The following is a 72,089-nucleotide window of genomic DNA, read 5'->3' as shown; positions in this document are numbered from 1 at the left end:
GATAAAGTACCAAGAATTGAAAATAATTCTTTTTAAGAAATCCTGAGAGAAGTCTAAAATAGAATGTAGAATTATGTACACAGAGGAGAATTGCATTTCTCATCAAGGAACAAATAGAATTTGTAGTGCACCAATTCTACCTTTAATGGAATTATTTCAAAATAGTGAAGAGAAATCAGAATTTTAAAATTATCCAAGTTAAGCTGGAAACAATGGTGCATGTGATGTTTTAGAGATTTAGGAAAGAGAAAATGCACATAGTCTTTCAGTGTTTTTCTCTTCTCTTTTGACTTCAACAGTTATTAGCCTTCACTGTTTAAAAAATTATACTTTTCAGAAGTGATAAAGATAATATTCTTGATATTGTAATAAATATAAATACATTCATAAATTCTAAGTTTATTTTTGCATAACTGATTTTCATTATGTAAAAGTGATTTTTTCTATATAATTTACTACCTACTTAAAAAGTATAAAATAATTTAAAACCTGCATCGTATTTTACATTCTTTGAACATAAGTGTTGTGAATAACCATATGTGTAATAATGTAGCTTGATTTTATATCTCTGAAGACTAATTTCAATGAAAATATTAAATTAGAGTAGATTTAAGGATATCCATATAAAATTATTCTCACTCATTTTCTGGAATGTTCTTTTGAATAGCAGAGAAAGAAGTGGAGTTACAGATGAAATGTGCATACCATGAACATACTTATAGCAGTATATTCTTTTAGTCAGTGTCTTATAAAAAAAAAAAAAGAAAAGGAAAGAACAACCTGCGGAAGATCTCTATTATAAGGACTCTGACAATTGGTTGCAAAACTCCAGGGCCAGACATCACTTGTGGTGTTGCCTTACTAACCCAGCTACAAAGTTTTCATTGAGTAGTGTGTCTCCTCTGCCTCTCCCTGGCACTCATCACAGAGATCTCTTTTTCACCCTTGGCCTCCAGCAATCCCTGCCGCCTATCTCTCTGATCTCTCCTCTCAGCTATCTGGAAATGGCTCCATCTTGCTCTCTTATTTTGTAAAGGAAGGGATAGCTTCTCTGCAGACTGTACCAGGAAGACCTTAGGTACCACCCACCTCTGTGATGCTACCAGTATTGCTTACTATAGATTCTTCCATCTCGTAGAGCTGGGATGGACCACAGACCATCTCCCCCAGGGTCCACATTACCCATTCCATATATATTTGCAAAATTAAAGCCAAAACCACTGACAAACTTGTAATTTACTTTAAAACTGTACTATCCCAGAAGAAAACAAAAGACTTTTTAGTGCTTTCAAATCCGATCATTCCTTTCCTGTGCCACCAATCATGGCTAGCCAGGCGCCCTAGAGAGTCGTTCTAGAACTTCGTAGGAGGAGTGATAATCCCTTGCCGGTAGTGCTAAGTCATTTAAGATTTCTCTCCAGGTCTTTATGCACAGCCTGCTTTCCCACAGTGTGTCAGAGAACAGTACTTTCAGATTACACTTTTAACTTCACCATTAAAGAGAAATAAAACCTTTGAAACACAGAAATGAAGTGCATCATGAAGCACGTGACTTCCCAGCGAAATGAGTAAGCCCCTATACCTCTCCTTTCTCTCTGAGACACTTGGGACAGACCCTGCCCAACCTTCATGGCTCTTGTATTCTATATTCTGTATGTATTTTCTAAACTCAGTTTGAAGTATGCTAATTTCCCATGTTTCTTTGTCGGTACCCCCAAGTTAATTCCCGTGTGTGGGTTTTGTGTTCAGAAGAAAATCCTTCCAGAGCATGGACTTCCAATGTCCTCTTTTATTTTCCACAGCACTTCATCTACGGCATACTGAGTAGATGGTCAGAAACTGCTTGTTAACCAGCTTATGTACAGGCCCCTACTGCGATGGGGTAGGTACTCAGTAAATATTATTGACTGCCTGCCTGAATTTTGAGGCTAATTATCCTTTTACTTCTCACGTTAAAGCTCTTCCACCTCCTAAGCATCTACAACCTTGATACAAGGAGGCACATCTTCAGGCATGCCACCATATAACAAAGAAACAACTAAAATGGAGAAGTCTTACCAACATGAACTTATCATGTCATTTATATTTGAAGTTGGGAGCCACAGATTATTTGATGTGCAACAATAATAATAGCAATGCAGTGTCAAGTATGCAGTAGGGTTTCAATAAATATCTGGCATTTTGCTGGATTTAAAATGTTACTGTGCTTCTCTCATATTTATACTTGTGCAAGTGTTTGTAAATATCCAGTAAAGCATCCATTCTCTGTTATTGCCTTCTTGAGGATCAGGACTGAGAACGGACAATTCAAATGTGAGAAGCTTAACCTCAATCAAAACTCATAAAATTATTTTATATATAATGGTGATTGGACTAGATTAGGGATACTATAAGTAAAATTTTCCCTTATTTTCTATTTCTCTACTACTTTTGAAATAAAAATAATTACGTGATTTACATGACATCACCTAAAAGTTTAATTATGACTTCATTAATTTGATGGATTAATAATGCCATTACTGTGCTACATAGTCTGTGTCTGTTTAGCAGAGACCTAACAGCTTCAATCTAGTTAATACATGCAATGAAATACCTATACTAAATTATGAAAAACCTATAATAAGTTATGTTTTTAAAACACTTAAAAAAATCCTCTGTACATAACTTCCTGTTTAAAAACTGTTATTTCTGATGTGGGTGCTGCATTACAGTAGTTGGATTGCTTTTATAGAACACTCTCTCCCATCCTCATAGACTGGAATCTCTGAGACTTTGGGACACTCTGTGGACTTGGCTGGGAGAAAGTTCTTGCCTATTCAGTTTTTGCCACTGCCTTTGGCACCTACAAGCCTCCTTCCTCTTCCCCTCCTGGGTTTCTGTATAATAAGTGTGTCTGGGTTTCTGTTGCACGGAACGTCCCAGAGCAAGAGACTCTGGGCCAGTCAAACAAAGGCAGGATTTCATTCACCTGGCATGCTGACCCCTTGGATCCTGGCTGGAAACTGGGCACCGGGGGCCCAGAGCTGAGAGCAGTGCCTTACATAAGTCCCATTGCTAGCAGCTGCTGCCTGCCCCATCTGTGACAAGGGAGCTGTTCTCTCACACTAACCCGTGAATTTCTCATTGTTGGCCAACATATTTCTCCATAATTTAAAATATCTACTGTATTCTGCAGGTAGTATCTTCAACGTCCCTACACTGGATCTTGGCTCAAATGGGAGAGGAAAATGTATATGTGAATACATTAGTCTAATTAACTGTTGACAAAACTCCCTTAATAGACTTCTCACACCTTTTCTCTTTTGTGCAGCTGTGGCATAGTTAGTATGGCAATGGGATAGGCTTCCTTCCTGTGAGTGTCCTACATCCCATGTCTTGTCCTGTGTACATAGCCATAAAATGCAGACGTGATCCCTAAAAATACCAGAATGAGGGCTGTGTGAGCCTGGGCACTATTCATTACTGAGCCCCATTCCCTGAACCTGAGGGGGAAACAAATGGGAGGATTTCAAACAATTGTTCCAATTACTGGTTGTATGGATTATATGACCAAATCCCCCCCTCCCTAGACTCCTGAATAGTTGTCTATGTAAAGTACATCTCCCAAGGCCTTCTGGAAGGATGGCCCCCATATCTATTCTTTGTATGTTCCCAGGTATAAGCAAGGTGGAGGCAAAAAGACTCTTCCTGCTACCCATAGGGGAACATCCACACCAGCCAGCTTTTCACATGCTGGAGTCTGGCCCTTTTCCTCGTGGAAACTGTAAAACTCCATAAAAAAATAAATTTAGGGTTATGACCTTTTACCTAGAAGAGCAATATATCACCCCTCTTAGAGAATCAGTTCTTAAAAGCTATAAAAGTAAAAAAAAAATAATATAAAATGCTTTGAATTCACAACAAAAGTGTTTATATTCATCAACTGCTTGCTGTTTTTTATTTTGCCTGTTGTTCATAGGCCACTGTAGTTTATATATGTAATTTCAACACCCCGAATCACACTTTTCAGGTGGATAACTTAGTCATGTGGTTTTCTTTCCTGCTGTGGATTGAACTTTTTAGCCCGACTAACTTTGATGTCTGCTCCATCAGGCAGGTCAATTGGTTTGGAATTATTCTTTCTTCCAACAGGCAGCTGAGTGAACTTGACCTTTTTTTGGTTTGAACTTTACATTTTATGTTCCTGATTTAGGAATAGGCATTGAAATCAAGGGTGAGTGACATGGTGACTTGTTTCCTAAGAACTTTGCTCTTCCTTAGTGGGGAATTAAGGGGAAAAAAAACCCACACAATTTCAAATTGGAAATTCAGGGGCGCCTGGGTGGCGCAGTCGGTTAAGCGTCCGACTTCAGCCAGGTCACGATCTTGCGGTCCGTGAGTTCGAGCCCCGCGTCGGGCTCTGGGCTGATGGCTCAGAGCCTGGAGCCTGTTTCCGATTCTGTGTCTCCCTCTCTCTCTGCCCCTCCCCCGTTCATGCTCTGTCTCTCTCTGTCCCAAAAATAAATAAACGTTGAAAAAAAAATTCAAATTGGAAATTCAAAGAGATCACATAAGTTTGCCATGCTGAGAGAGGGTGGAACGGGTCTCTCTGTTGTTGATGTTCACTCACAGTTCACACATGCTTGTACATATTAGTAAATCAATGGAGAAAGTATTTGTGCCATGTTTAGAAAGCTAATTCATTGCTTATTTCCACAAACACAAAGTTAGTTTTCAAGGAGAATGGCTCAGTGATTATCTGTTGGGGGGGGGGTGTGTATACAGGAGGAGGAGAATTTAACCCCAGGTAAGAAGATGGCAGCTTCTGTGCTTGGAGCACATATAGACTTTGAATAGTAAAATCCACTCCTCCCTCTCTGGATAAGGAACAAGATGGACCTTTTCAGGCCACTGGGGTGAGGTGCAGTCTAAAAATAAGAAGACTGAAGGGGAATGCTACAATTGGGCCAAGAATCATGAGCTCAAGGATTGACTTTTGCAGTCACCAAATACTCCCTTGGGACTCTAATATTACTCATCATGAGAGCAGTGGTGACCCACTATTTGCACGGTCCCAGCCAGGGTCATATTTTTGACTGTCTTCATTGTGGCCTTTGGAGTGCCTGGCCGTTCCTTCCACGTTCTCGCTTTCTGTCTCCATTACACCAGTGGGTGTCAGCTAATAAAAAAAATAGTTACCACTTTTGGAAGTGGGGAATGTGGGCGAAAAGTCACTTCCTCAGGCAAACAGAGAAATATGGGAGGGGAAGAACTATGGAATTTGGTTGAGGAGAAAGAAAGAAAATACGTTTATTCTAGTCCCCTGGGAGCTAAATTTGACAGACTCCTGACTTAATAAGGAAACCCAAGCCTCCCAATACTCAATATTATGTACATAAAAGATAATAGTGTCTTCCTGAAAACTGTGTAGGACAATTTGGCTATTCTCGATTTAATACTTTCTGTATTTCCCTGTCCAAGTGGATTCCTCATAAAGGGAAGGGTTTTAAAAATGGAAAGAGCTCCTCCTTCTCTCCCCTATCTATGTCAAGGCCATAGATTTATGACTTTAGACCCTGGAGATGACAGATAACATTGAAATAAATGAATACCTTTATAATAAGTCCAAAAATGTCTGGAGAAATACACAGAAAAGCTTGTTTAATCTTCAGCTTCCCCAAATAGCTTCTAAGTAATGAGATCAATCTTATGCTAAGAGGAATTGGCAGGATTCAACATCCTAGGATGTTTGAGCAAACAGATCTGTGACCTGAACAAGAGCAGAATCACAGGGTGATAATAAAAATGGTCATAAGAGATCTCGTGCACCAGGGGCTGTCAACCACCTGGCTTTTCTCTGCTCTTTACTCCCCAAAATTGGATTAAAAACAAAAATAAAAACTTGGCCACAATTCATGGGAAATATGGAACTTGTTTTTTGGCTGTGACCAAAAAAGGTGCTCACAAGTAAATCATTAATCCAGTACAGGCACAGATATACACACTGTCACGTTCTGGCTATTAATATCTCTTGACCACTTGGAGAATATTCATGCACCTCTGTGTCTGCTACAATGGCAATGATAATTAATCATTTGCATGAGTAAAATTTTTAAATTTGTTAAAGTGCTTTCTTATTCATCACCTTATTTGGAGCCTCATAAGAATCTTTTGAAATAGACACTGAATATTTTGATGTCTCATTTTTTTTTAGGGAAGGAGATTGAAGTTAATTGACTTGCTAAATATATTGCAGATGAAGAATAGAGTCAAGCCCGGAAAGCAGGTTTCTTGATCCCTAGTCCAATGACTTTCTCTAAATTCTTAGGAACAACAGTGCTTAAGTTGGAGAAGAAGTACCCAAATACTCTAGGGAACTGTATTATACAGGCTTCTCCAGGTTCCAAGGAACAGAAAACTCAGATTCTTAAGGGAAAAGGGGGGAAATTCATTTGTTCATGGAACTGAGGAGTCTGGGAGGATTGGTATAGCTGGATCCAAATCTTCAAATATCTTGTCTGTAATATATTATGTCAAATTTCTGGGCATTCTTTTCTTCTATGTGTGTTTAATTCTTAGGCAAGCTCTCTCTCTGTAGTATAAAGGTGGACAACAGCAGCTCTCAGCCTTATAATCTTCTAGCCATATCAGTGAAAGCAGGTCCCCCTTTTCTCAATGATTACAGCCAAAATCCTAAGATCGATTCTCGTTGGTTTGGTTTGGGTCATGTGCCAGGAAATGTGATGTCTGCTAGGACAGTCCTGATTCATGGGCTTTCCATCAAGATATGGATGGAGCAGCTCTTTTGATATAAATCCAGAATGGAGGAATCATGGTTTCTCAAAGGGAAATGAGGGTTCTATTTTCAGAAGAGAGAATAGGTTGGTTGGCAGGAACGACAACAACAATAACAAATACCCCCCTAGAGAAGCTATTTCTTTTAAAAAAAAATTATGTTTATTCATTTTTGAAAGACAGAGAGAGACAGAGCACAAACAGGGGTGGGGCGGAGAGAGGGGGACACAGAGTCTGAAGCAGACTCCAGGCTCCGAGGTGTCAGCACAGAGCCCGATGCGGGGCTCAAACCTACGAACCGCGAGATCATGACCTGAACCGAAGTCGGATGCTCAACCGACTGAGCCACCCAGGCACCCCTAGAGAAGCTATTTCTAATCCATATATCTTGTCCAAACTCCTTCCTGAGAAAGGCAAAATTGGAGGAGCAGGTAAGGATGTATATGCATGAACAAGCACCACAGGGGCCTCTCCTCTCTTCTCCTTTCTTCAGGCCACCAATACACACTCTCATATCATGCTATTTCTCAGTTGACTCACTTGCCTAGAACATTCTTTTCTTCTTATCCTCTGTACTTTACTTTCTCATCCTTTAAACTTTAACTCAGGTAACACCTCAGATACAATGCTGTTACAGACTGAATATATGTGTCCCCTCAAAATTTTTATGTTGAAGCCCTAACTGCCAAACTGATGGTATTTGGAAGTGAGGCCTCTGGGAGGTAAGTAGGTTTAAATGAAGTCAAAAGGGTAGGGCTCAAAGGATGAGATTAGTGTCCTTATAAGGAGAAGAAGAGATCAGAGTTTGTGCTCTCTGCTTTCTCATACTTGCTTGGTCTACCTCACTTTCTCTCTCTCTCCCTCTCTCTCTCTCTCTTTCCCTCTCTGCCATATAAGGACACACTAGAAGGTGGCTTCTTGCATGCTAGAAAGAACCAGAACCCTTCCATGTTGGCACCTTGATTTTGGACTTCTTGCCTCCAGAACTGTGAGAAAATAAATGTCTGTTGCATAAGCCACCTAATCTGTGGTACTTTGTTATGGCAGCCTGAGCTGAATAAGATGTGCTGTGGCTAAAGCTTGCGTTCCACACTCACCTCCTCTAACTCATTACTATCCCTAATGGATAGAAAATCTTACCAGAACTTTATTTTACCCAAACTACCAATCCCTGACCAGCAGTGTAGATACTGCTACAGACAAATAAACAAATGTCATCCATTAAAGAAAACACTGATTTGAGTACTTTCTGTTCACCATTCCTGACACTACTGAGGTTCTCCAGGACTTAATGAGAATTCTGATTCCTAGGTTTCCAGGTGTGATACTGTATTTCAATTTTGCTTGAAGATCAACCTTATAAATTTGTCAAAAATTTTCAAGAACCCCTACATCGCTTCAATACTTCAAGTATCTAGGTGAAGCAAAAAAAGAAAAAAAACAGATGAACTCAGAAATTTCCACTGCCATTTTCTTAGGTTACTGCTGACTGCTGCTGGTATTTATCACATTCAAGATAAAATATGTCCATTCCATGAGGCACCCATTCCAAAAACAAAGCAGTTGCTTGAAGCCTTCCTGGGGCAACTCAATTTCTGCCATCCTGTACTTCCACAAAAGGTACTACTGCTAAGCCTCTTCATCACCTAATAGAAAAAGACATTTGATGGCATTGACTCATGACTTTAAAGTTATTTGGGCATTCTCAGGAATGAAAGGCTGTTACTGAATTCTGAATCTGTTGTAGCACTTTACAATGAACATAAACTTATTTCTTACTACTGACTCGTCTCTTGGAACAACATGTGTGTTGGTACAAAATACTACGTGACACTAAAGTCCCATTAACCTAATTCTCAATGAAATGCAATCTACTGTTGAAGAACCATACATTAGCACAAATTTAGAACCCACATTTCCCCACATTTGTATTTCCTAGACAGGGTTCACTTTAAGATTTTTAATATTAAGTTATCTACCCCACCTCCCCAAACATTCAACTTTATCAATCATATGCTTTACAACTGATGACAAATTACAATGAAGAGAGATTTGACAGTAAGTATGAAATATTGAAATGGGCTGTCATCTCCTGTCTTCTGCATTATCTCCTATGGTGGGATAACTGAAGAGCTACAGATTTGTATGGCATCTTTCCTTGGGTGAAGGATTTGTTCAAAATAATTTCTGGAATTATTCCTTATTGAAATATTCTAGAATTATTTCTAATTGAAAAAATTCTATAGATGTGTGTGGGAAAGGCCATGATCTGTGTGATGAGGACCTGTTTTCTATTAGAAGGAGTCAAAACACAACACATACATGCACACAAACACACACATGTACACTTACATACACCATTCTTCAGAACTGCATTAATTTTGGTGAATCATGTCAGAGGAAAACTTCTTAGTTATACTAGACTCCTCCCCAAATTATTCGGTGTGTTCAAAAGTCCACCCTAGAGGTCTGCTGCCAAGAGTTGTAGGCCTTTGTACATGATAGGAAACATGCTGGCTGCCACTTATTGCTCTTCCTGACCTCAAATGATGATAAGGAATTTGTGAATAATCTTCTTGGGAGCGCCTTTCTACCTGCTAGTTGGGCTGCTGCCTGACTCATGAATTGTTGAATAAAGCCAATTAGGTCTTCAAATTAAAAAAAAAAAAAGAATTTATGGACAAGCTTCTTAACTGTCACCTGTTTCATTAGCCATTATATCACCATCAAATAAATGATCACTCAAAAAGAATGGGACAGCAAACTAAGGGAGACTCAAAGTAGGTTGTAGGAAGAAGTGAACCAAACCACTAGCCAAATTTCTCATTAAGCATGTCATTCAACAGCATTCAGATGACATTTATTCAACAATTACAGGTCTGCCATATTTGCTTATAAACATTGTAAAGGATGCATAAAGAAGAATGAGGATGAGAAATTTGTAATTAAGAGAGTTTAGCCAAGGTTCAGAGATTAAATTACATAGGTATGGAATGAATCTCAGCTGTTCTGTTGCAACCTTCTGCTTCTCTCAGGGTTGCCTGGGGTGATTGTCCTGATTTCTGTCAAAACCTGGATAAAAGGTACTACTATAAACTGAATGTTTTTGTCCCCCCAAATTCATATGTTGAAATCAATTCCCATTGTAATGGTATTTGGAGGTGGAAATTTTGAATGTAATTAGGTGATGAAGGTGGGACCTCCTATAAATGGGGTTAGTAGCCTTATAAAAAAGAACCCAGAGAGATTCTTCCTCCCAATGCCATGAGAGGTTGTAGTGAAAAGACAGACATTTATGAAGTGGATTCTCACCAGACACCCAATCTGTTGTCACATACATTGTGGGCTTCCCAGCCTCCAGAACTGGGGGAAATAAATGTTTATTGTTTATAATAAGGTGTTTAGAAACCACTCAGTCAATGGTATTTTTTTGTAGCAGTCAAAATGGACTATAACAGGCTATCTGGCAATTAATAAAGTCTTGTGCTAGCATCTGAGACAGGTCAGGGGCAACCTGTTCATAAAAAGTATCCAGTCTGATGGTTTGTACCTGGACTCTATTATATTCTTTCAGTTTCTGCTTTTGAGCCTTGTCATGCAGCCTGTTTTGGCTATTTGACCACAAAGATATAAAAGACAGATCCTTGGATGTGACTATGATTTACCTAATGCTGACAACAGCCTTTGTGATGGAGGCAGGATTGCCTTCAGTTTATCAGCACCAGCCTCCAGTAACACAGTATAGCCAGGATTTGAACCTAGGTTTTCTTCTTTAAGATCATCAACCTTTATACTTTCACACTCTTTCCTGCCACATTAACTTGCCTCAATTGTCATTTCCAATTTAGTTGAGGAATAAAAGCAAAATAAGAATATATTCCAGAATACCTCAATTTGCATGTTAGTCTTTGTTGAGATCAATCTCAGAATATCAATTGCCCTCTATAAGGTCTATGAATGAGAGCTTCTTCCTCCCTTGCTTGCTTATTGCTTCATGCAGAACACAGATCTGCCATCTAAGCACCCCTATTTAATAAACAGAACCATGCATCAAAAAAGAAATATTAATCTTCTTATAACTCTTGCCTCAAAGTAGGTAGGAAAACAGGAAAATTACACTATGGAAAGAGGCTAAAAATACAACACAGGATAATATTTCATTGTATCATTAATACCATTTTCTCTGGCAAAGCAAAATAGACTTATGTGAAGACTACCTCTAGAATTGGTGCCAAGAGATCAATAGTATATTCATATATTAGATTTTCCTTTTTAGTTCAGATAACTAAACTTAGCAATTACTTGTTGTATCCTCACTGAATGCTTAACATATTCTGGGAAGGGCCCTTATCAAGCAAATTGTGACACAAGAAAAGTTTAAACATCTTCTCCTTTGCTTCCACTTTCTGTACACTCTACTTTCCTAATTTTAAGGTGCCTAATTCTGGCAATATTCCTCCCACCCCAATATGAAAAGAAAGGATTTGACAGGTTCATACATATAGCCATGTAAACCCATGGCCATTTTTGCTGGATATTTTCTGCTTACTCCTTCAGATTCTCTATTCATTCTTTTTTACCATTCTCTATGCCCCAATCACGTGTGTGGACTATATCAAAGAACTCTTTATCCCTCTGGCTTTTGGTTTGGTTTGGCCAATGGAGACCTCTGGCAAAAGATTGGAAGAAGGGAAGAGAATGAAGCCAAGATATTTAATTCCATGATGCCTCCCTGCAGGGTGCCTCAGGCTTGCTCTCTCCTTTGAGTGAAAGTCACCTCTCCTCTCAAGGTGGTCCTTTTCACAGCACTTTTTCCTTCTAAGGTCTGATAACTGCTCTCTTTCCTAGGTTCTTTGGGACTTGGAATAGTAGTAATCTTAGGATATGGTGTTATCTCGTGTGTGTGTGTGTTTAGTTTTTTTTTTTTTAAGTTTATTTTATTCATTTTTGAGAGGGAGAATGAGCACAAGCTGGGGAAGGGCCAGAGAGAGAGAGGAGGAGACACAGAATCTGAAGCAGACTCCAGGCTCTGAGCTGCCAGCATAGAACCTAATACAGGATTCGAACCATGGTATTGTGAGATCATGACGTAAGCTGAAATTGGACACTTAATTGACTCAGTCATCCAGGTGCCCCTGTGTGTATGTTTTTAATACTCTTCCCACCTTTATAAATCAATGCCTTTACTAAAGCCTCATGGAATTATTCTAATTTTATTGTGTCATATTTTCTTTTGTGACCCCATATGATATAACCAATGGTGTCATGCACACTTTAAAGGAAAAATACATGAAAGCCTAAGAAACCAAACTTTATTTATGGAATTTCACTATTGGCTAGATATAAGGAGCTCTAAGTTATATCAATGATCTGCTGCCATAAAAGTTTATTAGTATGCAATAATAAACAATCATTTATTTTATGAGTCTCTGGGGTTCTGGTGATCTGGAATAAATTGATAATCTTGGCTAGGCTGCATCATGTATCTGTAGTCAGCTGCAGTCTTCTAGGTGGCTCTGCTGGTCTTGGCTGGGCTTACTCATGTGCCTGAAGGTCTGCTGGCAGATGGCCAATTTAAACAGGCTTCATCTGAGACAACTAGGCTATTTGACTCTGATCCACGTGTCCTTTATTTCTCAGCATATATCTTTTAGCCAGCCATAATCTTATAGCAATGGCAGAGGTTATGGAGGGGGAGAAAGCCAATTTATGCAAGTGCTTTTCAAGCTTCTCTTCACATTTGCTAGCATTTCATTGACTAAGGTAAATATCATGGTAAGATCTATAGACAGAACAGAAACACACTATAAGTTTACATGGCAAAGGATGAGCACCCAGGAAGGGATGAAGCTTTAGGGCCATTGATGCAACCAACCAATCCAAAGGTTTTTATAGCTCTCTGGTTCTTCACTCCACATTTTAATGAGCCTTGAACAATGAGTAGAGTGTCATGAGATGGAGGAGTGAGATAGCCTTAGAAGCTCTTGATGAGCTTAAGAAGTGATGCATAAACAAGAATGTTTTTTTTTTGTTTGTTTGTTTTACTTTATATTAATGGGCAATACATTATGTACTCTTATATCTGGGTTTTTACACCAAACATTATGGAAGATTCAATATTGTGAATATGTCAGTTTTCCCTATTCTGACCCAAAAATTAATGCAATTCCAATAAAAATAATAGGATTCCTTTTTAGAATTTAATGAGTTATTACAATATTTGAGTGAAAGTCAGCTAAGAGTAGAAAAACAATCTTGAAGTAGAACACAGTTGAAAGAACTACACTACCAGATGTTTTCCAACCAAGAACATGATATTTCCTTTCATATTTAAATCTTCTTTTAATAGGTTTTTTGCTTCAGTTTCTTTTTTAGTTTTAGTTTTAATGTAGAATGCTTAAATAAAAGATGCTAGATTTATTACTTCTATCTCTGCAGTGTGGCATACAACCAATAGATTGGTAAGAAGATGAAAATGGGTGGTTTTCTTCTTTGCCTTTTTCATGTTCTTATCCACCTCGATAAAGGGCTCCATTTTGAAGAGGAGAGAGAGTTTGCAGAGATGATAAAACTGTGGAGGAGCTTTGTGTTTTATGCCTTTTCACGGAATGAATTTGCTTATAAGGTTGAGATCCAATATTTGGGAAGATTTTCAACCTACTCCCTGTCTGAAAGTTTTTGAATGCAGCACTAATCATGGTGGCATGAGTATCTACCTGGGAGATCTCTTTCTCAATTTGCCATGGTCCCCAAATGACTTTGAGAATAGTTTATGTCTTCTGAGGCTATGAGTAAAATCTGAATATTAGGTGGGTGGAGAGAAGCTAATATGTCAATCAGAAGACCGCAGTGCAGAGTGGGGGCCTGTGTTATCTGCATGGAGTGGATAAAGATATAGCTGAATCTTTGCTGGAATTTAGACACAAAAAGTCTGCATAGGAGTCAATGGAAAAATTCTAGATAGAGCAGTTGCCATCTTCCAAATAAGCACTGGGTATCACCTAAGCTGGGAAACAGGTTGAGGACTTTAGCTACAGATGCCAGCATAACTGCAGAGGCTAAAAAGTGTGTTGCTTACTCAGCAGTAGCATAAAGGGACTTGTTGAATCACCCAAAAGTGATTTAGAACCAGGACCAAGAGGACAGGAAAAGAGAAAATACTTTGAAGGGATTCAGGAGGCAGAAAATCCCAAATTATATCAAAATCCCTTGAGAATGATTAAGAACTAGACTGGAAAAGAGAAAAGCCCAGAAGTGACTGAGTTTACTTTGAAATTGCAAATTTTAGTATAGAATGAAAATGGTCACTCAAGAACTGAGTTCAATTCAGTTATAGGAATGAAAGAAAACCTAGAGTTGTTCACACTTGAGTTTTGTGGGCCATGGGGACGATCACTACTGTGCCCATTTGAGATAGAAAAGTCAATGAAGTCAGCTTTTTAAACAACTTTGACTCACAGAAAGAAGTTTTGACTTTGGTATGACCTATTGAATAAATATTTTTAAGGAGAGAAGATGATTAGCTCTATTTTATAAATGTTCTCTAGTAGCAATGTGGGGTATGAATTGAAGGAGAATGACATTGACAGCACATCATGTAGGAAGCTTTTTAGAAGTCCAAACAAGAGATGGTGAAGGTTTAAATCAGAGACTTGACAATGAGGATGAAACTGGAGGGTAGAAGATGTTTTTCAGTTTAGACTCTTGTGTGGCATGGTGAGAAGATGAAAAACAAGAAAAAGGGCAGATTTAGGGGCAGAAACATTGCATTCAGTTTTATATATGGATTTGAGATGCTTTTGTATTACTGAGGTGAAGATTTATAGTGGCAAGTTAACATATAAGTCAGGAGCTTAGGGTAGTTTGAAGGCTAGAGATGAAGGTATGGTGGCTGATTAATTTTTGTGTGCCAAGGACTTCCTTAAGGACAGTTTTTGGGGAAGGAACATAGAAAGTTTAGTCATCTCTGTTTTCCTACATTGTGTGAACAGGTAGTAATTTACATGGGCCCTCAGAAATTCCTTGCCACCAATATATCATCCAGATGCCTAAAATCTCACTGCTAGAAATATATTCCTTTGTTACAAAATTGTCTTATCACAGGGTCCATTTTTTTCCCCTGATTTGTTTTGAGAGATAAAGAGACAGTAAGTGGGAGAGGGGCAGAGAGAGAGGGAGAGAGAGAAACCCAAGCAGGATCCACACTGTCAGTACAGAGCCCAATTCAGGGCTTGATCCCATGAACTGTGAGATCATGACCTGAGTCGAGATCAAGAGTCAGACGCTTAACCGACTGAGCCACCCAGGTGCCCGACACACAGTCCTTTTTTTTTTTTTTTTTTAATGCAAATATTTGTATAAATTGTATCTCATTGAAATCCTTCATGTCTTGGTAAAAACAATTTTGGGAGAAGGAAAATACTAAAAAAGAAAGTGAGACAAGAATGGATGGCTATAGTTATACCTCTCTTTCATATCTTGGTAAGGTTTACTCTGAAAAAATCTTGGGCACTACACTTAGTGTCAAAGATCCTTTCATGGAAATCTACAATGTCTGATATGTAAATCATGCCATCATGCTGTGTGCCTTAAACCTATACAATGATGTATGCCAATTATCTCTCAACAAAACTAGGGGAATAATTTTTAAAAAATACATAATTAGGTGTCACAAAAGAAGGAAATGGTTTGTGTCATGAGGAAGTTTAACTACTATTTGAACTAAACAATGACACACGTGGGAAAAAAATAAATCTATAATGCCTGAGATTTTAGTCACTATTTCAAATTTGTATATTTATATCTTCTGATGTGAGGATTTTTTCATTGTAACCTCAGCCACATCTCTGGCTGCTTTTTTTCTGAAACACCCTCTTGAAGGCACATCCATAGTATGTAGTATATGTACTACAACCTTGGTATATAGCCACATCTTTAGAGGCTCATTGTTGGACTCTTTCAGAAAGCTATAGAGCATATGAATATGAAACCAAGTGACGTAATGACCTTGCTTAATTGACCTGAGAATGGAGCTTTGGAGAAACAAAATAGTTATAAACTCTAGATTATTCCAGAATGGTTTTACTGAGACACAGAAAAATTGAATAATATCCCTAGAGACCCAACAAACTCTTCTTAAAATCCCAACTTATCCTATTTATATCATAGCTATGAGAACTTGAGTGTCTCTGTGCCATAGTTTCTGAACATGTGACATGAGGATAATAGAGTCAATTTTCTAAGGTTGTTTCAAGAATTCAATAGCATAAGACATCAGATTAGCAATGTGCTTATCACTTTATTTGCTAGAGCTCAATGAATGGTGGGTGTATAATGCTCATGGTGAATAGTCCAAAATAATGAGTCTCTGATCTTCATTCTTGTGCTGAGGTCCCTGAAACACACTTCCTTCCAAATGTCTCTAGATAGAAGGATGGGGCTCAAAAGACAGTACATATGAAAAAAGAAAACAGTTACTTGAATTTGAAATGTTTGGGGACAAGGAGGATTGAGACAGACACAAATTGGATAATCATGCATCTTCATATCATTCCTTTTACTGCTCAGCCAGTTGCATATCTAACAGAACCACACTAGGAGGAGAAAAGGATGAATGATGGCACACTGTGTCAGAGTGGGAGTAAATCCATGCAGTGGCTGAAATTTCAGATTGAAAATTACTTACTCTCGTCTCACAGTGCGCTTTGTGATTTTCTTGGGCAGCATCCTTAGTAGACCATGTCATATGTGAAGCATATCATTGCATTCCCATCAGCAAAATAACACTCTCTGGTGGTGTTTTGGGAAGGATGTGTAGATGTTAACCAAAACCACAAAGAAAGGATGTTGTCACTTTCCCATGGCATGTAAGAAAAACATGGATGTTTTGATGTGTCTAGTTACATGCAAACTCAGCATAGCTAAGGAGAAGATTAGATTTCAAAGTACTACTATATTGAGTAAATGAGGTATGACTACAAAGAAAGTAATAAATTATGTTTTCAAGTGCAGCAGGTCACATCTGGTGTGTATATATACGTGTATGCATGAGTGTGTGTTTGTGTCTGTCCTTTTCAAGCATTTTTGCCTACCACTTAATTTAATATTGAAATAGTTCGATGGATTATAAAAACAACTCCCACACATTAATACTATGTTTTTAAATACCTTATTGCTTGATTCCAAGTTGTTCACAAATGAGCATCTAAAAAACAGAATATCTGATGGTAATAAATATATACATTCATGTAATTTATAAAATAGTGTTTGCTATGGGCATTAGAAGCTAGAACTTTGTACTCTAATTTCTGGAACCTCACACTATCAGCTTCTCTTTTGAGGAATGACTTACTGAAGCTGTCTCTTTCATGAACATTTCATATTCATAAAGGGCTGGTTTTCTCCTGGCAGGCCTTTTCCTCACTCAGCTGAACTGGAAGTCATTTTTCTGAAGAGAGTCCCACTATTGGAACAAACTGAACAAGAACTCACATCACACATAAAAAGCTTTTGGACGAGACCTGGGATTGGCTCTGGGGTGGACATAATTCAAATGCAAATGTATTTCATCAGTGGTTTGCCTTGGATGCCAAATTTTGGGGCAAAAGGAGAACTAACTACTGATCATTTGCTCTTTTCTACCAATCAACAGAATGCAAACAATAGAAGTAATATTCTTTTTTTCAAAACAATGTCATAGGGAGGCTTGACGAAAGCATTGTAATGCCCAATCCATCATTACAGAGAGACACTGCCAATGATACCCCTATTAATATTTCTTACTGATTCAAACTTATAAAATTAAGGATAAACAATTCATAATATTTCTATATTACAGTGATTAAAATATATGATAAAAAGATAAAATAACTATCTAAAAACAATGCTATTAAAAAATTTTTATGTATTTACTTTTAGGGTTTTTGTTATTGTTTTTCATTTTTTACTGAGTATTGTTTACATTGTTGTGGTTTAACAACCAGCTTTTTGTTTTTTTACTCAATATCATAGAAATACCTTCTTAAAAATATCTTTTAGTGTTTACCTAATATTCTATAATGTAGCTATTCTCAAATTTACTTACCTGTTTCCTTAGGGAAAAGTAGACAGTCAGGCACTTAAAAAATATACTTTTTTGGATTATTTCCCTATTATAGATCCCCTGGAAGTGCGATTAACAACTCAAAGATATGAACATTTGTTAAGGCTTTTGATAAAGAGTGCAAAGTGGCTTCACTCCCCAAAGTGGTATACACAAGGGTTTGTTTCTACAAAGCTTCACCATGCTACTGCTGCTAATCATCCTACAGTGCACAGGACAGCCCTCCACAACAAAGAATTATTTGGTCCAAAATGTCATGACTCCTTCCTTCATACCCCCAGTAATAATTGTCTTGATTATTTCAACAGGAAAAGGCCAGTTGAGAAGAGATGCTAAGAAAGATCTTCCAAGAGAAGGGACCTGTATGAAAAAAGTGCCTTTTTGTTGGAAAGTATAAGATATAACATAAACAACTAAACATATCTCCAGACATTGTCAAATGTTGCCTATAAATAGCCACCAGTTGAGAACTACTGGTTTACAATGATAAAAATGCCTTGTTCTTAGTTGGCACTTAATTAATAATTGTTGGAAAATATATGAGTTATTTCAGTTATGATTTTATTGAGGTACTAGTTCCTCCCTTCCTCCCCCAAATAGTAGCTCATAAATTGAAAGGCAATTTATGCTTTTAGATGAAAACTGAGCAAAAAAACCTCCCCAAATTATTGAAAAGCACAGAAATTATTATGTCTAATAAGTAGTAAAAACATCCAGCATTCCTGGTAGACAAATAAGTAGAAATCGAAAGTGAAGTTCAGAAATATGGGCTGATTCATCCAAGGTCACACAATTTCCATGCTGGAACTAAATAAAACCTTCTTCTCATTGTAGACACAGATAGAGACATCTTCACGTTTGTCATTTCAGCAGTATCTTTTCCCTGCATCTGTATTTCCTGCTACAGAAAAGTCCCATTGAGAACAGGGACTGGATCTTACATCTACTTGTATTTTCCACAGCACCAAGCACTGTGGAATAAGTATAAAATGTATGAAATAAGTAGTAGAACAAATGTGATTTGAATGAATAATGTTTCCATTTACTGAGGATCTAATTTCTGTTTGATGTCTATCAGAATCCTTATCTTTCAGCTGCCATAGATCACAGTCATCATTAACCATGATGGAAATTAGCCAAGGCTCTAGATTTATGGTTCTGGGAGTCAACAAGGTACAAGTCTCTGTCTGCACTCCAGATGGTGTTTTGGATGGATACTCCATGAGGTTGTTATTTAGAAGCCTGGCAGCATCCTTTGCAAAGTGGGGAGTCACAGTTGGCATTCCTCTTTTTAGCATTTTGTTACTTAATAGATGGTCTCAAATTAATTATGTGCCAGGGTCTGGACAGCAATAATGGAGACCAGCCTTGCCCCAACAGGCTTTGGTGAGACTACTTGGCTGACTGTCTGTTTTCTTTGATAGTCAAGTCAACAAATATTTATTGAGGCTATACTCTGTGCAAGGCACTTGGCTAGGCACAGTAAGAGATAGAGCCATGGTGTAAGATATATTGCCAAACATTAAAAGGAGCTAAAAAGCTTGAAAGGGAGAGAAGTACCTAAATTAGCACAAATCTGATGCTGACTGTAATTAGAGGTATGAATATGGACTTGTGGGGACAGAGAGGAGAAAGACCAAGACCAGTTGAGGAATTAGGAAACACAAAGAAAACTAACATTTGATCTGGGCATTGAAGGATGGATGAGTTTTCGATAGGTTAAGAGAAATTCAAGGAGTAAAATGAGAAAATTCATAAAGATTAGGAAGCATAGAACATAACATATAATAACAGTAATAATGTGATCATTAACATACATTAAGGTCTTACTATTTTTAAATGTATTTTCTAAACTTTATATTCTTTTATGTTAAAAATGAAACCATGTTCATTTATCCAATATGCACAGTGCTTAGGAGCCACAATACTTTTAGGAGCCAATGAAAATGTTTTAATTTCTTTTTCACAATCAGAAGGAAAAATAATACAACCCATCCTAGGTTACATTGTTTTTATACCAATGCAGTTGTAAAATATAATTTTTTAATATTATTTTCACAGTGGAAGAGCCTACAACAGACATAATGTGGTACTGAATGGTACTATCCTTTTTTTTAGTGTGTGTGTGTGTGTGTGTGTGTGTGTATTTATTTATTTACTTATTTATTTATTGTGTGTGGGGGGGTGCACACGCATTGAGACAGAGAGAGAGAGAGAGAGAGAGAGAGAGATTGAGAGAAGGAGAGGGAGAGAAAATGAGCAGGGGAGGGGCAGAAAGAGAGAGGAAGAGAGGGAATCCCAAGCAGGCTTCATGCTGTCAGTGCAGAGCCTGATGTGGGGCTTCATCGATGCCACAAACCTTGAGATCATAATCTGAGCTGAAATCAAGGATCAGATGCTTAACCAACTGAGCCACCCAGGCGCCCCTGAATGGAACTATCTTTGATGCCTCTTTTTCCTTTGTTTCTACCTCCAAACTATACTCTAAATCTTTCTCTTTTTCCATTTCCATTGTATGAAAGACAAACCACCAAAAGCTCTTGTATGGATTACAATACGAGCTCTGAACCTGTTCCTTGCTTTTACTCTTATCTTGTAAAAACTACTTTCTAAACAGCTTCCTGGGAAACTGGCCATTCTTGAGATTTAAAAGTTCCAGGGATTCCTATTACATTAAAAATACCATTTCACCTTCTTATCTTAGCTAAAGGGCCCTAGTTACCAGTCTCAACTCAGTCTGTATTATCCTCACCATGACCACTACCATGGTGACCTAGCTGTGCTGACCTCTTCTCTGTTCATGGAACACATCTACTTCAGGGGCTGTTCACTTTAAGTTCCTGTACTATTCTTTTATGTTAAAAACGGAACCAGGTTAAATTTATCCAATAGACACAGTTCTGTAATGACTTTTGTTTTCCAATATTAATATCTCAGCTCATATGTGAACTCCTCAGAGTTCTTCCATGGCCACAAAATCAGACACTTCAGTATGTTACCCCATTTTAATTTTTTAAATGGCATTTATCAATATTTGTAATTCAAATGTATATTTGTTTATTTATTTTTAATTTTTTTTAAACGTTTATTTATTTTTGAGACAGAGACAGCGTGAACGGGGGAGGGTCAGAAAGAGGGAGACACAGAATCTGAAACAGGCTCCAGGCTCTGAGCTGTCAGCACAGAGCTTGACGCGGGGCTTGAACTCACTGACCGTGAGATCATGACCTGAGCCGAAGTCGGCCGCTTAACCTACTGAGCCACCCAGGCGCCCCTCAAATGTATATTTATTTGTAGATTTGTTTGTTGTCTGTCTTTCTTGACCAGAGGTGAACTTGATGAGAATAACAATCTTGTTATCCTCAGAGTTTAGAAAAGTACCAGGCAGATAGTAGATACTCAATTATATAATTATGTAGTGGATATAAATTCACTGTCAACCACATACATGGATTGAAGTTCAGCATGGAATAAACAAATTTGGTTTCTGCCCCCGTAGAGTTTATAGTCTAGTAAGATTTATATTTATCTAAATAAATCCTCAAAAGACATATGTAGGAACTATTATATTCCATTTTCCCCAAAGCTGACACTGGGGCTAGAGAGATTAATTCTTTTGCTCAGCTGGGATTTGATCCCAGGTAGTTCATCTTCAGAACTTGTCTCCTGAACACAACATTAAATTCCTGTAATAAGGAAAAAATAATAAGCATATTTGTCTCAAGTTTAGGTAATGGTTAAATAATGTAAAGCTGGAATTTTTGAAGTGCCTTGGACACCAAGTCTGAGAAAATTGTTCTTCAGTGAGAAGACAATGAATAGTTGCTGAAGGATTTAAACAGAAGTGGTCCTTAGAAAAGATGCCTGACGAGTAGTAGGGAAGGTCAACAGAAGCAAGGGAGAATGGGGCTAGAAGAGTTAGAAGGCTATTGCTATGGCCTGTCAACCACTCACCATATTTTAGGAACTTAATAGCAGTTCAAAATTGTATGTTGTTTGCACACATTTCCCTAATAACAGCTGCTGGTTGAAGGAAGGTTCATTTTATGCATTTATTGAGGACAACTCTCAGGCAGAAAACTCTCCAATTCTATTCTGGAAACATCTATTTCAGATATTTTCAAATGAAAATTACCAGTAGCCTCTGTACCCAAAGATGATTATAGCTATTCTTTATAACAATTATCAACTTGTGGCCACAGATAGTGTTAACTGTATCCTTGCTGTCTTGAAAGAGCTTTGTATTCCCTGCTCCAGATTGATTACAACTGCCCAACATTTATTCATTCATTTCTTAACTCATTAATCACATGCTTATTAAGTATAGTGTGTGCTCAGGAGTGCTAAGCTTCCAGAGTAGTGAGGGAGATAGACCTATTCATTGGTGAAGGAAGTTCTCTTGAATCTATATTCACTGTATTCAGAATAAGAAACTTATCTCCACTTATTACTACTTGGACCATCTCTTCTCACTTGGTTTCTTCTAGTAGCCTTATAGTCAATTTCTCTGCTTTTACATTTCACCCCTATTCTCAACAAAGCAACCAAAGTGACTCTTATAAAATGTAAGTGAGATCATGCCATTCCTCTGCTCAAAACCTGCAATGGCTCCCCATTACATTCAGAGGAGTAGTCAGACCTTAAAGAGGCCTACCAGGCCCCATGTAATCATGGAGCTTATCTCCTCCTGTTCCACCCCCCCCACACACACACACCTATCCCATTTACTTTGCTTCAGCTACAGTGACCTCTTAATGCCCCTCAAAAATCCCATTCATGCTCTCATCTTAGGGCATTTGCACTGCTAATTTTCCCTAGCATCTACCAACTCCTAACATCCTACATTATTTACTTTTTATAATACATTGTCTGTCTTCCTCACCTTTGCATCCCTCCACAATGTCAAAATCTTCCTCTGTTTTGTTTGCTGCTGATTTCTCTTGCATCCAGAATAGTTGACATCAAGCAGATTGGGTGAATAAATAAATATGCACATATTCAATGCAACCTGGTGACCTCAAGGAACAAAGTGTTCAAGAAAATAGATCAAAGAGTAGAGACTCAACTGGAGAGAATTGTGGAGAAAATCCTGAGAAAGATACCCACTTTAAACCAAGTATCCAATACTCTGATTCACTGAGACACATCTGAAGGTAAGAGTGATCTTTAAGGTTTTTGAATATTCCCACATTAAAAAGAGGAGAAAGCCCCTTATACTAGACAAATTTCAAACACTGCTCACCATCTGCTGCCCTTCTATGTCTACACCAACTCTGTTTAGAGCTGACTCACCACAGTGTTTCATCTTCTCTAGACAATGGAGGCTTATTTTCTACTGTGAATGAACAGAAGTTTGTTTGATGATTATTTGTTCATCATCGTCAATGTTTATTTGTTATGATTCAGGTTAGAGTTGACCTAATGTATGGGATGGAAGATAATACACAGGGCCTACTAAGTTGCTTCCTTGCTCTCAAATATCCTCCCTATCCATATTATATAGAATCTTACAATTTTAGTAGTAGAACAAGTATTTGTGATTTTTTTGCCTCTGTTTAAACGTAAATACTCTAGTAAGAGTAGTATTAATCTAGTAATTTTTTTGGAGTGAATATTTCAAGTCTTTACAACCAAGAATTGAAAGAAGATACTGGTGGAGTAAGGAAGGTGAGAGGGAAGAGAGGTAGAGTATGGGATGCTAATTGAAAATGATCAGCTTTTAAAGAATATCAAAATAAAGGGTGTGTGTGTGTGTGTGTGTGTGTGTGTGTGTGTGTGTGTGTTGTGGGGAAATGGGAAAGGGGAGTGTAAATCTAGGTTAAGAGAGGTCAGTGAGGACAAATGAGGAGAAGAGTTCTTTGAGGAGTGGGAAATTGTGACATTGTGACATTCAATTGTGACATTGAAGAAAATTCTTACTACACAATTTAGTTTGGGTCCAGCCTTGTCCTAGGCCTGGAGTGCAAGGAGCTTCACAGTGCAGTGGACAGAGCACTGGACACTCAGACTTTGTCCTTAGCTTCACCCCTTTCTATTTTTGTCACCTTGGACTATGGTTTCTTCATCTACATAGCAGAGATAATGATGTCTATCTTCCTGTCTCCAAATGTTAGGATCAAATGCACTAAGCAAAAGAAAAACTATGAAAAACATCTAGAAACTTAAGAAGGTGCTTCCCAAAGGAGAGGCAGAAAGAATGTTAACCACCCAAGGGGGGTTTTCATATGATGCTAGCTCCCTCCCCAAGCCCCCAGTTGTTTTTTTTCCCCTGAAACTGATTTTTTTTAATTTTTGTTATGATAGTTTTCAAATGTACACAGAAGTAGAAGGAATACTGTAAAAACTTGCTCTTATCTATAATGTAGCTTTATCAATTATCAGTATGTTACCTAACCTGATTCATCTATACCTCCCTACCATCTTTCTTTGCAGGTTATTAATTTTTATAGCTTTACCGAGGTAAATTTTATATAACATAAATGCATACATTTTAAATGTATAATTTAGTGAGTTTTTGTAAATATTTAAAATTGTTCAACAATAACCATAATATAGTTTTAGAATATTTCAATCACACAAATATGTTCTCCCTTGTCTGAATGCAACTAATTTCTGTGGCCACTCCCAGCCACTTTATTAGGTTGAAGAACTTCCTTCCCATTACTAGTTCCAAGTCTTATCATGGATGACAGTTGAATTTTGTCAAATGCATTTTTATACATCTATTGGGATGATCATTTTTTTCCTTGATTTTATTAATTATCATGTACTACAATAACTGTTTTTTGGTAAGGTAAACTAAATTTGCAGTACTGAGATAAATCCCACTTAGTAATAGTGGATAATCCTTTTCAATATATTGCTAATTTTTTTTAAGGATTTTGCGTCTCTGTTTCAGAGGAATATTGGCCTCACAAAATGAGATGGAAATTGTACCTTCCTCCTCTATTTTCAGAAAGAATTTGTAAATGTTTAGTATTTTTTATTTTTTTTTTTAGTATTATTTATTCTTAAAATATTTACTGGAAATCACCAGTGAAAGCCATCTGGACTTGGGCTTTTCTTTTTGGGAAGTTTTGTTTGTTGAAGCTTTTATTTAAATTCCAGTTAGTTAACATACAGGATAATATTATTTTCAGGCATACAATTTAGTTATTCAATACTTACATACTACATCCTGTGATCATCATAACAAGTTCACTCCTTAATACCCATAACCTATTTAACCCATTGCCCCCCAGCCACCTCCCCTCTGGTAAACCATCAGTTTGTTCTTTATAGTTAAAAGTCTTTTTCTTGGTTTGCTTCTCTCTTTTTTCTTTTCCCTATGACTTTTTTTTTTAAAGATACTAGTTGTTGTTGTTGTTGTTTAGTTTTTTTTTTTATTTTTGAAGGACAGAGACAGAGACAGAGTGTGAGCTGGGAAGGGGAAGAGAGAGAGAGGGAGACACAGAATCTGAAGCAGGCTCCAGGCTCTGAGCTGTCAGCACAGAGCCCAACCCAGGTCTCTAACCCAGGAACCACGGGATCATGACCTGATCTGACGTGGGATGCTTAACCAACTGAGGCACCCAGGCGCCACTGCTTGTTTTTAAGTGGCTTTGCCATTCTCATGCAGCATTCTCTCTCTCTGTCTCAGTAATTGGCAATACTCCAGATGGTAGCTGTTCTGAGAGAATTATTGTTAATTGCATTTCTTCTTTGTTATTGTTGTTGTTATTACTTGCCCATTTATTTTCTAATTCTTATTGAGTAAGTGCAGTTATTTGTATCTTTTTAGTAAATTTTCCTATTCATCTATGTTGATGGATTATTAGTATAAAGCTGATAGTAGTCCCTTTTAATCTTAGTATCTGTAGGATTGGTAGTGATGTCTCCCCCAAAAGGCTTTCCTGATTTGGTTAATGTAATTTTTCTTTCTTTTTTTTATTGTCAAAAGAAGGTTTGTTGATTTTGTTGATTTTTTCCAAACAACCACATTTGGTTTCATTTATTTTCTCTACAACTGTACTGTTTCTATGTCTTGATTTCTGCTTTTATCCTTATTATTTCCTTCTTTCTTCTTGCTTTGGGTAGGGTTTACTCTTCTATTTCTAGTTTTCTAAGAAGCAATCTTAAGTTATTGATTTAAGACATTTATTATTTTCAATATAGGTGTTTAAAACTACAAATATCCCTTTGAGCACCGCTTTAGCTTCATCCAATAAACTTATTACATTGTGTTTTCATTTTTAATTATTCAATATTTAAAATCATTCTGTTTTCCCTTAATAATTTCTTTCTTTGATCTATGTGTCATTTAGAAATATTTTGCTTACTTTCCATATGTTTGGGGATTTCAAACATTTGGATTAGTTATTTCTAATTTAATTTCTATTTTCATTGGATAAAATACTTTGTGTGATTTTAATTCTTTAAAATTTATTGAGACTTGGGCACCTGGGTGGCTCAGTTAGTTAAGCTTCTGACTTTGGATCAATTCATAATCTCATGGTTTGTGGGTTTAAGTCCCACATCGGGCTCTGTGCTGACAGCCCAGAGCCTGGAGCTTGCTTTGGATTCTCTCTCTCTCTCTCTCTTTCTCTCTCTCTCCCTCCCCCACTCATGCTCTGTCTGTCTGTCTCTCACAAAAATAAATAAATATTAAAAAATTTAAAATTTATTGCGACTTGTTGTATTGTTAACCATAAGATTTATCTGAGAGATCTTAGAGAATGTTCCATGTATTCTTTTTTTTTTTAACGTTTATTTATTTTTGAGACAGAGAGAGACAGAGCATGAACGGGGGAGGGGCAGAGAGAGAGGGAGACACAGAATCGGAAGCAGGCTCCAGGCTCTGAGCCATCAACCCAGAGCCCAATGCGGGGCTCAAACTCACGGACCGCGAGATCGTGACCTGAGCTGAAGTCAGACACTTAACCGACTGAGCCACCCAGGCGCCCCTGTTCCATGTATTCTTGAAAAGATTGGCTATTCTATTGTTCTTTGGTGGAGTTTGTTTGTTTTTTCTTTAAATATGAATCTCACTTGTTAATTTGGTTGATAGTGTTGCTCAAGTCTTCTCTGTACTTGCTAATTTTCTATCTCATTTTTCCATCAATGATTGAAAATGGTCTATTTGGTCCCAAAGTTTTTGTGGAATTGTCTTTGTCTCCTTTCAGTTCTCCTTTCAGTTCTGTCAACTGTTACTTCATGTACATGTGCTTTGTAGATATTGCATTTTTAATAAATTGAAGGTTTGTGGCAATCCTGCATCAACAAGTCCATCATCCCATTTTTCCAACAGTATTTTCTCACTGCATGTTTCTGTTATTATGATATCATTAATTTATAATGATCTGTGATCAGTGATCCTTGATGTAATTATTATAACTTTTATATGCACTGGGAAACCAAAAAATTCATTTGACTTACTTTATTGTGATATATATTTTATTACAGTGGTCTGAAACCAAACCCACAACACCTTCAAGACATGCCCAATTTGGGGGCTGTGTTTTTAGGTGTTGATACACTAAACATTGTATTTATTATGTTTATTTTCCTGGTGCTTGATCATTTCTATCAATATTAAATGTCTATTATTGTATGGACTCCAGCTCTCTTATGATTTCTGTTTCATGTTTTATATTTCTTTGTCTTTTTACTTTCAAACTATTTGTATCTTTGAACCTAAAGTGTATCTCTTATAGACAGCAAATAGTTGTAGATTTTATTTTTTGTGTTGTTGTTGTTTTGGTTAATCTGTTCTGATGATCTCTGCCTTATAGTTGACACGTTTAATCCACTAACATTTATTGCAATTACTGGCAGCCATATTTACATCTGGCATTTTGCCACGTGTCTTCTTTATGTCTTATATCGTTTTCCTTTTTCCTTGTTCCACATTTATGTTTTCTTTGTTCTTAAGTAGACATTTTCTGCAGTGTATATTGTAATTATTTCATTGATTTTATCCCTGAATTTTTAAATTATTTTTATTGTATCTTTAAGGATTGTAATATGTGTGTTAATTTATCAAAATCCATTTCAGATTAATATGAATATTATTCTAGTAAAATACAGATATTTTGTTCTGATACAGTCCACTTCATTCCTGCTGCTTTTAGCTGTTCCTATTAAACAAATGTTATAAAGGCAATAGTACAGTTAGAATGTTAAAATTACTGTTTTATGAAATTTTAAGTGTTTTTAACATAGTTAATATACATTCCTTTAAATAGTCTTTTTTATATGTATATAATATGTATATACTATCTTTTCCGCTGCTTTGCTTATATTTTGAGTAGACACTTCATGGTAACATTTCCTTTATTCAGCCAGATTTTTTTTTTTTTTTTGATATTTCTTGTTAGGCAAAGCTCCTAACAAAAATTTCCCTCATTCTTTGTTTTGCCTTAGAATATCTATATATTCCTTAACTAGAATTCTTAGTTAACAGTTACTTTTTCATTTACTTTCAGTATGTCATTTCATTATTCTCAACTCCATCATTTTTTATGAAATTTAATTATATTTTTGTTCTCTGGATGTGATGAGTTGTATTTATTCTTGATATATTTAAGGTGTTTCCTTAGCTTCCAATAGTTTTATCAGGATGTGTTTAAGTACAAAATTTGAGGGTTTGTAGTCTACTTGGGGTTTGTTGAGTCTTGTATCTTTAGAGTGTTTTCCATTAGATTTGGGACATTTTCAATCATTTTTAATTTAAATATTTTATGCCTTTTTCTGTGTCTCTTCTCTATTTAGTACTTCCATTACACACATATTGATATACTTGGTATTGTCTCACAGGCCTCTTAGGCCCTCATCATTTTTCTTCAGTTTTTTCCCTGTTCTTCAAACTGAATAAATTATATTAATATATCCTCAGGTTTATTGATTCTTCTGTTGCCTTAAAGTTGCTATTTAGCACCCTTACTGAATTTTCATTTTCTGTTGTTTTACTTTTTAACTCCAAAATTTTCATTTTTAAAAATTTCCATTTGTTGTAATAATTTCCTATTGTTGGTTTATTGTCATCATTCTTTCTTTCAATTCTTTAAGGAGAATTTCATTAGTTCTTTGACATAGATATAAAACAACTCCTTGGAAATCTTTTTCTAAGTCCAAAATGTGTGCCTCCTCAGAAAGGAGGAGTTTCTTTTCTTTATCTTTTTTCTGAAAATGAGATATACTTTTTGCTTCTTTCCATGTCTCATAATTTTTTTGTTGAAAATTGAACATTTTAGGTAACATATTATAGAAACTCTAGATTATAATTTCACCCAAGGTTTGTTGGTTCTGTTGCTTGTTTGTTTAGTAAATTGCCTGGACTATGCCTATGGAATTTGTTTCTCCATGCTGTATGGCTATTTGTATCTCTATTCAGTTTTTTTTTTTTAATTCTTGTTTTTGATTTTAAGCCTGACTTCTTCAGGGTCATGTCTCTATTTCTGCATATCTTAGTAGTAAGCCAGTGATTAGTAGAATGCTATGCTCAAACATCTCAAGGCAATAAAGCTTCCACCTTGCATCAGTGGATATGTTTGTGTTAGTAAGTACATTCAAAGTTCAGGTAGTTTTAAAATTTGTCCAGAGTTTACTTTTCCCTGAGCTCTCTAGTGTATCCTGTGCAGTTTTATGCACTATTAAGATTGGCCAAAGATATGTGGATAACTTAGGCTCCCTCTAGTCTCTCCTGTGTAAATATGTGGAGAAGTTATCAAGCCACTATGGATGCCTCATTTCCAGTATCTTCCTGTAAAATTTCTGGCTAGTTTGCTGGTCCCTTGTTTCTCCCAGCTAGGGATGCAGCATCAAACTAACTGAGCCTCTGGTCTTCCCAATTCATTTGCCACTGAAATTTATTTGCTTCCTAATTCACAACTGTTATAAACCCACTGATTGTGAGATCTTTCTAAGTTTTGATCCAAATCAAGGCATTCCCCTCCAGCAACAAAACTCCTTGTTTTATCCATTGCTTTCCATTTGTAGAATCACTTTGCAGATTTCACTGGGGTGAGGGATGGGAATAGTTTCAGGGAGGAATGTCACAGATCCCAACTGTTATTGTACAAAATTCACTTTTCTTTTTATCTTTTAAAAAGAATATCCACTTCTTAATTTGGTGTATTATTTTGGTCAATATCCATAACCCTGAATTTTTTCCAGTTTTATAACTTTTTTTGTGTGTAGGGATAAAATTTACTGAGCATTTCATTCTCCTATACCAGAGTCCAGTCTCTATCTAGATTTTTATATGCCTCTCTTCCCTGTTTTAAACCATTGCTAGTGTAAGCAATTCTTACTGACTGAGATGTTCTCTATCCTTAAATTTTTTGTACCAAAGAACAAACTATGTGATTATATGTGTGGAGTTATAGCTTTAGAAGAGACACTTTTAAGAGGGAAAAATCTTGCATGGATCTGGGTAGCACAAGTGTACACATATGAATGTAATTTCCTCTATACCTTCATTACCACATAGATTCCACTAACTTCTCATTTATTTTTTAAAATTTCTATGGAATGGTAAAAAAACTGAGTAAGTAAGGAAGTGAAAAAAACATGCCTACTTGTTCATTAAAATATTTTTTTCAGTCTAGTGCTGGTTTGCACAGAAATAAAATTGCACTAAAATTTCTACCTCTAGGGAAATCCCTCATTTACAGACATATTGGGAGAGTTTGTCACCCAGAACCCATAATATTCTTTTATAAGTGTACCAACCACATTGTATCAGTGTTTTAGGCTTACTTTACAGTTGTCTCAGTCAGCTATTTGCTGAAAAGCTATTGCATGACAAACAACCACAAAACAAAACCATACCTACAAAATGAAGCCTTCATTTCTCACCTAAGTGTCTGATGGTTAACTGGAGTTCAGCTAATTTAGGCTGGCATCAGGCCCTAGGTTATGTTTAGATCTGGGGTCAATGGGCTACCCGGGTATGTTCTCAGGGTTTTGGAAAAAAATGTTAAGAGCATTAGCTCAAATGCCCAATCAATTTTAAGCTTTTGCTTGTATCATGTCTACAACCATTCTGCTGGGCAAAGCAAATGACATAGCCAGACCAAAAACTTATATGATGGAGAAATATAACATGGCCCTAGTCTGAAGATCAGCAACGTCACATGACTGAGAGTATAGATATAAAAGTGGTGAAGTACTAGGGACAATAACATAAACTCCCTCACTGTTTTCCCCAAATCAGCCTGAGCACAGACAACATGCTCTGTGCCTGGTACATAATCATGTACTGTTAGGCAAGTTAGTTTTTAGCTTTATATCTAAATTTTCTCATCTGTAAAATAAGGATAATAATGTATCTCTTTCAGAAGATTGTTGAAAATATTAGATAAGATTATTTATGTGCCTCGCATAAAGCCTCACACTTTCTGGCATATAATAGGAGGCAAGAAAATATTTGTTGAATGAGTGAAGAGATATATGAAATGGAAAAGAATCTTAGAAATATGCAAATTAATATTTTAAATGGTTGGGATAGTACAAAATTTAGACTTGGGATTGGAAAGGTCAACTGGGAGAGTGATCTAGAGCTTAATTGTGGTGAAAGAAAACATATTGGATGTTTGCCTCTGGGTAGAATCATGCTCACTTAATGCCTCATGCTCACTTGGCTTACCACAAGTATATGTTATGTACCTTTTGTGTTTCTGTATGAGTCCCTTTTACAACATCATGGAAGCATACATTGGAAGTAAAGGGAGTTATCACTCATGGGACCATCTTCAACCACTGGGGATAAGAGTTCATGGATAAATGTTTCAGCCTCCCTTACTTCAGAAGGTATTTCATAAGCTAATCAGGAAGTCCCAACAGAACTGATCCCCAGTTGTAGAAAAAACATTTCCATATCACCTTTTTCTTCTTCCTTTCCTCACTCTTTCCACTCTGTTTCATAATTCCTGGGATTATTCCTAAGTAAATTTACTGCATACTCTCTTAGGTTCTACTTTCAGGGAAATTCAAACTAAGGCACACATATTTTTGAACTTTTTTTTTGACCCCACAATCTGCCTTGTGTTCCCACCTGAGATAAATACTCTTATTTAAGAGCCAAAGTTTATGCAGTCTATTTTACCTATCAAGATTTTGTTAAAACTCAAATGGCAATGTTTTGTGTTACGAAAACTATAGAGTTTATTTTTGTTTTCAAAATTCAAATCAAATTATAATATGAAAATTATAATATTGAAATGATTTTTCAAGTTATAAAAGCACCTTGGGAATGCTGATAGTCTCTTCAAGAAAGTGTCTTCCCTCTGGTTAAGATTAACTATCTATATGATCATACCTTTCTGAAAACATTATCCCAGAGCACAAGAAAAATACTTTCATGTTTTCTGGTAAATTTTTGACCCTAAGGAATACATAGCTATTGAAAGCACTAAATGAAATAATCTTTCTTTCAATGGAATCTTTTCTGCAATCATGTTTCAGTAATCTTCCTGGTAAAAGTCCAAAATTCTGTCTTTAGTTTTCATTGTGGTCTTTCCATAGTTGACTAGTCCATGGAAGTTCGATAACTGGAAGCCAATCTACGATGAATTTCTTTTTAAAATTAATTTATTTATGTTGAGAGAAAGAGAACAAGTGGGGAAGGGGTAGAGAGAAGGAGAGACAGAATCCCAAGTAGGCTCCACACCATCACCCACAGCCAGATGTGGGGCTCGAACCCACAAACCATGAGATCATGACCTGAGCATAGATCAAGAATTGGACATTTAATTGACTGAGCCACCCAGGTGCCCCTATAATGAATTTCTTAATGAATAAATAAAGAAACTGAAAAGGAAATACTTTCCCTGAGAAATCTTGAGAAGGAATAGTTTCCCAAAGCTCCTCATCTAACTGTAACTAGAATTCCAGACTCTAAACTCCTTAGGTAATCTGTCTTCCATATTTTTCCAACTGACTTCATGCCTTAAACATTCCCAATTTAAGGTGAAGCTGAACAAAAGATCTACTCTCTGCATGTAATCATGCTTCAGGCACTCTTTATTGGGTGTACAGTGAAATTTTCTCTTTTATTTTGCACTGACTCTCTTGTTGATCTATTGGGTTTTCAACTGCTTTGCTTCCTGAGTGCACACTCAACTGGGATGTTACACTTGATGCCATCTAGCTGCTCCCCACACCATGCCCAGTTTTGCCTTCTGAAACTCTAGTAGCCCTACTGCCTTAGCACCTGAAGGGGGGGAGGGGACTTTACTCATAAATGCATACTTATTGATTACCAAAGGAAATAAAAAGTTGGGATGTCTCTTTCTCCATCTTTGATATTTTGATTTAGAGTCTAACCTGAAAACCTTCTATAGAACATTCTTAACTTTCTCATACTTTCTTAATTCCTGCTCATAGACAAAGAGTCTCTTCTCTGATTGATCAGTTAGAAGAACAGAGGGGATATCTTGACCTCTATACAGTTGATTCATGCACTTATTTATAATTTGTTTCTAAAATCAGAAAAAAACTCCCCCTAAAATCTTCTAAAATCCCAAAATATTAAATGAAGAAAGAGCTACTTAAAAAACTTTAGGAACACAATAACTTTAACAAACACAATAGTCATGGGAATGATTAATAAAAGCAATAATTTATTAATAAAAAAGCCAACAATTATTACAAACAAACATTGACATTAACACTCAGCATTTAATTGATTTGGAGTTTGGAAAATTACACTATTCTGTAGATTAAAGCTGTAATTGGGTAAATGTAGTTATTTAAGTGGAAGGAGATGAAAATAATCTAGAAACCTCAGTATCATATACTATTATTTCAGTACTTAATATTAAAAGAAGCCATAGTATGTACTTTAAAGCACTCATTTACTGAAACGTTGAAAGAGTCTTTTCTTTTTTTTTAATTTAATTTTTTATTTTTTTAAATTTACATCCAAATTAGTTAGCATATAGTGGAACAATGATTTCAGGAGTGGATTCCTTAGTGTCCCTTACCCATTTATCCTATCCCCCCCTCCCACAAACCCTCCCGTAACCCTCAGTTTGTTCTCCATATTTATGAGTCTCTTCTGTTTTGCCCCCCCTCCCTGTTTTTATGTTATTTTTGTTTCCCTTCTCTTATGTTCATCTGTTTTGTCTCTTAAAGTCCTCATATAAGTGAAGTCACATGATTTTTGTCTTTTGCATTGTTGGTGGGAATGCAAGCTGCTGCAGCCACTCTGGAAAACAGTATGGAGTTTCCTCAAAAAACTAAAAATAGAACTACCTTATGACCCAGCAATTGAAAGAGCCTTTTTTTACCATGTCTCTCAAAAATAATCTTACTTCTTTCAAAAATTGTTTGATTCTATAAATTAGCAAGTATATTATTTCTCCATATTTTAAAATAGCCCTTTGATTTCTGCAACTCATATTGCAATATAAAATGGCAGATCTCCTGGTGTGGTGACTAACTACATCTATTGATAAAATCGAAGTGGGTGGGACTGATTTGAATTTAGTTTGCAGTTGTTTTTGAACGAGGTCAATGATCTGAGTAGATTTTAACATTTCCAAACAGTTTGCATGTTTGTTTCTTTATTTTAATGCAGGTGTTATTTTTATTGTTGATTTAATTTAATCAAATTTAGAGAACATGATTTATGTTTTTCCTTGGAATTTATCAAACCTCATTTGTTTGTATTTTTTGTAAATACTTTATAAACACCTGAAAATAATGTATATTTTATTTATTGATATAAAGTTCTAATAAAAATCTATTAGATCAGTCTTGTTAATTTTATTATTCTAATTTACTATACTTACTAATTTTTGTTGGTTTCATATACTGGTTTCTTTTTTTGGAGAGAGAGAGAGAGAGAGCACATGTGGGCAAGCGGAGGAGGGGCAGATGGAGAGAGAGAATCTTAAGCAGGCTCCATGCCCAATGCAGAGCACAATGTGGGACTCCATCTCATGAGCATGAGATCATGACCTGAGCTGAAATCAAGAGTCAGTCACTTATCATATACTGGCTTCTGGGAGGAGTGGTATAACACCCCACATAGTTGTAGATTTGTCAATTTCTCTATGTAATTATGTCAATTTTTTTTTATATATTTTGATTTTAAATTGGTAAGTGCATATAAATTTGTGATAAACCTTCTTGGACTTTTCCTCTATCACTATTATTGATTTTTACTTTAAATTCTATCTTTTTTTGCTATCATCATAGCTACTTCAGCTTTGTTTTGATAAGCACTGACATAAATTTATTTATTTATTTTATTTTTTTTTTCCAACGTTTATTTATTTTTGGGACAGAGAGAGACAGAGCATGAACGGGGGAGGGGCAGAGAGAGAGGGAGACACAGAATCGGAAACAGGCTCCAGGCTCTGAGCCATCAGCCCAGAGCCTGACGCAGGGCTCGAACTCCCGGACCGCGAGATCGTGACCTGGCTGAAGTCGGACGCTTAACCGACTGCGCCACCCAGGCGCCCCATGCACTGACATAAATTTTAATATCCCTGTGTTTCTAACTTGTCTGTGTGATTTTTAAAAAAAGTAAAGATTGTTGGGCTCTATTTTTTAAAAGTTCATTTGGATACTCTGTTTCCTGACCTGCAAATTAACATATCATGATCACTAATATATTAGCAATTTCATCTACTACTTTAACTCAAGCTTACTATTTATTCATCTTTTTCTTTGCCTTTATTTTTCTCTGTCCTTGTTTTCTCTTGGAATAATAATTTACAAAAATTCTCTTAATTTTTCTCTGCATATTTTTAAAACGAAATGTTTATTTATTTTTCAGGGAGAGGGAGACAGAGTGTGTCCTGGGGAGGGGCAGAGAGAGAGAGAGGGAGACATAGAATCCAAAGTAGGCTCCAGGCTCTGAGCTGTCAGCACAGAGCCCGATGTGGGGCTTGAACTCATGAACCACAAGATCATGACCTAGGGCTGAAGCTGGATGCTCAACTGACTGAGCCAACCAGGTGCCCCTGCATATTTTCTTTGCATAGGAGTTACAGTGTTTCCACTATATGAATGGTTCTCTTAATTTTTCACATACATATGTATATAATTTGTTTTAACAAATCTAAAGATACTCCATGTTTCCATTCCACTCCATGACAAGGAACTAAAAACTCTTTAAATTATATGGAATATCCTTTGTCATCTTGTTGTTAATGTCTAGAGTGTTGTTGTTGTTTTGTTCACTACAAAGTACTGGAGTAAACTTTCATCTGAGGAATAATGTTTTACTCAATTCTAGAAACTTTTCTGGAAAAAGTTCTGATCTCTCAAATAGCACTTTCAGTTATTTCTTTGGAAATTCTTGATCAAGTTTTCTTGCCTCTTTCTTTTACTTTTATGTATATGCCTTTGACTATTCATCTTAAATTCTCAGTGAATTTCTTTAAACAATACATTCTAATTTTCTTTTCCTCAGACAGTGAAAATCAGCAATGTTTAACAAACTGATATTTTCATTACCAAGTAAGCAAGGGCAAGAAAGCACCATTTCTATGCAAGGTCATACTATACCTGTAATAACGGGTGACAATTGTTTCTTCTGTTATTATTATTTCCTTACCAGTGATAGCCCAGTGCTACTTAGTTTCTCCCACCTTGTGAATGAATCAATTACTGACATACTCAAATGCTGAATTGCTAGCCCTTCCTCTTTCTTCACAGTATTCAACTCACAAGTCTTCCCCACTTTCCTATCTCTCTTTGAAATAATGCAGGGAATGTGCAAATGTACCTTCAACTCCGTTTACTGAGATTCTTACATGGTCCATACTCCTTTGTTGTAGCAAGCTAAATCAATCTAACATTGTTTGCCTATATGTGTGTTTCTGATTATTTGACTACAGGTATGTTACTGATTTGCTGATAGTCTTTGGCTGGTAGGTTTCAAAGTGTCCAGTCTAGATTTCTTTGGATATGTTTTATCTCCAAAATTTCTAATTCTTTTTTTTTTTTTTGTCTCATTACATGTTTCCTTTTTTCTGTTTCATATTTCTTACAAGTTTTTAATGTGAGTTCTTTATCTGTTTATTACTTTAAGCACCCTAAAACATACAGCCTTTCTAAATATATCCCAGAAATTAATTATTTTTGTGTGGGGAAGAGAATTTGTGTTTTAATTATTGATTTTGTTAGCTGTCTTTCTTTTGTTTTCAAGTTCCTTATATGCCTCCATGTATAGAGATTTGGCAATCTTTAATAATCTCTATCTAAAATGCCAAAGACCTAAAGTCAGAAGATGATGGAGTATCATTTCTATAGTGTTCCTGCCATAAGGCCATAACCCAATCTAATTCTGAGGAAACATCCTAAATCCATAAATTGAGAGATATCTGTGAAATACCTGGTCTTTGTTCTTCAGGAATCTTGATGTCATTAATGCCAATTTTAAAGGAAGACTAATTTAAGAGATGAAAATGATGTGGAAACTAAATATAATATTGATCCTGAAGCTTATTTCTTCTTTATTTGCTATAAAGGGTAATATTGAGACAATAATTAAAGTTTGAATAAGTTCTGTAGATAATAGAATAGTGTTGTATCAATGCTATTTTCCTGATTTTCATCATTGTACTGTGGTTATGGAAATGTAAGGATTTAGGGGTAAAAAGACATAAATCCTGCACCTTCTCTCAAATGGCTCAAAAATAGTGATTATATTTACATACATCCATATGTATTTATTGATATACATTTATTTACAGATATATCTACACATAGAAATTATATTTACATATATAAATTTGCATATATTTACATACAATTATATACACATATGAATCAAATATTGTAAAATGTTAACAATTTAGCATCTAAATAAGGTGTATATGAGTGTTCTTTTTACTCCTTTTACAATTTTCCTATAAACTGAAACTATCTCAAAATAGTTATCTCCCTTCCCCACAAAAAGCCATTGCACCAGGGCAGCCATTGCCTCCCCCACCCCACCCTACCCATGCACAACTATCCTTTTCCCAGGTGAAGAGAGCCACCCTTCCCTGACTTAAAACATTGATCTTGCCCCTTCCCCTGACTCTTTTAGGTCCCTTGCAGTCACTAGTACTCTGTAGGAGCCAGATCTCTGACTGGCTCTGTCTGCTTTTAGCCACAAATCCCAGGAGCCTTGAGCTTTCCCTCATTTATGAGTTTGCTTTTCTCTTTTTATGTTTTAAATGTCATTGCTAAGAGTGTATTAAAGCCTGAAATTATGGAACCATTTTGACCAAAATCTTCATTAGGTGGCTTTAACAAAAGCTGCAATCATGTTGGACCATTAGCAACAAATATTTTGTGTATAACTAAGTGTATGCAGAATTCCGATCTTTTGAAGTCATTTCTGTTTTTGAAAATCCAGATTCAGTAAATTTATTGGTTCAGCAGTATAATCCATCACCTGGGATGTTACAGTATCTACAATTACTTCAGTGACCATGGAACAACTAATGAAAACAAAAATAAGCTGAAAATAATTCATGTATGCATGATGTTTGATTTTAAAATCTGATGCTAGCCCATTTGAAACACACACAGCATTCATCCAACAAATATTTTGAGTGCTTACTATGTGTAAGGTGGGCCTTGGGGACACAGTAATAAATCATTCTTACCAGAGCCCCCAGGACCTTTCATTTTAATAGAAAAGTAAGCCATCAATAAATAACCAAGATAGACACAAACAAAAATGCTCTTAAGAGTTCAAAGAAATGAGAGATGAATTCCAGCTCTAAGGGATTAAATAAGCCTTCTAAGAAGAAATAGTTTTGGGGCCAGGTCTTAAAAAATGGGATCTTTGTAACTTATGGAACAGGTAGGAATTTAGACTTAGGGCAGGCTTAGTTATGGTAGGGCAGCATTTGGAAGGAAGTATTCTGATTTCAAACAGATGAATGAGATACAGTGATGTTTGACCATTTTGAATGTTCATGATGGCTAGGATTTTTTGTTTGTTTTTAGTGTTTGTTTGTTTCTTTCTTTAGAGAGAACTTGTGTGCAAGTGGGGGAAGGGCAGAAAGGCAGGGAGACCAGATCTGCAGGGGACTCTGTGCTGATGGCAGAGAGCCTGATGTGGGACTTGAACCCATGTACTGTGAGATCATAACCTGAACCTAAGTCGAAAGCTTAACCAACTAAGCCACCCAGGCACCCCATAATGGCTAGCTATTTTTTTTTACCTACCCTTTCCCTTAGTCATCTATTATTTTCTAACTAGCTTGTGATTTTTTAAAAATCTACTTAACTTTAGATTTTCCTTTGCTAGCCCCTTGCATAGCTGTGGTTGTTAAAGGGTAAGTGATCTATGAGCAAATCCCAGTCACAGGAGGAAAAAGGAATAATTTTGGGGGATCATCGTTAATGTTTAGCAAGCCCTTTCTAATACAAAACCTTTTAAAATGTTTATTGCCTGTCAAGGAGACAATGCAATAGTTTTGTTTTTTATTTCAGCATCTCCTCCTCTGTAATTACACTCCTGTATGTTCTGGCAATGTGGCATAATGGACACATGCACTGAAATTCTGTTCATCTGGATACAAATTCTGGTTTGCTGTGTACTGGCTATATCTTTAGTCTTATGTTTCCTCAGTTTGCAAAAATGGAGTTATTTCTGTAAACTGTTCAGGCTTGTGGAGATAATAAAACAGGTTAAAGGAGTTAAGGTATCTTAACTAGCTTGCACAGGACTTCACCCGTATGTGCCACTGTGCCTTCTTTCTCATTGCCTTTGTCACACTCTCTTCCCTCAGCCTTGTATGCCATCCTTTGCTTCCCTGACCTCTTTTCTGTTTGTGAAAATCTAATTTATTATTCAAGACCAACTCTATCTTCTATGGGTACTTCCCTAAATGCCTTGCAGTGATAACTATTTAAACTTTACTTTGTGCTCCAGCAACACGTGGTCTGAACTTCCATTTAGCACTTAGAGTGAAGTCACATTGCTCAGGGCATCAGTTAAAATATCCAACTCAAGGCACTTGGCAATGGTGCTATTACATCATCTATATTAACAGGCAATGAATGCAATGAAACCCAAAAGAGTCAATGTCTATTGGTGAATCTCTTGGAAAGAATGTATGAATAGATTTAAGAGTTCTCTGTCATGACTAAGATGTGTTCCCCCTGTTCAAGTGGTCAGGCAAGTTGCTGGTGATACCAGTATCAAGGACAATATTGAGAATTAATTTGGACTTTGAAGAAACACTGGACAATAAACAGATTAAAAAAAAAGATCTTACATGTGCAGAACTAGACTTTATGGGCACTTGGAAGTCCTGAGGGTAATTTTGACAGTATACAACTTTTGTCTTATGCATTCCCTTTAGAACCAAATGTTGTAAGACATGTCTTCTTTGTATTTCCTTCTTTCATATTTCTTTATCTCTTTTTAAAACTACATTGTAACCTCTTGAGGATCAGAATTATACCTGGAATGTAACACATGTTTAATGAATATTTAACAAAATTAAAATTGAAAGAGGATATATTGAAATAAAGTGGTAGCAGAATAAGACAGAAAGAGATCACCAGGGAGCCTGGCACATGGTAAGTGTTTTGAACAATCATAGCTAATCTTTAACTAAATGTATTATTTACATTGTGTCCTTTAATCCAGTCCTATTTGATAAAAACAGCTATGACTCCTACCTTACAGAGGAAGAAACTTAGGTTTAGAGAGAGGTTAAGTAACTTGCCTGAGATCAATCTCTGGCAAGTGGCAGAGACAGGTTTCAAATGTAAATATAAAACTGAATCCAGTGTCCACAATCCTGCATCTTCAGCCACATTCTTCTCCCAAAGTCCATTCTCACTTTCTCTTTCTTCTAACGTAGAAGACTGGACGATCCTTCCTGTACAATGACAGGCTAACTAACAATAATTATTTTCTTTTACTGTTTATTAAAATAAGCCAAATAAAGTAGACATGGAGCTACTAGAATTTGAAAGACAGACTCTATGAGGCACAATTGCTGTCTTCATCAATGTTGGAAAAATCATGTTCTCCATAGGAATAAATCACATCTAAAGGTATGCTTAGTGCCCTGTTAAGGTTGGTGTGCTGTCGGTCCTTCTAGAGAGGTTTAGGGAAGAATCAAAGAAGAGCAGATTTTGTTTCCTCATGGATTTATGAGGATAGCTCTTAATTTACTGTAAAATTATCTCCACTTTCAACATTTTATGATTCACATAAGGTTAGCTTAGTGGAGTAAAAGCATAGAGATTTCAAGAAGAAATGTTTTTGACAATGGCTCCTCTAGCCGAATTAGAGTTTTTCCTGTTTCCACAACATCTGAATAGACACATAGAATGCTCTCTTGTGAAAGAGAAGTGCTTTACTCAAAGAGAGATAAAAGGTGAAAGGGAGAAAGAGAGGACCAACAGAGTCTGGCTCCTTTGAAAATAACTCTTTAAACAGAGGTTTTTGCCCAGGAAAATGTTGGCTTTGGCTGCTCTCTAGTGGTGGGCAGTGGTCACTGTCAGCAATTCTTTCTACAGGGATTCCAAGTTGAAGGTCAAGATGGAAAGATCCAAGCATTTGTTTGGACTATTAGAGCTAGGTTGTGAAGGAAGTGTGCGCGCGCACACACACACACACACACACACACACACACACACCTACATGCATGCAAACCTCTAGCAGTCCTGGAGCAGAAGTGGGAAGTGAGAAAGGAGATAGAAACAGGGAGTCTTCTATAGAAGCTAGGGAAAGGTGGGGAGGAGAAAGGAATGCCATGTGTACAGCCTTGAACTTCTGACCACTGTGTCCACCTTCCTATTTGTGTAACTATGGGAAGTAGCCATAAGAGGACCCTGCTTCCTTACTGATGTCCAATCTGAGTTTAGATGCTAGTAGCTTCCAAAATTGGCATTGTGCTGTTTCGGAGTGTTAGCTGGTGCTTAACAGCTGACTTCTTGCACTGCCTTCCAGAGAAGGAGGAGAGAATGGGAACATAGCTCCTGCTACCTGCTCTACCCTCATTGTGAAGGGCATGCATAGACTCTTCCTGTTCTTTGTTCCACTCTGTATTAACCAGCAAAAGTGGGGAGAGGACAGGAGGTGGTGGGTATCCACTGTCACTTACTCATTTTCCTCTATATCCAATTTTATGGAGAACTAAACTGGTGTATTGTTTCATAAGCACTTGGAGAAAAGGTCATTAAGTAACCAGGTTTTGTGTTTTGTTTTGTTCTGTTTTGTTCTGGTCCACAGTCAACTTACAACTTGTGTTTGGTCCTGCCTCTGTACTGATTTTCTATGAACATTTCTGGGGGCACTTTATCCCTTCAGATCTCAGTTACTACATCTATGAAATGGTAGTGGTAGTGGAGGGATGTTGGTAGATATTCTAGGCTCCTCTGATCTCTGATATCATGTTGAAAGACACATGTTGAAAATAACCAAGAAAGCATCCTGGGTTATATGAAAAACCATGGGAGTTGCAGCCAGCTGAGCAGTAATTCATACAGAAGAAGACTCAACACAGAAGGAAACCAGGCAAGCAAATAGTGGTGACCTAAAAGGCATGTCTTTTCAGAAGGGTAGCAATAAGATCATAACCCTCATCAGAATGAAGATTCTATACAAAAGCCCCCTTGGTTCCTCAATTTTCTAGATCTGTTTTCTTTGTGTTGTGTCTCTATATGTAAAGCAAAGTGGAGAATTAAAGCAATTATTTGGATAATTCAAGCAGAAAGAAAGTCCACAACACCTACATATGCTGCAATTATCTAGACGTTTCAGGCAGAAGTGGAGCTTGAGCCCAAATTATCAGGATAGTGCTTTAATTCTTCTGAAAAACAGCAATGCTAATTGCATGACACATTCAATGTAGTATCACAGAGGAGAGACGAGAGAACAAAATCCTCACTTGACATGACTAAAAAGGAGAGCAAGGATTAAAAATATTCCCCATCACTTAAAATTTGGTAGAAAAGATAAAGGTAGTGAAATGACTAGTGCTAAAATGGGTTGTGGAGTACAATAGAAGGCTTTTATAAATATGCCTGGGGAAATAGAGAGATGAGGGAAATTAAGGCTGCTAATCAGAGAGGATGGGTATGAAATTGATGATGATTCTAAAATGGCCGAGAGAGTGAACTTATTCTTTGAATCTAGTTTTAACAGGAAAAATGAAGCAAACAAATTTGGACTATCAGGATATAATGAAAACCTTGCCAAATAGCTATTGGCAACAATCAGGTGAGGGAATACAGAACTCAGAAAATTTGCACATTTATAAATCAGCTAGACAGGCACCTGAGATTATTAAGGGAATTGGCTGATACAACGTACTCACTAAATAGCTCACACTTACTTTAAAAAAGGAAAAAAAAAAACAATTATATAGCTGGGAGGATAGTAAATGTTCTTGAAAAGGATACCACAGAGTTCTCTTCTTGAAAGTTGTATCATTTCCTGAAAGAGCATTCCTACAAATCTGAGTGGTAAACACAAGATAGATAAAATACCATTTATTTGTATTTAAACCATAACTCCCCTTATGATTAACCCAGGTGAAGGGTTAATAATAATAACGATGATGATGATAATAATAATAGAAATAAGTAAAATAATAACAATAAAAATAAGGAAAACCGAATTAAGACAGAACATGAGTGACCTGGATGTCTTATAATCAATCAACATTAGAATCTAGGAGGCCAAAGCCTTGTCAGACAAAAGACTGGAAGAATTTCACAATGTAATGTAATGGAAAGAGCATTTTTTTTAAATTAGCTGTGTGACCCCAATCAATTTACTTAACCTCTCTGTGTCTTAGTGGTGGTACCTTTTGATAGGTCATGAAATTCCCTATATTCCTGTGGTTCAAAGGAGCATGCAATATGAGTACAATATCTAAAATTGTTATGTCCCTTTGTAAATATTACTTCCCTTATCTTTCCATTAAAAATCACCTGCCTTGGTTTTTAGTAGGTGAAATTTAGAGATTTTCTGTAGGGTCTCCAGTTAATTGTAGAAAGGCACTTTAGAAATAATTTTAGCCAAATATCTTATTTTGTAGATGAAGAAATTGAGGCTAAGGGATACTTGATGGCCTATTGAAAGTCATGCTGACAGTTCGTTTCATTTGGGGCCAGGACACAGGATCCAGATTCTCATTCTCAAACTTTTTTTCTCTTGTTATGGTCCTGTGACAATGACATTGCAGAGAGGGAGGAGATCCTAAGGAGAAAGAACTTTTTAGAGAATAACTTCTTCATAATATGGAGTACTCTGAAACATATAAGAGAGGGCAAAGATGAAAAGGTAATTTGGAGCCCTGGGAACTCCAGGAATGATTTTTGGTTTTAATATTATTGGTACACCAACAAAATTTATTCAGAATCACAAAATTTGAGGGTGGAGAAGAAATGTAGAGATTATTTAACACTGCCGTTATTTCCAGAAGGCCTTTACTAATAATCCATGCAAAGGGAATTGACTATCCCACCTGTGGTGAAAAGCTTATTACCTCTCAAGACAAGCCATTCCATCTTTGGGCAACTCTGTTTATATAAATCTCTTCTTTTCGACTAGAAAAACCTTTCTGCTTTGCTAAATGCTTTAACTTCTGACCATTGGTTTTATTTTAATCTCTGTGGTTACCTAACGAATCTAAAGTTTTCCCATACGACTGCCTGTCAAATCCTTGGAGACACTTATCATATTGTCCCTAATGTTACTTCTCTAGCTTAATTATTCTTAATTCCTCAGATGATTTGGTTTCAGTTATCATTATTCTGGTTGCTCTCTTGAAGTACAGAGCTCCAAACTGAATATAGCCTTCCTGGTATAATATAGTCAGTGAACATACTAGAACATCCACACTGGTCATCAATTGCATTCTGCTTGAGCTGATATGACCCAAGATGCCATGAGTTTTCCAGAGGTACTGCAATATAACACCCATCTTGTGAAATGAGAAATGGATTGTATTTACATGGGCCTAGGAGACACTGCATATGCCTTCTCCTATTAGAGATTACCCATGAACAAGAGAATTTTAAAGACTGGGAAATTCTACACTTAAAAAAAAAGATCTAAATTTGTTTAGCATGGTATTTCCTAAACATATTTGGTAACAATTTTTTTTGGTTTATTTTTTTGTACAATAACACTGGAAAAGTTTTTTTTTCTTTTTTAACTTTTAACATGGAAAATTCCAAACCTATGCAAAAGAAGCAATAATCAAATAATGAATTCTATCTATCCATAATTTAGATATAATTTTGACCAGTTTGTGACCAATTTTGTTCAAATATACCTCCATTCACTTATCCTTCTCCTGGGTTACTAAAGCAAGTTCCCAGTAAACATAGCATTTCATCTTTAAATATTTCAGTAGCTTGATCTAGTAAGTTATTGGTACTCTGTTTTTACACATAATTAAATTGCTGTTATCGTAATAAAAAGCCAGAAATTCCTCAATATCATCAAATGTTCAGTGTTTACATTTCTCTAAGTATAATTTTTTTGTCAATTTGTTGTTGAATCAGAATGTCAATAAGGTTCAGCCTATACATTGTGATTAGTTGATAAATTTCTTTTTTTTTTTTTTTCAACGTTTATTTATTTTTGGGACAGAGAGAGACAGAGCATGAACGGGGGAGGGGCAGAGAGAGAGGGAGACACAGAATCTGAAACAGGCTCCAGGCTCTGAGCCATCAGCCCAGAGCCCGACGCGGGGCTTGAACTCACGGACCGCGAGATCGTGACCTGGCTGAAGTCGGACGCTTAACCGACTGCGCCACCCAGGCGCCCCGATAAATTTCTTTAAATGTACAGTTGCAGACTGTGATGTAGAGATAAAACCAAGATGGTGACATAGGAGTCTCCTGAACTTCCCTCCTCCCATGGACACAATGAATATAATCAACATATGAGAAAATTCTGAGAGGAATCTAGAATCAAGTTGGCTGCACATGAAGTGACTGACAAGATATCCACATTAAAATCCATAGAGAAAGGACCTATGGAATAGGAGAAACTGTCTGCAAACCACATCTCCAAAGAAGGGTTAAAGCTGAAATATATAAGGAACTCATTAAATCAATAAGAAAAACTCAATCAGTCAATCAATTAAAACAAGTTAACTTGGGAAAAGAACATGAATAAAAATTTTCCTAGAGAAGATATACAAATTACAAATGGCCAACAGACAAAAGAAGCTCAACATGACTAATCATGGGAGAAATGCAGATCAAAACAATAAGATATCACCTCACACCTGTTAGGATATCTATTATGAGAAAGACAAGAAGTAACAAATGTTGGCATGGATGTGAAGGAAAGGGAACACGTGCACTGTTGGTGGGAATGTAAACTGGCATAGCCACTGTGGAAACAGTATGAAGGTTCCTTAAGAAATTAAAAATAGAACTACCAGTTCTACTTTTGATCCAGCAATCCTACTTCAGGGTGTATATCCAATGGAAACAAAATCATTATCATAAAGAGGTATCTGTGCCCCCATGTTTATTGCAGCATTATTTACAATAGCCAAGATATGGAAACAACCTAAATGTCCATTGACGGATGAATATAGTAAAGAAAATGTGGCATATATATATATATATATATATATATATATATATATATATAATGTGTGTGTGTGTGTGCGTAATGTTATTTAGCCTCAAAACAGAAGGAAATTTGCCATTTGCAACAATATGGATGAATCTGTGGGGTATTATGCTAGGTGAAATATACGAGAAGGAAGATGATAGGTGCTACATGGTATCACTTATATGTGGAATATTTAATTATTAAGTTATTTATTTACATCCAAGTTAGTTAGTATATAGTGCCATCATGATGTCATGAGTAGATTCCACTGATTCATCCCCTATATATAACACCCAGTGCTCATTACAACAGGTGTCTTCCTTAATGCCACTTACCCATGTAGCCCATCCCCCTGCCCAAAACCCCTCCAGCAACCCTCAGTTTGTTCCCTGTATGTAAGAGTCTCATGTTTTGTCCCCATCCTTGTTTTTACATTAGCTTCACTTTCTTTCCTTATGTTCGTATGTTTTGTATCTTAAAGTCCTCATATGAGTGAAGTCATATGATATTTGTCTTTCTCTGATTGACTAATTTCACTTAGCATAATACCCTCTAGTTTTATCCACATAGTTGCAAATGACAAGATTTCATTCTTTTTGATTGCCAGGTAATACTCCATTGTGTGTGTATGTATGTATGTACGTATGTATGTATGTATATATACATGTATGTGTGTGTATATATATATATATATATATATATATATATATCACCTCTTCTTTATCCATTCATCTGTTGATGGACATTTGGGCTCTTTCCATACTTGGCTATTGTTGATAGCACTGCTATAAATTGGGATGCGTATGCCCCTTTGAAACAGCACACCTGTATCCCTTGGATAAATACCTAGTAGTGTAATTGCTGGGACATAAGTTAGTTCTATTTTTAATTTTTTGAGGAACCTCCATATTGTTTTCCAGAGTGGTTGCGCCAGTTTGCATTCCCACCAGCAGTGCAAAAGAGATTATCTTTTTCCGTATCCTCGCCAACATCTGTTGTTGGCTGAGTTGTTAATTTTAGACATTCTGACTGGTGTGAGGTGGTATCTCATTTTAGTTTTAATTTGTATTTCCCTGATGATGAGTGATGTTGAACATCTTTACATGAGTCTATTGTCCATCTGGATGTCGTCTTTGGAAAAGTGTCTATTTATACCTTTGCCCATTTCTTCGCTGAATTGTTTGGTTTTTTTGGGGGGAGGGTTGGGTCTGATAAGTTCTTTATGGATTTTGTATACTAACCCTTTATCTGATATGTCATTTGCAAATATCTTCTCCTATTCTGTACTCTGCCTTTTAGTGTTGCTGATTGTTTCCTTCATCTGTTCAGCAGCTTTTTATCTTGACGAGGCCCCAATATTTCATTTTTGCTTTTGTTTCCCTTGCCTTCGGAAACGTGTTGAGTAAGATGTTGCTGCAGCCAAGGTTACAGAAGTTTTTGCCTGCTTTCTCCTCGAGGATTTTGATGGCTTCCTGCCTTATATTGAGGTCTTTCATCCATTTTGAGTTTATTTTTGTGTATGGTGTAAGAAAGTGGTCCAGGTTCATTCTTCTGCATGTCACAGTCCAGTTTTCCCAGCACCACTTGCTGAAGAGATTGTCTTTATTCCATTGAATATTCTTTCCTGCTTTGTCAAAGATTAGTTGGCCATACGTTTGTGGGTCCATTTCTGGGTTCTGGATTCCTTAGTGCCCTTAGTGCCCCTTACCCATTTAGCCTATCCCCCCTCCCACAACTCCTCCAGTAACCCTCAGTTTGTTCTCCATATTTATGAGTCTCTTCTGTGATGTCCCCCTCCCTGTTTTTATATTATTTTTGTTTCCCTTCCCTTATGTTCATCTGTTTTGTCTCTTAAAGTCCTCATATGAGTGAAGTCATATGATTTTTGTCTTTCTCTCACTAATTTCACTTAGCATAATACCCTCCAGTTCCATCCACATAGTTGCAAATGACAAGATTTCATTCTTTTTGATTGCTGAGTAATACTCCATTGTATATATACCACATTTTCTTTATCCATTCATCCATCAATGGACATTTGGGCTCTTTCCATACTTTGGCTATTGTTGGTAGTGCCGCTATAAACATGGGGGTGCATGTGTCCCTTCGAAACAGCACATCTGTATACCTGGGATAAATGCGTAGTGGTGCAATTGCTGGGTCATAGGGTAGTTCTATTTTTAGTTGTTTTGAGAAACCTCCATACTGTTTTTCAGAGTGGCTGCACCAGCTTGCATTCCCACCAATTCAAAAGAGATCCTCTTTCTCCGCATCCTCGCCAACATCTGTTCTTGCCTGAGTTGTTAATGTTAGCCATTCTGAAGGTGTAAAGTTGTATCTCATTGTGGTTTTGATTTGTATTTCCCTGATGATGAGTGATATTGAGCATTTTTTCATGTGTCGGTTGGCCATCTGGATGTCTTCTTTGGAGAAGTATCTGTTCATGTCTTTTGTCCATTTCTTCACTGGATTCATTGTTTTTTGGGTGTTGAGTTTGATAAGTTCTTTGTAGATTTTGGATATGTCTGATATTATCTGATATGTCATTTGAAAATATCTTCTCCTATTCTGTCTGTTGCCTCTTAGTTTTGCTGATTGTTTCCTTCTCTGTGCAGAAGCTTTTTTTTTTTTTGATGAGGTCCCAGTAGTTCATTTTTGCTTTTGTTTCCCTTGCCTCCAGAGACGTGTTGAGTAAGAAGTTGCTGTGGCCAAGATCAGAGAGGTTTTTGCCTGCTTTCTCCTTGAGGATTTTGGATGGCTTCCTGTCTTGCATTGACGTCTTTCATCCATTTTGAGTTTATTTTTGTCTATGGTGTAAGAAAGTGGTCCAGGTTCATTCTTCTGCATGTCACTGTCCAGTTTTCCCAGCACCATTTGCTGAAGAGATTGTCTTTATTCCATTGAATATTTTTTCCTGCTTTGTCAAAGATTAGTTGGCCATACGTTTGTGGGTCCATTTCTGGGTTCTCTATTCTGTTCCATTGATCTGAGTGTCTGTTCTTGTGCCAGTGCCATACTGTCTTGATTATTACTTTGTAATATACCTTGAAGTCCAGGATTGTGATGCCTCTAGCTTTGGTTTTCTTTTTCAGGATTGCTTTGGCTACTCAGGGTCTTTTCTGGTTCCATACAAAATTTAGGATTGTTTGTTCTAGTTCTGTGAAGAATGCCATTGTTATTTTGATAGGGATTGCATTGAATATGTAGATTGCTTTGGGTAGTTATAGACATTTTAATATTTTCTCTTCTAATCCATGAACATGGAATGTTTTTCCATTTCTTTGTGTCTTCTTCAATTTCTTTCATAAGCTTCCTATAGTTTTCAGCGTATAGATTTTTCATCCCTTTGGTTAGGTTTTTTTTCCTAGGTATTTTATTGGTTTGTGTGCAATTGTAAATGGTATGGACTCCTTGATTTCTCTTTCTGGTGCTTCATTATTGGTGTACAGGATTGCAACTGATTTCTGTGCGCTGATTTTATACCCTGTGATTTTGCTGAATTCATGGATCAGTTCTAGCAGTTTTTTGGTGGAATCTTCTGGGTTTTCCATATAGAGTGTCATGTCATCTGCGAAGAGTGAAAGTTTGACTTCCTCCTGTCTGATTTGGATGCCTTTTATTTCTTTGTGTTGTCTGATTGCTGAGGGTAGGGCTTCCAATACTACATTGAATAACAGTGGCAAGAGTGAACATCCCTGTCTTGTTCCTGACCTTGGGGGGAAAGCTCTCAGTCTTTCCCCATTGAAGATAATATTAGCAGCGGGCCTTTCATCTATGGCTTTTATGATCTTGAGATATGATCCTTCTGTCCCTACACTCTTGAAGGTTTATCAAGAAACGATACTGTATTTTGTCAAATGACTTCTCTGCATCTATTTAGAGAACCATGTGGTTCTTGTCCTTACTTTTATTGATGTGATGTATCGCATTGATTGTTTATCAGATATCGAACCAGCCCTGCATCCCAAGTATGAATCCCACTTGGTCATGGTGAATATTTCTTTTAATGTATTGTTGGATCCAGTTGGCTAGTATCTTGAGGATTTTTGCATCTATGTTCATCAGGGAAATTGGTCTGTAGTTCTCCTTTTTAGTGGGATCTCTGTCTGGTTTTGGAATCAAGGTAATGCTGGCTTCATAGAATGAGTTTGGAAGTTTTCCTTCCATTTCTATTTTTTGGAACAGCTTCAAAAGAATAGGTATTAGCTCTTCTTTAAATGTTTCATAGAATTCCCCTGGAAAGCCATCCGGCCCTGGACTCTTGTTTTTTTGGGGAGATTTTTGATTGCTTAATCTATTTCTTTGCTACTTATGGGTCCTTACTGGTTATGGGTCTGTTCAAATTTTCTATTTCTTCCTGTTTCAGTTTTGGTAGTTTATATGTTTCTAGGAATTTGTCCATTTCTTCCAGAGTGCCTAATTTATTGGCATATAATTGCTTATAATATTCTCTTATTATTGTTTTTATTTCTGCTGTGTTGGTTGTGATGTCTCCTCTTTTATTCTTGATTTTATTTATTTGGGTCCTTTCCTTTTTCTTTTTGATAAAGCTGGCTAGTGCTTTATCAATTTTGCTAATTCCTTCAAAGAAAAATCTTCTTGTTTCATTGATCTGTTCTACTGTTTTGTTTTTTGGTTTTGATAGCATTGATTTCTGCTCCAATTTTTGTTATTTCCCATCTTCTGCTGGTTTGGGGTTTTATTTGCTGTTCTTTTTCCAGCTCTTTAAGGAGTAAGGTTAGGTTGTGTATTTTGAGAACTTTGTTCCTTCTTTAGGAAGTCCTGGATTGCTATATAGTTCCCTCTTATGACCACTTTTGCTGCATTGCAGAGGTTTGGGGCTGTGGTGTTATCATTTTCATTAGTCTGTATGTACTTTTTAATTTCCTCTTTAACTTCTTGGTTAGCCTATTCATTCTTTAGTAGAATGTTCTATAGTCTCCAAGTATTTGTTATCTTTCCATATATTTTCTGGTGGTTGATTTCAAGTTTCATAGGTTGTGCTCTGAAAATATGCACAGTATGATCTCGATCTTTTTGTACTTGTTGAGGGCTAATTTGTGTCCTTGTATGTGATCTATTCTGGAGAACGTTCTATGTGCACTCAAGAAGAATGTGTATTCTGGTACTTAGGATGACATGTTCTGAATATATCTGTTAAGTCCATCCGGTCCAGTGTGTCATTCAAAGTCATTGTTTCTTTGTTGATTTTCTGTTTAGATGATCTGTCCGTTGCCGTAGGTGGGATGTTGAAGTCCCCTACTATTATGGTATTATTATCAATGAGTTTCTTTATGTTTGGGATTAATTGATTTATATATTTGGGTCCTTCCATGTTTAGAGCATAAATGTTTATAATTGTTAGATCTTTTTGGTGGATAGACCACTTAATTATGATATAATGCCTTTCTTCATCTCATGTTACAGTCTTTATTTTAAAATCTAGATTTTCTGATATAAGTATGGCTACTCTAGCATTCCTTTGGCTACTATCAGCATGATAGATCATTCTCCATCCACTTACTTCCAATTGGAAGATGTCTTTAGTTCTAAAATGGTTCTCTTGTAAACAGCATATAGATGGATCTGTTTTTTTTTTATTCCTTCTGTTACTCTGCTTCTTTTGATTGGGGGGTTTAGTCCATTGACATTTAGAGTGAGTACTGAAAGATATGAATTTATTGCCATTATGTTGCCTGTAGAGTTGAAGTTCCTGGTGGTGTTCTCTGCTCCTTTCTAGTTTTTGTTGCTTTTGGTCTTTTTTTGGTTTTTGTGGGGTTTTTTTGTCTTTTCTCCCCCTCAGAGAGTCCCCCTTAAAATTCTTTGCACGACTGGCTTAGTGGTCACAAACTCCTTAGTTTTTGTTTGTCTGGGAAACTTTATCTCTCCTATTTTGAATGACAGCCTTGCTGGATAAAGAATTCTTGGTTGCATATTTTTCCATTTCTGCACATTGAATATATTCTACCACTCCTTTCTGGCCTGCCAAGTTTCTGTGGATAGGTCTGCTGCCAACCAGATGTGTCTTCCCTTGTAGATTAAGGACTTTTTTCCCCCTTGCTGCTTTCATGATTCTTTTCTTGCCTGAGTGTTTTGTGAATTTGATTATGATATGCCTTGTCGATGGTCGGTTTTTGTTTAAGCTAATGGGAGTCCTCTGTGCTTCCTGGATTTTGATGTCTGTGTCTTTTCCCAGATTAGATAAGTTTTCTGCTATGATTTACTCACGTAAGCCTTCTACCCCTTTTTCTCTCTTTTCATCTTCTGGGACCCCTAACACCCCTTCTGGATGTTATTCCTTTTTCATGAGTCACTGATTTCTCTAATCCTTGTATCATGTTCTTTTGCCTTAGTCTCCCTCTTTTTTTCTGCTTCATTATTCTCCAGAAATTTGTCCTCTATATTGCTGAATCACTGCTCTGCTTCTTCGATCCTTGCCACTGTGGCATCCATTTGAGATTGCATCTCAGTTATAGCATTTTTTTTATCTCATTTTGACTAGATTTTACTTCTTTTATTTCTGTAGAAAGGGATTCTATGCTGTTTTCAACCCCAGTTAGTATTCTTATTATAATGATTCTAAATTCTGGTTCAAACATCTTGCTTGTATCTGTGTTGATTAAGTCCCTGGCTGTCATTTCTTCCTGTTCATTCTTTTGGGGCGAATTCCTTCATTTCATTATTTTGAAGAAAGAAAAATAATTAATAAAATAAAATAATTAAAATTTAAAAATTTAAAACCACACAAAAAAATCAAATAAAGGACGCTAGATCCTACGTGTGTTTTTTTACTGTTTGTTTAAAAAGCTTGATAGAATAGATAAAAATGAGAAAGAAAAGAAAAAGAAAAGAAAAGAAAAAAAAGGAAAACTTTTGAAAATTTAAAAATATGAACTCAATAATATAGAATTAAATGAAATGATGAAAGTAAAATAGAATTTTAAAAATTTACAAAAAAAATATACTAGAAAAAAATAAAGAAAAATGTTTTTTATAAAAGTGGAAAATAAAAATAAATTTTTTTCTCTTTCTGTATTCAAGAATAAGAAAAGAAAAAAAATTGAATAGATGGACCAGTGAACAGAATGAAATACGATTAAAATTATATCCACTTTCCCCTAGAAGCCAAACTATGAAGCACTTTATAATCCACAAACTAAGTAGGCAGAGAGACCTGTGGTATTCCTCTAGAGCTCGGCTGGCCCAGTTGGGTGGGGCTTGGAGTAATGGCTCCATTCTCCACTAGATGGGGCTGCTTTGTTTACTGGTGTGGAATGCTTTGGCACATGTAGGCATGTATGCACATGCGTGTGAGGGATGAGAATGGCGTCACCCAGTTTCCCAGTCTCTAGCATCAGAACTCTTTGCCCTCACTGACCAGCAATCAAGCACCCCTCCTTTGTCTCTGGCTTTTCTCCACTACCCGCTTCTACACTGTCCATGACCAAGTTGTCAGTGTGCCAGGCAGAAGTCCCTCTCAAGTTTTATCTCAGATGGGCCTGTGTTTCCAAACCTCTCACTTCTGAGGACCCTGCAGTTTGGACATGCTCAGACCCTCCCCCGGAGCTGACCAATGTCCAGGTGCCGGCCTGCCCTCAGGAACGTTCATGCAACCATGCTGCTGCACATGATCAGAGACTATGGCCGGATGCCAGTCCACCCCAGAAAAAAGTTCACACATTCATGTGACGGCAGCATCTCAGGGATTATGGTAAATCACACCATACACCTGGCACCAGGCTTCACCCTTAATGTCCTTGTTCCAACACCAGTGAATGTAGCTGTTCTCTGGGGTCCACTAGGACTTGGGGTGGCCACAGAGCCTCTACTAAATGTCCTTCCAGCAGAGGAACTGCCTTTCCTCGTGTGGCCTGAGGACCCTTAGGACATCGCTGTCTGCTCCTGGGGATTTGCCCATCCCACCAGAGCACTGCCAGGTATTGAGCTGCAGAGTTGCAGACTCTGACTTCTCCCTGTTTATAAAGTCTTAAAGGAATTTAAACTCTCTCTTTTCTCCTTTCTCTTTTCTCCTTTTTTTGTTCAGTCCATTCTTTCTTTTTCTCTCCAGCTGCTTTCAGGGGGAATGCTTTTCCTGTACTCTCCCACATATCCATCCTCTCTCCACAAACAAAAACAGCTGCCTACCCTCCGTGGCTTCTCTCTCCCCCAGTTCACCTCTGCGCCACATACCTGCTGAGTTCTGTGGTTCAGGTTGTGCAGATTGTTTTGTTAATTCTCAAATCAGTTTTCTAAGTGTGCAAGATGGTTTGGTGGTGTTCTGACTCCATTTCAGGGATGGGAGAGGAAAAAAAATTCCATGCTGCTCTTCCACCTCAGTCCCCCCTTCTATGTGGTATCTTAAACAAAAGTCAAATTCATAGAAACAGGGAGTAAAAAAATGGTTGCCGGGGCTCAGATATTCGGAAAATAGGGAGATTTTGGTAAAGGGTACAAACTTTCCATTGTAAGATAAGCAAGGTCTGAGGATCTGATGTATAACATGATATATTTGATAGTACTGTATTATATAATTGAAATTAATTACTAGGTGAATAGAACTTAAGTGTTCTCAACAAAATAATAATACTACTAATAAAAAGATAAATATGTGAGGTAATGGATATGATAATTAACTCAGTGGTTGGGATCCTTTCACAGAATATACATAAATCAAACAACCATGCTCTACATCTTAAATATATTACACTTTTGGCACGCCTGGGTGGCTCAGTCAATTGAGCATCCAGCTTTGGCTCAGGTCATGATTTCACATCTTGTGGGTTTGAGCCCCACATTGGGCTCTGTGCTGACAGCTCGGAACTTGGAGCCTGCTTCAGATTCTGTGTCCCCCTCTCTCCACTCCACCCCCACTTGTGCTCTGTCTCTCTCTGTCTTTCAAAAATGAATAAACATAAAAAAAATTTTTAACATATTACACTTTCATTTGTGAAAACAAGAATAATGCTTGAATCACATTCATGACATAAAAAATAGGGATAAATATGTAGTTGCTGTTTCACCTCTTCTTGATTAAATGAATGGATGAATAACTAAGTTTTGATGCTGTGTGGAGTAAACCATGTTGTTTCCAAGAGGCTGCATTTGGCTAATTGTATCCCTGTGGTGCCTGCCTGCTTCATTTTCTAAAGTTTGGTAGTAGGTCTAAAGGCCTGTGGGTTTTTGTTTTTCTGTTGAGGAGTTATGAATTCAAAGTTCACAATTCCTCTTGATAGAAAGCCTAGTAGACTTTGATAACGTCCTTGTTCTTTGATATGATGACATGTTCTAGGCTCGGCATTCACAGTTCCTCTCTAGATCTGGAACCTACTATCTTCCAGGGAAGATTTATTCCCTTTGGTGGCTGCTACGGGTGCTCAGCACCACTGCACTTGTCATTGTTTTTAGTCCGCTACAGTGGAAAGAGATAAAAATACGCTTTGAATTTTTGTTATAACTTTATTAATGTGTAAAGGACAATACATTCCAAGTATTTAAAAAGTACACCATGATCAGTTTTGACATATGGAAGCACCTGCAAAACTGTAATTGAGTTTTAATTACCCCTCCAAACATTTCCTCATGCCTATTTGTAATCCATCCGTCCTTCCACTTCACTCCCTAAGCAACCACTGACCTGCTTACTGACCAGAAATTAGTTTGCATTTTCTAGAATTTTATATGAATGAAATCATATCTTACATATTCTTTTGTCAAATTTATTTTACTTGGTGTAATTATTTTGAGATTTATCCATGTTCTTGTGTAATATAATAGTTTCTTTCTATTGGTGGGTAGTATTCCATTGCATGGTTATACCACATCTGTTATTCATTCACCCATTGATGGACATTTTGGGTAGTTCCAATTTGGGACTATTAAAAATAAGGCTGCTATAAGCATTTGCCTAATAGTTTTTGGGTGAATATATTTTTTATTTCTGTTGGGTAAATTCTTAGCAGCAGAATGCTTTGGTCATATGATAATTATGTTTAAATTCTTAAGAAGCTGTCAAACCATTTTCTAAAGTCATACCATTTTACATTTCCTCCAACAGTGTTAGTTCTAGATTATATTGTGGTTTTAATTTGTGTTTCTCTAATTACTAATGATTTTGAGCCTCTTCCTTGTACGTTTTTTATCACTTGGCTATCTTCTCTGTGAAGTGCCTTTTTAAATTTTTTTGTTTATATTTCTATTACATTTTTTAACTAATTATTGAGTTATGAGAATTCTTCATATATTCTTATTACAAATATTTTCTTTGCATACCACAAGATTGTAAAACTCTTTTGTTTTCTTCTAGAAGTTTCATAATTTTATATTTTTGGTTTTAGATCTGTAATCAATTTCAAATTAATTTTTGTGCATCATGTAAGATAAGAGTTAATATTTATTTTTTATTATTTAAATATTTAGTTTATCCAACATCATTTGTTGAAAGTTCCTTTCCCTGTAAATTGTTGCTTCTGTTGAAACTCAATTGTTTATATTTGTGGGCATTCTATTTTGACTCTATCTCTATTTTTGACTCTATCTCTATTTTTGACTCTATTTTTGACTCTATCTCTGTTTCAGAGATCTATGGGTTTCTCTTTTTAACCAATGCTTAACTGTGTTGATTAGCAACTATGTATTTAAGTCTTAGAATCAGATACTTTGAGTCCTCCAATTTTGTTCTTCTTAAAAACTGTTTTAGGTGGTGCCTGGGTGGCTCAGTTGGTTAAGGAACCACCTTCAACTCAGGCCATGATCTCCCTCACTCCACAGGTTTGAGCACCACGTGGGCTCTGTGCTGACAGCTCAGAGACTGGAACCTGCTTCTGATTCTGGGTCTCCCTCTCTCTCTGCCCCTTCCATTTCTGTTCTCTCTCTCAAAAATAAATAAACATTTAAAAAACTGCTTTGGTTATTCTATGTCCTTTAAATTTCTACCTAAGGTTTAGAATCAGTTTGGCAGTTGCTAAAATGCCTGTTGGAATTTGTATTAAGAATGAATTAAATTAATAGGTCATTTGGGGGCAAATTGCCACCTTAATATTGAGTCTTATAATCAATCCATGAAGATGACATATCTCTGTATTTATTTAGGTCGTCTTTAATTTTTCTCAGTAATGTTGTACAGCTTTCAGTGTAGAGGTCTTAAGTGTCTTTTCCAATTTATTTGTAAGTATCATGTTTTATGGCAATATAAAAAACAAGTTTTAATATTTTAAATTTAATTTTTGTGATATTTAAAAGCATAATTGCTTTTTGTATATTAAACTTGTATCCTATAACATTGCTAGATTTATTCTAGCAGTTGTTTTAGACATTTCCTGTGATTTTCTATGTGAACAAGCATTTCTTTTGTGAATAGGAACAAATTGGTTTCCTCTTATATTTATGCCTCTTTTCTTAACCTTATTGCAGTAGCTCAGCCCTCCAGCAAAATGTTGAGCAGAACTGATGAAAGTGGGAACTCTTGCCTTGTTCCTGATCTCAAGGGGAAAAAATTCAGTGTTTTATCATTCAGTGTGATGTTGACATTGGCTGTAGGTTTTTGTAGGTTTTTTTTAAGTTTATTTGTTTTTGAAAGAGAGAGAGAGAGAGAGAAAGGGAGGGAGGGAGGAAGGGAGGGAGTGAGGAAAGGGCAGAGAGAGGGGGAATCCTGAGCAGGATCCATGCCATCAGTGTGGAGATGCAAGGCTCAAACTCATGAACTGTGAAATTGTGACTTGAGTTGAAATCAAGAGTCGGATGCTTAACCAACTGAACTGCCCAGGTGCCCCGGTTTTTGTAGTTTTTATAGCTTGAAAAATTTCCCAACTATTCCTAGAGTACAAAAGTTCATTGATATGGCTTCAGATTCCACACTGCAACTAACATTGTGTCCCATGAAAAAAATGGCTTGTTCATCTGGTAACTCAAACAATTACAAAAAGGCTTTCCTGGAGGCAATCACCACACTTCAGTATGCAGAAGAACTGCTACATGAAGTGCTATAAGAAGTACATCTTATTTTGTCACCTAGCATAGGAAATATGTGTAAACAAGAATGGATATTAAGCAAATTTAATTACTTTTATAGCTCCATCAAGAACATCCATAATTGAAACTTGCTTTTTTTTTAACTACACATGCACTGAGGTGAAGAATATAATTACTAATTAATATAGCCTTGATTAATGCTAAATCATCAGTAACTTTTCCCACATTTGCTTTTGCACTTTTAGTGTAAATGTCAACATAGTAAGAAAGGAAAATAATGTCTTATGATTATTGTAAAAATAGTTTTGATATCATGGCCCCCTTAAAAGTGTCTCTGGTTCCCCCAGGGTTCCATAGACCACACTTTGAGAATTATGGCTCCTGTGTAGGTTAGCCTACAAATACAGTATGCCATTTTGAAATCTTTAGTGAGGTTTCTCCATTTTAGTGGGCCAAAACTTGAACACTGCTACATATTATGTGAGCTCTGGGAATTGTTTTCTTTATGGTGGTTCTTTGACTGGACTCATGGAGTTTTACCCTCAACTCAAAATTCAACAAAGACTTAAGTAGACACCTTTGCATTTTCTGGAGCTATTCCTCATTTCTAGCCATCTATCACACAAATTGTAACTGCCTCGGCTTCCAGCCCTGCTATTCAACTCAATTTTGCTTTGCTCTCCCTGCCACAGTCTGAACAATGCCTTATGGTAGAAATCAAAGGAAATCATCAGGCTTATATCACTTGTTCCCCTTCTCTTATTTGCCATAGTCTTTCATAGACCCGTTGTCAAATGTCTGAAAATAGTGTGTGTGTGACATTCATTTGAGTTTTCTACTTGTTCACCATTAAAGGGAAAAATTAATTCTATTTATTACATCATGCCCAGATAGAGGCATCAAATTATTATAATTTTTAAGCCTAATATTTCTAGTGGGTTTTTCTGCAATGATTTTGTTTTCTTGTTTTATAATGATTATGTTTTCTCTTATCTCCTGAAGTGTCTTAAAATTTTGGTTCACCTTACCTCTAGTATTTTACTTGAGATGGAATATACATAATCCAAATCCTTGTGTGCCTTTTGAGGTAGTTGTACTACTCTGGTGTCGAGTTATTATACCCTGGGAAGTTATGTTCCCTGGGGGCATTGGCTACTCTGATTGCTAGTGTGATTTGGAGAAGAACTTAGGGAAAAAGCTTTCATCTGTGTTAGAACCTAATAAGAATAAGGACTGAAAACTCCCGATAGTAGAGATCCCTTGTTTATTGCTCCCGTTTGCTGTCACTCTGCCATGTAATTCTTCTGGTCATGGATTCATCTTCTTAACCTTGGGAAGCCAGTGAAAGGAGGTAGCTTCCTTGTAGTATAACACTAGCCTTGAAGGCTTTGATCTGAAAGGAGAAGTGAATTCTTAAGAACTGGTTAGCTGTACCTATTTTCATCAACTCCTCATTCCTGCATGGTTTTGGAACTACCCTACTGTTGGCCCTTAGAAACCTGCCCCAAGGGTCTGGTTCACTGCTGTATGTTTCTTCCACTACGTTGGCAGCCACTGATTATCTTATAAGGCACCACAAGCAAATGGCTTGAAATACCTACTTCTGTCCCAGTCTTTATTTTCTTACTTTTCTAAATTTGCTAGTCAAAAATAGCCTGTAAGTTTTCCACAAGTTTTTGATATGTCTATTATCATTGTCTGTTGGTGGAATCCGTGTCTTCCTTTTATTTCTAAGATTTCTCTAGCATTAAAAAAAAAAGCATTGGAGTGAACCATCACTGCTGTTTTGCTACTTAACTGTAACTGAAAATCTCTAATTCTCCATTGCCTCATTTAAAAAGGAAGTAATGTTAACATGTATCTTACAAAGTTTTGAGATCAAAGAAGAAAGTACACACAACCTTGTGTCATCTGGAACAGTATAAAAACTCAGTAAAAGTTAGGTGTTACTATTCTTATTAGTGTGATCATTAATTATGAAACATTGAACAAAACAAATATGAAGATAAAACAGATTATCACACCACCTGATTGAAGTATTATCCAGTCTTATCTCTCCATCTTGTCCACAAGCATTTCGTGGGAGGTGCCTTGTCGATGCTGTGCCAAAATTCAGAAACAGAACTTCTAAAAAAGGCTCTGCTCTAGTTTACCAGGATATAAATGATCCATAAATGAAATAAAGTAGATATGGCATAAGTTTTTCACTGTGAATTTATGTTTAAAAATGGAGCAATGATTCACTATATGCTAACTAATTTGGATGTAAATTAAAAAAAAATAAAGTTAAAAAAATGGAGCAATGATAACTGTGAGCAAAGTGCTCATAAACCACCTTTTAAGTAAATAAACCGTTCCAAATTAACAATAATCTCACCAGACAATTATTCACAGAACCACATCCTCTGTGTTCACACTATCCTTTTAATCAAGGTTCTTCAATAATTGGTATGAATGGTTTAGCACTCTTGTAAATTAGGACTCTCAGTTGTCAGAAAAACCACTTATTTTGGCCAGGAGATTCAAACTCATTGAGTGAAACTAGTTATTTCTTACATTTCCTGTCCTGACTTAGGCTAAATCACATTGAGTATAAGGGAAACTACCATTTCACAGCCACAATTCTCCAAGTCGCTGTCATCCCAGGACAACTGTGAATGAAGGGGCTTTGATTGTACTGGAAGCAGCCTTCCTTATAACCTTGTTGGCCACTGTTTAGCTCTGCTTAGTCCAGAATTTCTCTCCCTTGATGAATTCACCCTTGGTATCCTATCTTGCCTGCAGTCATTCTTTAGGATCATGCTAGTCTACAGTCCCCCTTCCCTACACACAAACACACACACAGACACACACAAAAACACACACGCACATACTGGTTTTGGCTCTACGTTTCCTCCCAGAAAGCCCTGATGTATTTATATATATTAATCCACCCTGTCCCTGAGCTCTGACTACCAGAGGGAAACAAGTGGGTTCATCTTTATCGAGCTACAGAAGTCTTTGTTATACTTCCCTTCAGGAAAGTGGGTACCTCTTGGCCTTGCATTTACATATCCTAGTGTGAATGTCTTCAGCATTTCCTGTCATCATGATTATCAGCATCAATATGCTTTTTTTTTATTATTATATGAAATTTATTGTCAAATTGTTTCCATACAACACCCAGTGCTCATCCTAAAAGGTGCCCTCCTCAATACCCATCACCCACCCTCTCCTCCCTCCCACCCCCCATCAACCCTCAGTTTGTTCTCAGTTTTTAACAGTCTCTTATGCTTTGGCTCTCTCCCACTCTAACCTCTTTTTTTTTTTTTTTTCTTTTTTCCTCCCCCTTCCCCATGGGTTCCTGTTAAGTTTCTCAGGATCCACATAAGAGTGAAACCATATGGTATCTGTCTTTCTCTGTATGGCTTATTTCACTTAGCATCACACTCTCCAGTTCCATCCATGTTGCTACAAAAGGCCATATTTCATTTTTTCTCATTGCCACGTAGTATTCCATTGTGTATATAAACCACAATTTCTTTATCCATTCATCAATTGATGGACATTTAGGCTCTTTCCATAATTTGGCTATTGTTGAGAGTGCTGCTATGAACATTGGGGTACAAGTGCCCCTATGCATCAGTACTCCTGTATCCCTTGGATAAATTCCTAGCAGTGCTATTGCTGGGTCATAGGGTAGGTCTATTTTTAATTTTCTGAGGAACCTCCACACTGCTTTCCAGAGCGGCTGCACCAATTTGCATTCCCACCAACAGTGCAAGAGGGTTCCCGTTTCTCCACATCCTCTCCAGCATCTGTAGTCTCCTGATTTGTTCATTTTGGCCACTCTGACTGGCGTGAGGTGATACCTGAGTGTGGTTTTGATTTGTATTTCCCTGATAAGGAGCGACGCTGAACATCTTTTCATGTGCCTGTTGGCCATCCGGATGTCTTTTTTTTTTTTTTTTTTTTTTTTTTTTTTTTTTTTTTTTTTTTTTTTTTTTTTCAACGTTTATTTATTTTTGGGACAGAGTGAGACAGAGCATGAACGGGGGAGGGGCAGAGAGAGAGGGAGACACAGAATCGGAAACAGGCTCCAGGCTCTGAGCCATCAGCCCAGAGCCCGACGCGGGGCTCGAACTCACGGACCGCGAGATCGTGACCTGGCTGAAGTCGGATGCTTAACCGACTGCGCCACCCAGGCGCCCCAACCGGATGTCTTCTTTAGAGAAGTGTCTATTCATGTTTTCTGCCCATTTCTTCACTGGGTTATTTGTTTTTCGGGTGTGGAGTTTGGTGAGCTCTTTATAGATTTTGGATACTAGCCCTTTGTCCGATATGTCATTTGCAAATATCTTTTCCCATTCCGTTGGTTGCCTTTTAGTTTTGTTGGTTGTTTCCTTTGCTGTGCAGAAGCTTTTTATCTTCATAAGGTCCCAGTAATTCACGTTTGCTTTTAATTCCCTTGCCTTTGGGGATGTGTCGAGTAAGAGATTGCTACGGCTGAGGTCAGAGAGGTCTTTTCCTGCTTTCTCCTCTAAGGTTTTGATGGTTTCCTGTCTCACATTCAGGTCCTTTATCCATTTTGAGTTTATTTTTGTGAATGGTGTGAGAAAGTGGTCTAGTTTCAACCTTCTGCATGTTGCTGTCCAGTTCTCCCAGCACCATTTGTTAAAGAGGCTGTCTTTTTTCCACTGGATGTTCTTTCCTGCTTTGTCAAAGATGAGTTGGCCATACGTTTGTGGGTCTAGTTCTGGGGTTTCTATTCTATTCCATTGGTCTATGTGTCTGTTTTTGTGCCAATACCATGCTGTCTTGATGATGACAGCTTTGTAGTAGAGGCTAAAGTCTGGGATTGTGATGCCTCCTGCTTTGGTCTTCTTCAAAATTCCTTTGGCTATTCGGGGCCTTTTGTGGTTCCATATGAATTTTAGGATTGCTTGTTCTAGTTTCGAGAAGAATGCTGGTGCAATTTTGATTGGGATTGCATTGAATGTGTAGATAGCTTTGGGTAGTATTGACATTTTGACAATATTTATTTTTCCAATCCATGAGCAGGGAATGTCTTTCCATTTCTTTAAATCTTCTTCAATTACCTTCATAAGCTTTCTATAGTTTTCAGCATACAGATCCTTTACATCTTTGGTTAGATTTATTCCTAGGTATTTTATGCTTCTTGGTGCAATTGTGAATGGGATCAGTTTCTTTATTTGTCTTTCTGTTGCTTCATTGTTAGTGTATAAGAATGCAACTGATTTCTGTACATTGATTTTGTATCCTGCAACTTTGCTGAATTCATGTATCAGTTCTAGCAGACTTTTGGTGGAGTCTATCGGATTTTCCATGTATAATATCATGTTATCTGCAAAAAGCGAAAGCTTGACTTCATCTTTGCCAATTTTGATGCCTTTGATTTCCTTTTGTTGTCTGACTGCTGATGCTAGAACTTCCAGCACTATGTTAAACAACAGCGGTGAGAGTGGGCATCCCTGTCGTGTTCCTGATCTCAGGGAAAAAGCTCTCAGTTTTTCCCCATTGAGGATGATGTTAGCTGTGGGCTTTTCATAAATGGCTTTTATGATCTTTAAGTATGTTCCTTCTATCCCGACTTTCTCAAGGGTTTTTATTAAGAAAGGGTGCTGGATTTTGTCAAAGGCCTTTTCTGCATCGATTGACAGGATCATATGGTTCTTCTCTTTTTTTTTGTTAATGTGATGTATCACGTTGATTGATTTGCGAATGTTGAACCAGCCCTGCATCCCAGGAATGAATCCCACTTGATCATGGTGAATAATTCTTTTTATATGCCGTTGAATTCGATTTGCTAGTATCTTATTGAGAATTTTTGCATCCATATTCATCAGGGATATTGGCCGGTAGTTCTCTTTTTTTACTGGGTCTCTGTCTGGTTTAGGAATCAAAGTAATACTGGCTTCATAGAATGAGTCTGGAAGTTTTCCTTCCCTTTCTATTTCTTGGAATAGCTTGAGAAGGATAGGTATTATCTCTGCTTTAAACGTCTGGTAGAACTCCCCTGGGAAGCCATCTGGTCCTGGACTCTTATTTGTTGGGAGATTTTTGAAAACCCGATTCAATTTCTTCGCTGGTTATGGGTCTGTTCAAGCTTTCTATTTCTTCCTGATTGAGTTTTGGAAGAGTGTGGGTGTTCAGGAATTTGTCCATTTCTTCCAGGTTGTCCAATTTGTTGGCATATAATTTTTCATAGTATTCCCTGATAATTGTTTGTATCTCTGAGGGATTGGTTGTAATAATTCCATTTTCATTCATGATTTTATCTATTTGGGTCATCTCCCTTTTCTTTTTGAGAAGCCTGGCTAGAGGTTTGTCAATTTTGTTTATTTTTTCAAAAAACCAACTCGTGGTTTCGTTGATCTGCTCTACAGTTTTTTTAGACTCTATATTGTTTATTTCTGCTCTGATCTTTATTATTTCTCTTCTTCTGCTGGGTTTGGGGTGTCTTTGCTGTTCTTCTTCTATTTCCTTTAGGTGTGCTGTTAGATTTTGTGTTTGGGATTTTTCTTGTTTCTTGAGATAGGCCTGGATTGCAATGTATTTTCCTCTCAGGACTGCCTTTGCTGCGTCCCAAAGCGTTTGGATTGTTGTATTTTCATTTTCGTTTGTTTCCATATATTTTTTTAATTTCTTCTCTAATTGCCTGGTTGACCCACTCATTCGTTAGTAGGGTGTTCTTTAACCTCCATGCTTTTGGAGGTTTTCCAGACTTTTTCCTGTGGTTGATTTCAAGCTTCATAGCATTGTGGTCTGACAGTATGCATGGTATAATTTCGATTCTGGTAAACTTATGAAGGGCTGTTTTGTGACCCAGTATATGATCTATCTTGGAGAATGTTCCATGTGCACTCGAGAAGAAAGTATATTCTGTTGCTTTGGGATGCAGAGTTCTAAATATATCTGTCAAGTCCATCTGATCCAATATCTCACTCAGGGCCCTTGTTTCTTTATTGACCGTGTGTCTAGATGATCTATCCATTTCTGTAAGTGGGGTGTTAAAGTCCCCTGCAATTACCACATTCTTATCAATAAGGTTGCTTATGTTTATGAGTAGTTGTTTTATATATTTGGGGGCTCCGGTATTCGGCGCATAGACATTTATAATTGTTAGCTCTTCCTGATGAATAGACCCTGTAACTATTATATAATGTCCTTCTTCATCTCTTGTTACAGCCTTTAATTTAAAGTCTAGTTTGTCTGATATAAGAATGGCTACTCCAGCTTTCTTTTGGCTTCCAGTAGCATGATAAATAGTTCTCCATCCCCTCACTCTCAATCTAAAGGTGTCCTCAGGTCTAAAATGAGTCTCTTGTAGACAGCAAATAGATGGGTCTTGTTTTTTTATCCATTCTGATACCCTATGTCTTTTGGTTGGAGCATTTAATCCATTTACATTCAGTGTTATTATAGAAAGATACGGGTTTAGAGTCATTGTGATGTCTGTATGTTTTATGCTTGTAGTGTTGTCTCTGGTACTTTGTCTCACAGGGTCCCCCTTAGGATCTCTTGTAGGGCTGGTTTAGTGGTGACAAATTCCTTCAGTTTTTGTTTGTTTGGGAAGACCTTTATCTCTCCTTCTATTCTAAATGACAGACTTGCTGGATAAAGGATTCTCGGCTGCATACTTTTTCTGTCTAGCACACTGAAAATCTCGTGCCAATTCATTCTGGCCTGCCAAGTTTCAAAAGAGAGATCAGTCACGAGTCTTATAGGTCTCCCTTTATATGTGAGGGCACGTTTACCCCTTGCTGCTTTCAGAATTTTCTCTTTATCCTTGTATTTTGCCAGTTTCACTATGATATGTCATGCAGAAGATCGATTCAAGTTACGTCTGAAGGGAGTTCTCTGTGCCTCTTGGATTTCAATGCCTTTTTCCTTCCCCAGTTCAGGGAAGTTCTCAGTTATTATTTCTTCAAGTACCCCTTCAGCACCTTTCCCTCTCTCTTCCTCCTCTGGGATACCAATTATGCGTATATTATTTCTTTTTAGTGTATCACTTAGTTCTCTAATTTTCCCCTCATACTCCTGGATTTTTTTTATCTCTCTTTTTCTCCGCTTCCTCTTTTTCCATAACTTTATCTTCTAGTTCACCTATTCTCTCCTCTGCCTCTTCAATCCGAGCTGTGGTGGTTTCCATTTTGTTTTGCATTTCATTTAAAGCGTTTTTCAGCTCCTCGTGACTGTTCCTTAGTCCCTTGATCTCTGTAGCAAGAGATTCTCTGCTGTCCTCTATACTGTTTTCAAGCCCAGCGATTAATTTTATGACTATTATTCTAAATTCACTTTCTGTTATATTATTTAAATCCTTTTTGATCAGCTCATTAGCTGTTGTTATTTCCTGGAGATTCTTCTGAGGGGAATTCTTCCGCTTGGTCGTTTTGGATAGTCCCTGGCGTGGTGAGGACCTGCAGGGCACTTCCCCTGTGCTGTGGTGTATAACTGGAGTTGGTGGGCGGAGTCGCAGTCAGACCTGATGTCTGCCCCCGGCCCACCGCTGGGGCCACAGTCAGACTGGTGTGTGCCTTCTCTTCCCCTCTCCTAGGGGCGGGATTCACTGTGGGGTGGCGTGGCCCGTCTGGGCTACTTGCACAATGCCAGGCTTGTGATGCTGGGGATCTGGCGTATTAGCTGGGGTGGGTAGGCAAGGTGCACAGGGGCAGGAGGGGCATGCTTAGCTCACTTCTCCTTAGGTGATCCACTTCGGGAGGGGCCCTGTGGCAGCGGGCGGGAGTCAGATCCGCTGCCGGAGGTTTGGCTCCTCCTCAGAAGCACAGAGTTGGGTGTTTGCGCGGAGCGAGGAAGTTCCCTGGCAGGAGCTGGTTCTCTTTGGGATTTTGGCTGGGGGATGGGCGGGGGAGATGGCGCTGGCGAGCGCCTTTGTTCCCCACCAAACTAAGCTCTGTCGTCCGGGGGCTCAGCAGCTCTCCCTCCCTTTGTCCTCCAGCCTTCCCGCTTTCCGAGCAGAGCTGTTAACTTATGACCTCCCAGAGGCTAAATCGCGCTTGCTGTCAGAACACAGTCCGTCAGGCCCCTCCGCTTTTGCCAGCCAGACTCGGGAGCTCTGCTTGGCCGGCAAGCCGCCCCTCCGCCCCGGCTCCCTCCCGCCAGTTCGTGGAGCGCGCACCGCCTTGCCGCCCTTCCTACCCTCTTCCGTGGGCCTCTCGTCTGCGCTTGGCTCCAGCGACTCCGTTCTGCTAATCCTCTGGCGGTTTTCTGGGTTATTTAGGCAGGTGTAGGTGGAATCTAAGTGATCAGCAGGACGCGCGGTGAGCCTAGCGTCCTCCTACGCCGCCATCTTCCCTCCCTCCTCTCTCAATATGCTCTTAAGTGAGTTGCTGTGTCCACCTGTGGGCATAGAAGCAGCTGGGCACTTTTCAAAGCACCCTCTCTTGAGTCATTCCATTAGGGAACTTAAAGCTTGGTTATGTGACATTCCTTCAATCCTTTGATACTGAGTTGATGGCCAGCAGGCCTGCTTCTCAGCCACCTTGATATCTTAGGATTTCTCTCATTGTTCAGAATTAAATGCAGAAAAGTAGTTCTGCTTTTGTGTTCCACCCCTCTCTGAGATGACACATTCTCATCTATAGATAACACTAGAGTCTACTAGCTTGTCTTTCTAAACAGGCATCCATTTCATTTATTTATCTCCCAATTATCCATTATTTATGTCTCTTTATTAGAATATCACTCACCACCACTCTTTCTCCTTAAACCTATCCCAAGGAACAGTGTGATTATTTCTGCATTTTCCAAAGGATAAAATTATTTCCACGTTATTTTTATTTTATTCATTTATTTTGGGGAGTACAGGGATAATAGCCACATAGAAGGACAAGTTCAAGGTGTTCCAGGAATGGTGACTCTTTGGTGTTACCTTCAACCATTAATTTCAAATAAATAAATAAATAAATAAATAAATAAATAAATAATTTATGTATAGGAAATGGAATTCTTTTTTTAATGTTTTTATTTATTTTTGAGAGAGAGACAGACAGACAGACAGACAGAGTGCTAGTGAGGAATAGGCATACAGAGGGAGACACAGAATCTGAAGCAGGTTCCAGGCTCTGAGCTGTCAGCCCAGAGCCTGATGGGGGCTTGAACTCGCAAACTGTGAGATCATGACCTGAGCCGAAGTTGGATGCTCAACCGACTGAGCCACCCAGGTGCCCCAGGCAATGGAATTCTTTATTAAATTGTGGAGGAATTTAATCAAATATGTGTAGAGTCTCAATTTCGAGGCTTTGGGAGACAACAGTGCTAATTATTCATTTTTTAATTTTTAGTTTTTAATTTGTTTTATTTGGGTAAAACTGACACACAGTATAACATTAGTTTCAGGTGTACAACTTAGTGATTTGACTAGTTTATACCTTATGCTGTGTTCTTCACAAGTGTAGCTTCCATCTGTCCCATTACATTGCTGTTACAATATCATTGACTGTATTCCTTCTTGTACCTTTTATTACCATGACTTATTCTTTCCATAACTCAAAGCCTATATCTCCCTCTCCTCTTCACCCATTTTTCCCTATCTCCAATACCACTCCCCTCTGGAAACCATCAATTTGTTCTATTTATAGTTCTGATTCTGCTTTTTGTTTCTTTATTTTTTTAGATTCTATTTATGAGTATAATCAAATGCTATTTGTCTTTCTCTGATTTATTTTACTTAGCATAATACCCTCTAGGTCCATCCATGTTGTCTCAAATGGCATGATCTCATACTTTTTACAGCTATGTAATATTCCAACAGGAGTTGATTCTGGATTCTTGGTGGTGGAGATTTTGAGCTATGTCTTAGAGATGACTGAGATTTAACAGATAAGTCAAGGCTATGGGGAAGTGGAAAGATATGGAAATTCTTATATTTTGAGCTTCAGTATTATCTCTCCACTGCTTTAACTATCCATCATGCTCCTAATTCCTTTTAGACACACTATTATTTCAATTCACTGTTTATCATAATGCTAATATTTGCCATTTGAGCACCTGCTATGTGCTACAATTGCATGTATTTTTTTTCTAATTCCCACAATGATTTTTTTTAATTTTATGGATGAGAAAATTGGGTCTCAGGTTAAGTACAGTTGTAAGCCTTACTTTATGTCTTTGTAGTCCTGTTAGTTCTATTTCCACTGCAGATAAGCATCCTGATATCAGTAAGAGATGATGATGGTAAGCCTGAGAAGAAAGGCAGAAAATCTCAGAAATAGCTGCAGAACATTCTGTTGAAAATGAATGCTCATAATATTGCCTCTGTGTAATAAATGAATAGGGTTAAGATAAGTATTTTATATTTAAGAAAGAAACAAATATTTGAGCACATTTCGTATTTGTTAGGGTTGTCCAGAGACACAGACAGTAAGATACATATACATATATGTATACATATATAGATGTATAGATATAGAAATAGGTAGAAATAGAGATTGAATATGAGGAATTTGAGGAACTGGCTCACATGATTGTGGAAGCTACCAAGTGCCATGACTCGTGCCTGAAAGTTGGAGACCCAGGAAACCTGGGGGTCTGGCTCAGTCTCCAAGCCTAAGAACCAGGAAAGCTGATGGTGTCTGAATTGAAAGGTAAGAGAAAACTGATGTTCAGTTTAAGCAGAGAGGAAATGTGTCCTTCTGCTGTTGTATTATATTCAGGCCTTCAGTAGGTTGGATGATGCCCAGCTGCATTGAGGAGGACAATCTGCTTTACTCAGTCTACTGTTTCAAATGCTCACCGAGAACACCGATTCTTTCCCATCATGAGTCTGAGAGCAGGGTCTTTCAAGGAAGGTGAGAAAGGACTTTTAACGAGGGTATGGGATTCCAAGGTGGGAAAGGAAGATGGGCCAATACAATGAAAGAGCTAAACTTGTGGGCTAAATGCAATGATTGTCTACTTTATGATTTTGCAGAGAGCATCAGAGTTACATGGAAGGAAGAGCGAGCTTGAAGAAGGAACATGGGGCTTGGGTTTTTCGGAGCCATAAGACTTTCTATTCCTGTTGCTTTTTTACTTGGCTGAGTGAAAATTATGTGAATATTAGTTCTCTTTTGTGCTTGACTCTGCTGATACCTACAGTGTATGTTACTGTTTTCTTCACTGCCATCTGTGGTTATCATTGGCCTGAAGCCTTTAGGCAGAGATAGCAAGTCCAGCCCCCAGCAAACCAGCCTGGCCTCTAGGACTCTGCCAGCTGAGGTAGTTTCCTGGTTGCTTCAGGCAACATCTCAGCAGGGGAGATGGTGTCTGTGAATCCCCAAGTGCAGTGTCTATCTGCCCTGCCTGCAACTTCCATATCTTGGCTCACAGTGCATCCATCTGTCCTGCGATGAGCTCTCATCCAGCCTGCTGCAGGAAGACACTGCCCTTTCTACTAGTCATTTCACACTGTCCATCCCATCACACTCCTCAGACCACACACAGAACACAGTATCAACACATAAAAAATAAGTCAGGAGCTCTGGAGCTGGAAAGGGGTGGGATGGGTGTGCTTACCCTCTTCTGTCTCCCATGCTGCATTTGGGACACTTCCTTTCATTTGCAAAGTCGTGACAAAGGTAGACCAAACTCTGGAGCCTGCAGATAAGGCTTGTGTTCTTTTTATAATTCCCATACAACCAAATACTTTGCGATGCCCATGGAGTTTGATATAAAGGGAATTATATAGAGCATACCTGTTTCTCTTTCTGCCAAAGGGAGCAGAATAAAATACCCTTTCCATTGCAGAGGCATAGGCAAGACACAGGCAGGACATTGATGATGCTCAGGCCAGTGAGTAATGCCTAGAGCCTTCTGGAAACTAATCAGATGAGTACTGTGCAGCAGGTATTTTTATAAAGGAAATTGGCTGGAATGAAAACATTCTTTTTATAAAATGGGTAAAGTCCTGCTACTTGAAATCTGCTCTTTAGCCTAGTTCATGAAATATTAAGGATGAAGGGCTGATGTGAAAAAGTGACATCCTAGAGCAAGTTGTTGTGGGACAAGGACAGAGTGGCTCAAACTTAAGAAGACCAGCAGGATTTTGATGGTGCAAGATGAGAAATTTGGACTGGATTAGAAAGAATATTCTTAGGAATACCTAGTCAGGAGCATTCAAGGGCTCCCTTAACTAAGAGAAATGAAAATCTTCCATCAGAACCTCAGTCAATATTATTTACATTTTTCTTAAATATAATTAAGCATAAAATAATAGATAGTTGCACACATTTAGCTTTATTTTCTCATAGCATAGATTGATATTTTCAATGAATACTTTTCCTATTTTTAGAAAGACTCAAGTTAAAGAATCCCATCAAGTTATTTTTTTTTTAAGTTCATTTACTTTTGAGAGAGCGAGAGTGAGTGGGGTAGGGGCAGAGAGAGAGGGGACAGAGGACCTGATATGGGCTCTGTGCTGACAGCAGAGAGCCCGATGTTGAGCTTGAACTCATGAACTGTTGAGATCATGACCTAAGCCGAAAGCAGACGCTTAATTGGCTGAGCCACCCAGGATCCCCCCCATCAAGTTATTGTTGTAGAGGGGACATGAACAGGGCAGATCTCATTTGTTATTGCCCTCAAGATTGATTAATTAATTAATTAATGTATTAATCAAATATTTAACAACTACATGCTTGCCATTCTCCTATATACCGATGAACAAAACGTATTTTAAAAAATGCGCTTATGGCAAAGCCA

The sequence above is a fragment of the Leopardus geoffroyi genome, chromosome B3 (assembly GCF_018350155.1).
Source record: "Leopardus geoffroyi isolate Oge1 chromosome B3, O.geoffroyi_Oge1_pat1.0, whole genome shotgun sequence".
NCBI lineage: Eukaryota > Metazoa > Chordata > Mammalia > Carnivora > Felidae > Leopardus > Leopardus geoffroyi.
Note: the sequence above shows the minus strand (reverse complement) of the source record.